We start from the raw sequence: 72,089 nt of genomic DNA, 5'->3' as shown, positions 1-72,089 counted from the left end.
TTATTGTCTCCTACGCCCCTGGCTCTGGTGGCTAAAACAGCTGTGTGCGACAGCTAGCTCCACTACTCCAGACATCCTCCTCTTGTAGACTTTTCACTTATGTATATTGTTCTCTTCATTGGACACAAATCAGACACATGGAAAACAGCTGGCTTCGTCTTCTATGTTTTGTTTTGGCCATGCTCAGAAATACAATTACTTATGAAACAAGGGCTTGCTGAAGACATGTTGGTTTTACACAAAACGAAATAAATACATACACGTGTAACAGAAACTGTCTAGGGAATTTTCGTGAACACCTTGAGGTGCATGGTTGATAATAGCAAGAAGTGCTGTTCTTTTGTGGTTGTTGAATCCCATGAGTGGGAGATAGCCTCATTGGAGCATGGGATGTGATGGCAGGCTGCCGTGCCCCTTAGCGTGCCCCGTTCCACAAATGAGGCCCTACCACAGACTCAACATGATGTCCAGCATAAGCCTCCCTCTCCTGCCGACTCCAAAAATATGTCACGGTGCCCAGAGCCCTCATTATATTTGCATATCCATTTTAATTGAATCTCTCCCAGTGCGACTTTTGGTCTAAACCTGCAGAATGTTGTATTTCTGCCTCTAGGGTTTCATTGATCTGCCTTTATCCTTCAGATGACTTGGACTTCAGAGCAGCACACAGTACTTCAGAAGAGGACCCGATTGTTACACACAGAACTCCTGATCTGTCCCCAGAAAAGCATTTTATTTGTATTTTTTTATTTTCATTTATTTAGCAAAATGAAGACTGTAAATGGTATCTGCTGCTTTACAAAAGAACCGTTACTACTGTACACAAGCAGTTTACAAAAGAGCAACAATTTACAGAGTAATATTAGTTTAAACAAATGAGCATCTACTTCCAGAGGTAGTCACGTTGCTTCAGACCTTGATGCAATACTTCTGAAGAGAGCTCAAAAATGTAAAAGAAGTACACCAGAAAGCTCCACATAACTGAAAACCTTACTCTAGAGGGGGCCCTCGGAGATTTTACCAAAAAAGTATCCATGCTAGTTTGACCAAAAGCACCGGATTTGCCCAGACATCTTGTTTTTTTAAAGACTGTCCCGGCGTCCCAACACTTTATTCTAAAACAATAAAGTCCCAGTTTTTAAGGGAGGGTCGGTTGAACCTGCACATTCATCACAGTGTTTTTGCAAGCCCACATTCTAACTTGCCCTCTCAGAGACTGGTGATAGAAGTTCACTGGTTTAACCTCTCCTACTGTGCTGCCTTGTCTAATTGAAGCAGCACAGCAGGATTTAATGAGGTGTGAATCAGGGCCACAGGTCAAGGCCCGGGACCACCAGCAGCTGAACCTTGGAGCTTTTCATAGACCGGGGAGGGAACGTAACAGTGTGTAAATATATACATATTACCTAGTGGCGGTCACTACTAGGTAGTTATAGTTAGGACCTAGGGCCCGATGTGTAATGCCTTTTTCTGCAAAATGGCCAGGTTCAATGTACAATCCCTATTTTGCAAGTTGATACGCAATTAATGACTCACAAAATAGGGATTGTGACCCTCAGTTGGGAAGGGGCATCCCTTCCTAATTCCGAGTCTCAGTGGTATGTATGATTGTTTTGTGACCGTGAATGTAGTTGCAAAGCAATCACAGTTAACACCAATTTCAAATTGGTGTTAACTCATTCGCAAACAGGAAAGGGGTCCCGAGGGGATCCCTTCCCCCTTGTCAATGCATGTGAAAATATTTTTTTACAGCAGGCAGTGGTACCACGAACCACTGCCTACTCTGACAAAATGAAAAGAAAACTTTTCATTTTTCTTTTTGAAATGCATACCGTTTTCTTTTAAGGAAAACAGGCTGCTTTGAAAAAAAAATACTGCTTTATTGAAAAACAGTCACAGACAGGGAGGTCTGCTGAGCCCAGCAGGCTACCATCCCTGTGAGAACGGCCATTCCCAAATGGGTCACATATTGCAACCTGCCTCATGAATAATAATGAGGCAGAGGCAGATCCCTCGCGACCCATTTGGGAATTGCAAACAGTGTGGTTCACACTGTTGTACATTTTGTTTTGCAACTCGCAATTTGTGATTCGCTAACAGATCTCAAACTGCGAGTCGCAAAACAAAAGGTTGTACATTGGACCCTTAGGCCCTCATTCTGACCCTGGCGGTTCTCTACCGCCAGGGCCAACGGGGGCGGGAGCACCGCCGACAGGCCGGCGGTGCTCCCTTGGTCATTCTGACCGCGGCGCTTTTCCACTGACCTTAGAATCCTCCAAGGCGGCGCAGCTCGCTGCGCCGCCGAGGGGATTCTGACCCCCCCTACCGCCATCCTGTTCATGGCGGGAAAGCCGCCATGAACAGGATGGCGGTAGGGGGGGTCGCGGGGCCCCTGGGGGCCCCTGCCGTGCCCATGCCAATGGCATGGGCACGGCAGGGGCCCCCGTAAGAGGGCCCCGCAAAGTATTTCAGTGTCTGCCTTGCAGACACTGAAATACGCGACGGGTGTCACTGCACCCGTCGCACCTTCCCACTCCGCCGGCTCGATTACGAGCCGGCATCCTCGTGGGAAGGGAGTTTTTCCCTGGGCTGGCGGGCGGTCTTTTGGAGACCGCCCGCCAGCCCAGGGAAAAACTCATAATACCCTCTGCGGTCTTCTGACCGCGGAGCGGTATAATGGAGGGCGGGATCCTGGCGGGCGGCCTCCGCCGCCCGTCAGGGTCATAATGAGGCCCTTAGTTTTTATTGAAAAAGCATTTTTGTTTTGCTGATAACTTTGGTGCCGTTTGATGAATCTTCACAAGATTTTCCAAAGATTCCGATGCTCACTTCAGTTGCTGTCTGTAAAGCTTTGGGGTAAACTACCAAGTGGGGACTGAGAAAAATGGAGGGTCCCAAAACCCTTTTCCCCATGCATTTGTCCATAGGGATTTTGAACATGACTACAGCCCGAACCACTGGACAGAATTTCACCAAATTTGGCAGAAAGCTAGCTTTTGGTCCAGAAAGAGCCCTTTTTGTTATTTGGTGTAAATCCATTCAGTAGTTTTTTTAAATATGAAAGAAAAAACAAATTTGTATATACAGGGACGTGAAGGCACCTCAAACCCTCCCGATCTCGTGCTGAGATCTGATTGGCTAGCAACACTTTAACAAGGAAGTGTTGGCAATCATTTTGGGACTCAGCTTAGGCTGGGTCCCCAAAAAAAGATAGAAAAAAAGAAAAGGGGCCACGACTGGGACATTGTGACCCTTTAGCTCGGGTGCTGCCATTCGAAAGAGAGTCCCCCCCTGAGCAAAAAAATATTTTAAAAAACAATTTCACTGAGAATTGCGGTGGAGCCGCGGAACCGGCCAAAAAAAAAAAAAAAAAAGTGCAGGTTCCCGAATTTGTTTTGTAACCATCCCCCTGGTGGGCCAGGTCTCGGGGGCATTGAAAAAGGAGGGGGGCACACAGGGTCCCCCTCCTAGGGCTTAGATTAACCCTGGGGACCACAACCTTTTAGGGCACAATGTTTATTTAAAATGGGGGAAGCCCAAATGGCCTCCCTCAAAGCCTTGGGGAGCCCCCCTGCTGCCCCGGAGACCGCTACCTCCCTGGGGCTGAAATAAAATAAGGAGAAGGTCCATTTTAATACCCCAAACCCCAGGGCCCACAACCTCCCCAGGGCTAAATCAATCATTGAAGAGGTGCTGCGCAGCCCCGCTTGTGGATTGAATAATTGATCTGGGGACCTCCACCCCTCAGGTCCAGCTCCTGCTATGTCCTGGGGTGCCCACAGCTGGGACATAGCTGTTTGCCCTGACTTGGCAGGAGTTTTGACGGCTATCACTAAGTCAGAGCAAACACTCCACTCCCAGCAAGCGAGAGTTATCAAACAGCTCTCGCTTGCTAGAAGTGGAGGTTTCCTCTGTTTCCCTGCCTACAGAGATGTGGGCAGGGAAACAGAGGAAACTATAGCTCTCACCAACAGGGAGCTGCATGTTTAGCATCTCCCTGTCTATAATAGCAGTGCTGGCTCCTGCAGGAGGAGGGATGACGGCTTGGATCGCGAGGTCCTTGAGGCTTTCCTGTGATCCCCAACTGTAGTGATTGGGCACCCTGGAAGGCACCCAGGTGACACAGCTGGGCCACGGTGAATGAGGTCCTGGGGCTGAAATTGACCAGGGGAGGGGGGCCGCACGACCTCCCCTCCCCCACCAAAAAACTACATGATGAGGCCGGGACCTAGGAAATGGGGTCCCCGGAACTGAAATTGGCCAGGGGTAGGGGGCTGTTCAGACACTCCCGCCCCCCTGAAAAAAAATATATACGGCCAGGCCCCGAGGGCTAAGGTCCTCTGAGCCTAAATCAGCCAGGGGAGGAGAGCTGCATGGCCCACCTCCCCCACAATGGATATTTACCAACAAGGTAGCATTTACTATCTAATCAGTAGAAAGTGCTCCTGTTGGATAAACATTTTGAGCAAAACTGTGGACCCTTGTTTGATAAATGAGCAGGTGAGGTTCCATTCTGGCCATGATGCTCATTTCAGAGAAATTAAACCTAAAGAGGAAGCACTTACAAATATAAACATAGCAGGTGCCCCAGTTGAAGCTCTACTTCTGGAAAGGACAAATGATCATAACCCCATGGCTTGGCGATGGAAAAGCAAGTATGCTTACTCAGTTATTCCATATTGAAAAACAATCTAAAATCCTTTGTGGAGGTAAATACATCTTTCATCTATTGGAGTGCAATCAGACACTCTCACACCCGCATAGACCCTCTCACGCCCAGTCTCACACCCAGGCAGATACTCCCACAGCTACTCACACAGCCAGAGAGACAGTCCCTTGTGGTCAACTCCTGCTATGCAAGGCTAAAGGCCATGTGCAGCATGGGGATCGAGTGGCTAGGGGGTTTGGCTGCAGGGACTGGCCACAGTCCAACCCCCACCTCGCACAGCCAAAGGCCCTGCACGGCAGTGTTTGGATTCACATACAGTAATGAAAAAACAATAGAAATTCACTAAAAAAACAAAGGTTACAGGAATGCTATAGTTAAAAATTAACATTTAAAAAAACCTTAGAAATTCACTGAAAAAACACAGCTATAGGGACGTTATAGTTAGGTTCTGAATTTACATGCACAAAACCATTGAAATTTAGCAGTTATAATTACCTGCGGCCAACCTCCACCATGCACGGCCAAAGGATGTGCGTGGCACGGGGTTGGGTGGTTATGGGGGGGTTGGCCGCAGGCCCCACCACCAGCCCACACTATGCATGGCCGAAGACCATTTGTGGCTGTGGTTGGATTAACAAATAGTAATTAAAATTACTTTACATTAAAAAAAACATTGAAATTTACTGAAAACAACCCAAAGTTTACACAGACTATAGAGTTAGGAAATAGAATTAAAAAACATAGAAATTCGCTTAAAAAATGAAAGGTTACAGAGACATTATAGTTAGACTCACATTTTAAATGTACAAAACCATAGAAACCATGGAAATTCACCTGTAATTGTAAGAGTTATTTCAAGTAACTATAACAACACTCATGACATCTTTTATACATTATCCTTCATAATATCACTGTAACATTTGCTTTAAAATTATTCATAAAAAAACTGTGCATGGCGGGGGCATGAGTTATGAGTTATAGTTACCTTAGGGCACAAGCTATAGTTAATTGAAATAACTCTAACTATAACAGATGAATTTCTATGGTTTTGTACAAGTAAATTCGGAACCTAACTAACGTACACACATATATACACATATACATATATAAACATATATGTATATATATATATATATATATATATATATACATATATGTGTGTGTGTATATATATATATATATATGTATATATATATATGTATATGTGTTTTACACAGTTGAAGTAGCTATAGTTGTAGTTACAGTTAGGGTGACCAGAGGTAGGGATTTTGCAGACCTGCTGCCCACGTTTCATTGTGGGAGTACTGAAGGTTTTGCTGTGCTTGGTCAAGTGAGTACAAAGAAAAAAGGGGGACCCAAACAGGCTTGAAATCCAATGCATTTTGCATAGACCTTTGTATTTTGCACAGCGCGGAAATTGCCAGTCAAATGTTGCTGATATTTGGCAGCATTGGATATTAGGGTGTGCAGATTGTTTTTCTGGGTACTGCAGTTAAGTAGAGTATTTCTTAAATTATAAAGTTTTTCACCTTAGTGATATATTGTAGCACAATACTACTAAAAGTATCAGGGAGCCCAAAAAATAAACTAGACTGCATATGTAAAGCTTCCTATTTACTACCTGAACAACTGAACAACTGAAAGACCCATTCAAAGTCACATGCTATTGGAAATCTATAAACAAACACATAACAAACAGAATACATCCTAATCCACATACATTTTCTTTGCATGCTCTCTGGCTCACAAAATCAGAATCACCCAACAAGCTAAACAAAAATCATCTTTCTGATACACCTGTGTGCAACAAAATGAAAAATTGCCCTAGCAGGGAGCCACACAAAGGCCCATATTTATACCTTTTTAGCGCTGCATTTGCGTCATTTCCTGACGCGAAAATGGCGCAAACTTGCAAAATACAATTGTATTTTGCAAATTTGCGCAGTTTTTGCGTCAAAAAGCGGTACAAATGCGGCGCTAAAAAAGTATAAATATGGGCCTAAGTACTTTTATGGAGGACATTATAATTGGCCACTAGGACAAATAATAATCTCAATGTATATAACAACAACAGTGATTGCTTTTCATTCACTTTGACCACCATATGTAGCACAATACTACTAAAAGTAGCAAAGAAGTCCAACGAATAAACTAGACTGCATATGTACAATTTCAGATTTACTACTTGATTAACTGAAAAACCTATTTATGGTCACAGGCTAATGAAAATCTATAAACAAATACATAACAAACAGAATACATCTTACCCTATGCCATGCACTCATCTGGTTCCAACCGTGGGGACGAAGCTTGACCTCCAATCTCAAGACAAGAAAAAGAAGCACCCACGTCACTACAGGAACTGCTCAACTGCCTTTTACATTGCCTAGAAGGTTGGGGCTCCCTGGACCTCGATATCTTCTACGCAGATGCAATACTTTGCATCCGACAAAAAACAATGTTATTACTATTCCCTACTTAAAACCTCAACAATTATTTATGCTTCAGATACACTTACATTTATCATCATGAATATTAAATGAAAGAGAGAACAGCAACCAATTTAAGAATAAATGAAGAACTTCCGGAATTCTGTAACACACGGGAAATAAGAGTCTGAACAAATATGACTATAGTCTCTCTGAACTATTTTCAAGGTGCAGATACAACCAGTCCAGAGCACGATGGCAAACTCCCAGTTCATATATGAAGAGTTCAGAGTGCTACAACAAGAGTTCAAAGTGCTGGACCTCAGGGGAGGGCTCAATACTCCAACAATGTTCAGACTTCAAACAGGGTCACGGCTCAGGAATAAAGTCTTGAAACATCACAAGTCTATGCTTTAGTGTGCACTAACCTGAGAGTTAAGTACTTAGCCTTAACAATACTGGAACTGGAATCCAAAACAACAGGAAACTGGCTGCAAGAACCTCAGCAGAAGCAGAGTCGTGATTCATGGAGAAAAACACTGTAAGCTTTGCAGATGCCAGAATCGCTGAGTCATCAGGAGGGATTGATAGACTACAGCACTGGACTGGGCAAATCAGGAAACAATTGCATTGAAGAGACTTGTGCTAGACTGGAACTCAGGAACGATACTGGTGCACATCAGGAACAGGTTAGAGGCCAAGCGCTGATGCAGATTCAAGGAGGATATTTATACGGGAAGCCAGGAGTGTTCTAGAAAGGCGCATGGCTCACAGTGAGGCGTGGAATATTCCAATGAACCAGAAGCGCGTGAAAATACATGTGTTGCATAACAGGGGACATGGGCCTACCCAGTAGCAGGTCCAAACAGTAGTTGACATGTGACCAATACAGCGAAATCCAAGTGCATGATGGTACATTCCAGTGGTCTTCAGAGAAAAAGTGATTATTCTAACTGGGCATGTGATATCTCCTAGTTCAAATTGGATGAAACTTGCATAGTAGCACAACAGGAGTGTCAAGGGTTCAGACTTCAGTGAAGGGGGAAACTATAGACAGAACACGGCCCTGAGAGGCGCCACTAGGGAAGCAACCATGACTGGGATTATTCAGGTTAGAAAGGCACCATCAAGAAACGGTGACATGGGCCTGATGTGTAAAAACCACTGTACATAGGGCACAAGATGGAGTCATAACATTCTACATACGTTTTCTTTGCATGCTCTCTGGCTTACAAAATAAAAATGTGCCTAGCAAGCCAAACAAAAACTGCCATACTTGTGTACTCCTGTGCAGCAAAATGGAAAAAATGACCTAGCAGTGAGCTACACAAACTACTATTTGGAAGACATGATAATTGGCCATTAGGAAAAAAATATCTTAATTTTTATAACAACAATGATTGGCCTTCATTTACTTTGGGCTTAATATGTAGCGCAATCGTACTAAAATAAACCACACAACATATGTAAGTTTCAGAATTACTACAAGAACAACTAAAAGACAGATTTATGGTCACAAGAATACGTAAAGCAATAAGCAAATACATAACAAATACAATAGATAAAAATAAAGTAATCACTTAAATCTGATTGTCACTCTGTAGTTATAGTTAGTATTCCCAAAGATAGGAATTCCTTGGATATTAGCTACCTAATAACTTTACACCTGTTTGATGAATCATCGCAAGCCTTTCCAAACCTATAGCAGTTTCTACATTTTGAGATAATGTACATTTTTGTAGTGAATCTTTAAAAGAAGTACAAAGATAAAAGGGGGTCCAAAAATGTATTTTTCCACCAATTTTTTCTTTCATAATCTATTGTATTTGACATAGAGCAATATCAACTGAATGGATTTACATTAAATAATGAAGAATAATACATTATGGTGCAGAGATGATACTTTTTGATTATTGCAGTCAAGTCTGGTAAGTATTTTTCAAGTTATGAGGTATTTAATCTTAGTAATATCTGTCACCGCAGTACTTTCAAGATATTTAAAAAAACTTTGTGAAACTACTGTGGTACATGGCCATAAACGTATTTAAAAATATGTACAAAATAAATACTTTTCCCTACCTATTATCACTTCAATGAAGTGGTAATGGGTAGGGACCTATTACTTACCTATATCTAAGACCCTGACACTGAACATAGCCAAAGTGCAGTAAAAACAATAGAGCTGACTTTTCATTCTCTGAAAACGGCCATCACCCAGTTATATACTGGCTTGTCATTACCATGTATCACAGTATACTGCAAAGTTATAACTAGGGATAGCTGCATTACTGGATTACGGTACACTTGTGTCACTCATGGTGTTGCATAGACAATGCAATACTTAATTCAGATTTACAAAAGAATGGAAGGCCACCATGCATGGCACTGTGTTGATTGGTAAACCTGGGGAATGTTAGGCAGCGCAATTTGCTGTTTTGACTTACTCTGTACACCATAATCTACATTGCTGCTAAATTTCACGTACATCTATATCTCATTACACTGTATCTACTCCACTATATGCTATTCCACTCTATGCCACTCTACTCTACACTATTACACTGTATGCAACACCACTGGACACCACTCCAGTCTACATCACTCTACTGTTCAGAACTCCACTGGACGCTACTCCACTATACACTATTCCACTCTACACCAGTCTATTGTATGCCACTCCACGCTACTTTATTACACTGTATGTCACTTCAGTCTACCACACTCCACTGTATGATATTTCACTATATGGGTTTCCAGTAATGTGAGTGGGTGTATGAGTGGTTTTTTGAGTATGTGACTGGGTGTGTGAGTGGCTGTATTAGTGTGTGAGCGGGTGTGTGAGTGGCTATGTGGTTCTTTGAGTGGGTGTTTGATTGTATGAAGTGTGAGAGTGTGTGTATGTGTACCAGTCTGAGTGGGTGTGTGAGTGGTTTTGTGAGTGTGGGTGGGTGGGTGTGTGAATGGCTGTATGGGTGTGTGAGTAGATGTGTGTGGCTGTGTGGGTCTGTGAGTGGGAGTGTTTTTGTGGGGGGTGAGTGGGTCCATGTTTTTTTAATTGGGGTCTGGATCCATGGATACCCCGAATTGGGATGGGCAACTTTTTTCTATAAACTGACCAGACGTGCAGTGGACAAAGACGTAAGTGACCAAAATTTGTTGCCTTACCTGTACCCTACAGGGGTTCATAACATACTTAGAGGAGAAATTATATCTACACTTTGGTCCCGAGGAAAGATCACTGGATCCTTTTTAGAACCAACAAGACGCAAAACATGTTGACCTATGAGTAGAGGGGTTAGGACAGTGCTCCTTTTTCTCCCCCTAATCACATTTGAGTTATCCTGTATTTCTTTCTCTCCTCACTATTATTATTGTTTGCACTCAGCTCCGGCTTCATTTGAATGAAAGATCTCCAGTTAAGAGCCCCTCTTCCACTGGAGGGGAGCCCGTCAGACATTGCAGTGACGGTCTGACAAGGAGCTTGCCCAATGATGATGCTTTACATCCGAACTGATGTATGAGGGCTTTCTATGCTCCTGATAGTAGGTCCCCCTGTGTCTTCTATGTAGGTTTGTCTCTATAGGAACAGTGTACTTCACGATTTATATAGGTTATGTTGGGGGACTGTACACTGGACCGATAACCTCCCAGTCCCTCCTCTTTTTGATTAGCACCACAGATCCGCAGATCCTTGAGCAACGCAAAAGAAAACAATTTGGGAAATTTTCGTAGACCACTCTATCAGTCCCATGGGGCCAGGGTACCTCTTCCCTGACCCCTTCTACGATGTTTAAGTTATAGTACCTCCCCCGGGACTGAGCCCTGATATACAAAATGGTAGCTGCAACGTTCCTTTCATGGTGCAGTCAGCCAAGCATGGCATTTCTGTTGGCACATGGATTGGTGGATCTGCCACGTTGGACCCTTGTCCCTAGATATACATAGATCTTTTTTCTATAATAACTCCAGAACTACTGAACAGATTTACACCAAGTTACAAAAAAACATAACTTTCTGCCAAATTTGGTGTAATTCCATCCCGCGGTTCAGGCTATAGTTGTCTCTAACATAACTGCATGGAAACTGCATGGGGAAACTGTGTTTTGGGACCCCCTTTTTTTATCAGCCCCCGTTTGACAAATCACCCTCAAAGTTTCCAGACAACAGCTGAAGTGAATGGCAAACTGGTTTTGAAAATGTTGTGAGATTCTTCAAATGGTCTCAAAGTTATTAGCTTAACAAAACACGCTTTTCCTATGGAAACTAGGTCCTAACTTTAACTACCTACTAGTGACTGCTAGTAGGTAATATATATGACCAAGTACCCCTGCTGTACTACAAAAGGATATTGGAAGTCACTAAGGGGTTCTGTGATCATATAGAAGAATGAGGCTGATGCCACTACCTTTATAAGGTCATGGAACTCCGAGTAACTAGAATCAATATGCATTTCTTGATTTAGTGCAAACTTCTTATTGGACCACAACATGGATCAAGCAATGGCAAACCGCCTAAACCACTTGGTTAAGAACTTTAAACCATGGGATTTTGTTTACAAGATGTCACATGGTTACTTTGTGGTTCATTTAGACTGACTATAACTAACTAAATAAATAGAATAAATAAATGAAGGGGGGCTGTATTTTCCCTATACTCGATCATATATGTCATTACAGTGGAGTTCGAAGCCTTCATGTTTGTATCAATGAGTATCGCTCCCTGTGAAAGGAATACCCCATATATTGCAATCCTTGAATCCATCTCTGAAAATAGCCTGGCCAAAGCAGATGACCGATAGGAGCAGTAAGGGATCAAAGGAATCGGTGCACCCAGGTATACAGGTGTATACATGAAAGAGGCACTGGTACTTAGCTTTCATTTACTGGTAACTAGATCAGCAGTTCACTCTACCCAGGGAGTACGCACCACTACTGTATGCTCACAAAGAAACACCACCTAACAGCCATAAGTCAACATTTTGAAGTGAGCATTTCTTATTAAGATCGCTAAGGACTGAATGGCAGACTTTATTATTCTATTAGTTCAATTTCCAATGTAAATCATCCATGATCAAGCATTTTGCTATATATGTTAAACCTCCGCAAATCCTTGCCTTGCATTCTGAAATATGCGGAGTAATTACATTCAAGGAACTCACTAACACATATGTCTTTTATTCACAGACAGGAATGTATGATAGTTAAAATTATGAACAACACAAAACGTCAGACGGTCCTACTACCTTATAGGATTTATAGGACTAAGATATGACCTCAAAAACAGATTTAAAGCTTACACGGTAAGGTATATGAATAATATAAAATCATCACCTTTGCCAATGGGATCCTATATAGTAAGTTGCATATTGTATTTTGTTAGAAGCCAGACGCCTAGTGGACTGGCGTGCCAAAATTTGACTAAAGTATTATATCTGGGCCCTTTGATTTAATGGTACTTCTACACAGAGTATTGGGTGACTGATATTATGAATCTGCAGTTAATGGAAGAGTGTGGTTATGAGATGTGGGATTCATTTTCGGTTCCTACTGGTAAAGCATGAAACAAGAACAGTGTGGGTAACCACCTCTCAGATAAGCAAAGTGTATTTCTCACATTCCTGAAGCTTTTGTGAAACACCAGACACCAGAGTATGCGAGGGTAGAGAAAGTGCCACCTGCAAAATATACTAGTGACCTTTCAGTAGTGGCCTTCCTAATAGTTCTTCCCTGACCATTCCCTTTAGAATAGATGAAGAACGTGGGGAGGTGGAGACAGCAGTTTCCTTAGTTAAGTGCAAAATGAACCGTTCCCTCAGGAACTCTTTTCTTTTAAAGAGGTGCTACTACAAAGGTGAACAACTGTGAAAGTGTGAGGACTTCACTCCTTATTGAGCTCTTGTTTTAGGCACAATCACTCCCTCGCTGCTGTGTGATCATCTGTTGAAGACAAAGAGTGTGGCTTCTACAGAAAGGATGGTTACATGATTTGAACAAACTGCCTTAAAGCATTTTAACAAGAAATCGAAGAAAAGTTGAAATCTCGACGTGTCGCAGGATTTCTCACTGAAGTGATACTTCACAGTGTCTGAGAAACTCTTGAGATCCGGGCTTATTTTTTCTTGGACTCTTTAACATAAACTTTAATAGCATCTTGCAATTAACCTTCATCATGGACACAATTTACCAATGTCGTTGATAGCAATATGCCACTGTGGAGTCTTGCTCGTCGACTACTCATTGGTACCCCTAAAAGGCATACTGCGTGCTAGGGCTTTTCTCGTTAGTGGTATGAGGAAATTCAACCACATTGCCCTGATATTGGAGGAACTTCACTGTTTCCTCTTCAAGCTCTCATCATGTTCAATAGAAGCTGCATTCAAGCTCGCATCATGTTCAATAGCAGCTGCATTACCTACAAGACCCTATGAAACAACTCCAGAGAAACCAGCGATCTGAGGCAGACAACTCAACACCAGTAGCCAATATATCACAGATGAGGATCTGCAAGAAATAAGACACCAGAAAGCAAGCCTTCTCAATCTATGCATCCAGGATCTGGGAAAACATTAGGCAATATCTGCGGACGGCCTGTGTGAAACAGGGGATGCTGGGCAAGGATGGTGCTGGGGGTTGGTGGGGCTGTGGCCTCTGACACAGTGAAATGGCTGCTCTCCCTGTAGTGCTGGTGGGGGCTGGTGAGGGCCAGAGTGTGCCTCTGCTCACAACGTCTGCACCTGTCCCAGCCACTCCATTTCTGCATGCGATCTGTACCCGAAAACTCCGGATCCATTTTACCCGACTCGAGGATCTGGAAAACTCGAAGATGCCTGAAGGGGCATCGCTCTCGGTGACACATCTTCGAGAGCTCGTACTGGGGGTATTAGAAGTAAGGCAAATTGTATATAGTATGTGCTCTTTAGATTCCAATTGAATGGCACCTAAAGTAATAACATACCTTGCAGCGCCTGAGTACGGTAGCTTCACAAGATAAATTGAGTAGGGATAGTTCCTGGGAGCTTGTAGGTAACACGAAATTTAAAGAACATTTATTATAATATGCTCTCTTTAGTACACTTAAGGGTGTTTGTGATCCGGTTTGTATTTGTAGCATTTGCATTTATACGTCGTGTAAATGCATATTTTTCGACACAATGCGCTAGCGGTTACCCATGGTTCTCTTGATGGAAGACACAATGCTCAACATGGACATGGGCCTACAAAGTGTACGCTCCACAGAGACAGAAACATTCCGACACTGTGGTTAGAAAGTGTTGCCTCATTTTAGACTGCATATCTTATTTGAGACATGTACGAGACGAAAACCCGTAGTGTTAGCTTCTGTCCTGCTACGTGTTGTCTTTGACAGAAATCTTTACGTGTTAAGACCCCCCTGCCCCTAAGCAGCTCTCCTCTATGAAGAACGCGTGTCTAGGTTCATATATGAGCCTCTCTCATAAACACCAGGCAGGAGCGAGCCAGGCATTAGCTCTGATCTTCTCTTTCCATCGCGACCTTCGAGAAGTGCGCCCCTCCCTCCCCCGGCGCCTCCAAATGTGCAGAAGTAATGGGACTTGTGAACAAGTGTCTCAGCCCAGATGGGCCACCAGCTGCTTCCCCGAAACCTCACGGGAGCAACCAATTAGGAATAGCACAAACACGGATTGAAGAACACCACCTGCGGCCTGCAGGTAATATTGATTTGCAAAGAATTCAAATGAAGGTGAAGCCGGTTCCAAACCATGCGTTGGAATGTGCTGGACTATTAGGGCCTGATTTATACTTTTTTAGCGCCGCATTTGCATAATTTTTTGACGCATAAACGGAGCAAACTTACAATATTCAATTACATTTTGTAAGTTTGCGCCGCTTGTGTGTCAAACAATGATGCAAATGCGGCGCAAAAAAAGTATAAATCAAGCCCTAAGGGCCATATTTATACTTTTACACGCAAAACTGCATTAGTGCAGTTTTACGTGCAAGAGTATAGCTCTGACTAGTGCCATTCCTGAATGCCGGCCGGGTGGCATATTTATGGAATGGTGCTAGCTGGCGCTAATGCCCTGTTAGCGTCCTTGTAAAGGATGCTAAACGGGTGGGAGAGGTGTAGGGGAAACCGGAGCTTGTGCACCGAATTATGGCGCTACACTGTTTAGAGGCAAACAAATGCCTCTAAGCAGTGTAACGCGATTTCCTGGTGCACAACCCCCATGGACATGGCTCCTGTCTTTGTAAAGAGAGGAGCCATGCCCACCACCCCAGTGGCCATACCCAGTGGACAGTGTCCCCTTGGCATGGCCACCGGGGCCACCACCATGCAGGGGGCCCCAAGTCAGGACCCCCAAGTGGGAAAAAATAAAATATATACTTACCAGGACTTACCTGGGATGGGTCCCCCATCCTGTGATGTCCCTCTGGTGTGGGTGGGGGTGTCCCTGGGGCCCACAGGTCCTCTAACGCCTACCCATACCCAGCTGTCAAATAATGGTGCTAAGCAATGTTAGCGCCATTATTTACGTTCCCCATCCCCCTGTGCTAGATTGCATGTGCTAGAGAGATCAGATGTTTTTATTGAGAGTTGATATATATTTCACCAAATTTCGGTTTACATGTTCCTTACACAAATGCAAAGGTTCGGTGCACCCCTAGAATCTTGACATTGATGATGAATGGTCCCATATCACGTGCACGACCTTCACCAAGTTCCCGCTTTTTAACCAACAGTACTTTGAATGCTGACTTTTTCAACCGAGTTACTCTAAAGGTAAAACTGGAGTACAAATCCTAGCATGCAAAGTTCTGTTTACTAAAAAGTCATTCCTGGCAACAATATCTCACATTTGGCAGATCACATTGACAACTATGCCTGGGTATTATGGCTTCAAGGTGGTTGAAAGAATACTGCACACACTGAGATATGGAATTCAAATCCCAGCGATAACTGTTCAGTCGTTCATCATTCTAAAGTCAATAATGGATTACTATTAAACTGGCATACATAACACCCTATATTCAGCAAAAAGCTACGGTCATAAGTGCAATTTAAAAGGTTACTATTCTTCTATTTCTTGGCTAATATGTTTGATGTGTTTTTTCCCAAACAGAAACAGCGCAAGGCATTTGCCATAATCAAGATACATCCAAATCTCTCAGTTTCTTCAGGAGGCAGAAATAAGTATAAACATTTCAGATATGCATATTGTGGACTTTGGTTCTGTAAAAAGACCAAAATCAAGCATCAACCCTAATGTGTTTCATACCTGATTACCACCGCTTTCTTGGTCCAGTGAGCAGCAGCTGGCACCAAGGGCAGCAGCTGAGGCCCCAACGCAAAGGAATTGTCCTAACATTATGAAAAATAATGATTCCTTTTACTGCAGGCAGTTGTTGCAAGGCAGGCAAGATGTAAGAATAAAAAGGACTTTGATAATAGACACGCGCAAGCAGTATCGGTAGCATCTAAGCACTCATGTTGGATTAGTATTATAAGCCCTAATGAGCAATAGTCAATGAAAAGGTAACAGAAGCAATGCAAAAAACATGAGACCAAAACAGTCATAAAAAGCAGACATTTACAGATAGCTGACTTGCTTCATAAATGGCAAATGCCGTGCATATAGATTTGTGCCCATACCTAGGCTGAAATCTCTGCCTCTATGGTATGCACCATTTATAGAGGAAGCCTCTGCCAAGTAGTAAGATGTACGGTTCTCCACCCTCTCACATAATGAGGTGGAGCCTGCTACAACAGAAATTACCAACATAAAGGTACGATTAGTAACTTTGTGGTCAGATTTCCACTATACACCTGTCAGGGGAGTTCTCCAACCCACTCGCTCTACTGTGGTAGGTGAGTCTGAATGAAAGGGAATAGGGAAGCAATAAACACATAATCAAGATCTCGGCACACCTGACACTCATTAACCTTGCAATCACATGAACACTCCCCATACCATAGTCTCTGTCCTGTTCTTCTGGAACTTCCCCAATAATGGGATGGCACATGATACCTACAGATTCCAAGAAGCAGCAATCCACACTCGAGAGACAGAATAACTTAACAAAGGAAGAGACAGGCATTGTACTTACCTTTGGAGTTGTTTATTAAGCGAAGTAGGTGGTGTGCTTTTATTTACCATTAGGCGAGTAGCGTAAATGGCCACATGCTGGGAAGGGAAATCTATGTGAATGTATTGGTGGTGGAGGCACGAACTCTGGGGTAACTCAAGAAGAAGTAGCAGGATGAGAAAACGTGGGTGAAGAAGAAATTCTTCATGATACAGGTGACAAATGATCTTCCTGGAGATGGACCTAGATCCCATCACCATCTCATCCCCCTTAAAGAGCATGTCCTCACTACTATGCACCATGATCTGCTTTATTGCCTGTCTGTCCAAGGGACCCCAGCGTAATGCCAGATGAGAACTTAACACCTCTCTCATGCACCTAGTTCTTTTATCACTGCTCATCTAGAAATAGAAACAAGCATTTGCCATGCTATAGGTCTCGCGTTTACTCGAGTTAAAGCTATTAGCGTTGTAAACCCCTAACCGGACTTTTCTTGCCACATAAACTGAAAAGTAAAACAGTTTTAAATAAGCGAGCCAACGGCCAGCATGAGCACAAAGCAAGCAAAAGAGCCTGGCCGCCGTGAAGAAAGATCAAGCACAACTAATGAAGTGGCCACAAACCTTTCATCAAGCCAGCACACAAAGTAAACAAAACACTTAACACGAGCAGAGGAAGCAGCTAATGTAAAAAAGCAGGAGGGAGGAGGAGGCAGCTACAGCCTGAGGAGAAGAAGTGGAGTTTTGCAGCTATTCAGAACAAGTCTTAAAGAAGATTGGTGGGGGCACGGCAAGCTTCCAAGTGCCTTTCTTTTCTGAACATGGTGCCCAAAGTAACTAAATCACAAACATGGCTCCCAAAGTAAAAAAAAAACAAAAAAACAGAAAGAGTGCAAGGGCGAGCTGGCCCTGGAAAAGCCCCCCTCTGCTGTTGGTTTTATGTTTACAGATGGAGCTGGTCAGGAGAAAGGACTGAACACACACCCACAGTGTAAGACGAAAAGGCAAATACTAAAAATAAAGTCCCAGACAGAAGAGATAAACAGGACAGCGTAATTAAACAGTAGTTGGTGCTGCTCCCAAAGTGAAAAAGGCAGGACAAAGAGGCAGAACTGACCACAAGCAAGGATTTTTGAAGGACACTGCAACCAACAAATTAAATAGCTTTGAACCACAGTATAAGTATACTTAAAAGTATACAACACGTCGAACACTTATGCTAGACCTAAAAAGGCACACTGGACCTGCATCATTTAAAATTACTCACATCAGTAACCCATGAAAATGTTGTGTTGCACATGTTTAACTCAACGTTATAGCCCTCGTTTTGAGATTGGTGGTAAATGTCGCCTACCGCCGCGGCGACGGCCGCCAAAAGACCGCCCCTGCGGCTAACATCTGTCCACCAAATTATGACCACAGCCAGATTTCCGCCACAAGAAGGGCGAAAATCAGGCTGTGGCCATACTGGCAGATGGTGTTATGGTGGCACTGCTACAACCAGCAGCCCCATGCCAGTAGCCGTATTATGTCAAATAATACGGCCTAGCGGTGTTCTGCTAGCGGGCGCTGCTGGTGGTAGTTGGGTTTCCGACAGGGGAGGGGATGGGCGGTGTTGTGTTTGTGTGTGGGGGTGTGTGCATGAATGTGTAAGTGTGTGTGTGAATGCGAATGTGTGTGTAGTGTTGTTTGCGTGTGTGTATTATGTGTGAGAATGCGTGTATGAATGGAAATGTGAATGCATGTCTATGTGTCAGTGTGAATGTGTGTACAGATATGTGCAAGAATAAATGGATGCATGCGTGAATGAATGTGAGTATACCTGTGTGAGAGAGTGTATGCGTGGTGCTTGTCTGCCAGTGTGCGTGAATGGGGGTGGGGGATCAGAAGGGGGGAGCGTGGATGGAGCGGGTGGGTGGGGGGCATCTGGGGAGTGTTTGGGGGGGTAGATGCCTACGAATCCTGAAAGTGACAAACAAACACCAAATTCAACACATTAACTGGCTCATGAAACGTCAATGCATTTCAACTTTATGGGGCACATTTAAGAGCCCCTAGCACTACCTTAGTGCTACCATAGCATGATTTTTGTGGCACTAAGGCAGCGTTAAAGTGGCATTTTCTCAGTGCCATATTTACAAAGTGGCGCAATGCATGCATTCTGCCACTTTGGAAAGCCTTGTGCCACATTATGCCTGCGCCAGGCATAATGTATGCAAGGGAGGCCGAAAAAAATGGCGTAAGGGAATCTAAAAGATTTCCTTGCGCCATTTCTTTCAGCACTTTTAACTCCTGCTCAGAGCAGCTGTTAAAATGGGGCATACCATTATCTATAAGGGGCCCCTATGTGCTCTGCAGGAGTAGCAGGAACATTTTGGCACGACTTCAGAGTACATCAATAGCGTCATAAAAAATGACACTATTGCCCCTACCCTGCATCATGGTGCACCATATTTGAAAATGGCGCCCACATGGTGGCTGTAGGGGGGCACTAAGGGGCGCAAGGAAAGTGGTGCTGCACTAGGTGCAGTGCCACTTTCCTTATATCTGCCCCTATGTGTACATTTGAATGGGTATCATTATGACATCTGCTGACCTGTCATAATGAGCCCCATAAAGTACCATAAAATGAAAAACATATATGGGAAATATAATTACAGGCTTGTTCTAAAGCGCAAAAATAAAAAAGAATGTAACCCGAGTCGATCACAGATTTATACGGTAGTGTCTAGTATCTCCTCCTTTGAATAAAAAAAAACCAGAATGAATGATTACAAGTATCCCCGGTGTGGAAAACGAGTTACATGAACATAACTATGTCCAATTAAGAAGAGTGATTTATTTTTACCAGTGAAAATAGATAGCACTGATTAAATAAACTCTGACTAAATGAAGCAGAAAAATGGCAATGCTTGAGCCATAAAGTAGAGAGATAGTACAGTACCACAGAAAGGGCACCAACTTCTCAAGTTCTATTTACCTAGTGAAGCCAGGTAAGTTAGGTGATGATGCCAATGCATTGAAATGCTGCTTAGTGCATTTGGCCTGATACAGAATGTGGGTTACTTGTCTAGTCCCTCGAACCTGGTGAAAGTCTGCGTCCTAAATCAAGCATTGTCAAAGGCAATAGGTCTCACCTTTGAGACTATTGCCTCTGGCATTGCCTTTTACTCCTACTGCACAGCACGGGCATTGTCGACTTTGGCAATGACTTGTAGCCATTCTGTATAGGAGCATGACTACAACTAATAATAAAAGCAAAATATGATGCATCCAGCGCTAATGCACTTTTATTATAAAATAGCGCATTAGCCCTGGCTGCATCATAGCATCTTTTAAAATTAGTTTTAGCCATAGTGCAAAGCATCCGTGCAGGTGTATTTCATGGCTACAAAGCATTGACAAAGCCAATAGCTCTCACACAAGACTTATGTGACACCCATTGCCATTGTTTTCATGGGGAGTGGCATTGTGTGGCATTGTATGTCATGGAGTGGGGTAGCACTATGAGGAGTGGAGGCGTGGAGTGACATTGTGTGGTATGTAGTGGAGTGGTACTCTAAGGAGTGGAGCAGTGTGGTGTGGAGTGGCATTGTGTGTCACTGAGAGGAGTACAGTGGCATTATGTGCAATGGAGTACAGTGGCAGCATGAGGTAGAGTTGCATTGTATGGTGAAGAGTGGTACAGAGTGGAGTGGAAATATGTTGTGTGGAATTATGTGGCATGGAATAGTGTGGTGTGGAATTCTGTGGCATGAGTAAAGGGGAACTATGTGGCATGGAGAGGAATTATGTAGAGTGGAGTGGAGTAGAAACACGCAGAGTGGAATTATGTTTTGTGGAGTGGAATTATGTGCTACAGAATTATGTGGCATGGAATGTAATTATTTGGCATGGAATTATGTGGAATGGAGTTGTTAAACAGTGTTGAATTGTGCAGCATAGAGCTGATTTATGAGTAATGGAATTGGATGGTGTGGAGTGCGATTGTGTGGCGTGGAATGCAATTGTATGGCAATAAGTGCAATTGTGCAGAGTTTAATTATGTGGTGTGGAGTGGAATTATGTGATGTGGAATTAGATGGCAGTGCATGGAATTATATGGTGTGGAGTGGGATTGCATGGTTTGGAGTGAAATTATGTGGTGTAGAGTAAAATTAGGTGGTGTGGCATGTGATTGTGTGGAATGGAGTGGAATTATGTCCATGAAGTGGAGTCATGTGGCATGTAGTGAAATTATGTGACATGGAGTGGAAAAATATGGGTGGAGTTATGTGGCGTGTTATTGTGATGTCTGGTGTGGAACTGTGTAGCAATGAGTGGAATTGTGAGACATGGAATTGTGTGAAAATGGGGGCAATTGTGTGGCATGCAGTGCAATTGCAGTGCAGTGCAAGCATGTTGTGGAATTAGGTGCCCTGACATGAAATGAGGATGTTGGGAGTGGAATTTTCTGTGTGGAGTTGAATTATGAGGCGTGGAGCTGAGTTATGTGATGTGGCAAGGAATTATGTAGTGTGGAATTATGTACCATGGAGAATAATTATGTGATGTGGAAATATTTATTGTCGAATTGTGTGGAGTGGCATGGAATTGTGTGGCATGGAATTTTATGGTGTAGGTTGGAATTGTGAGATTTAGAGTTGCGTGGATTGTGAGATGTGGAATCGCATGCTATGGAGCGGAAATGTGTGGCATGGAATGCAATTGCTTTCCATGGAGTGCAATTGTGTGACATAGGGTGCAATTGTGTGGAGTGGAATTATGTGGCATGGTGTGCGGTGGATTTATGTGACATGGTGTGGAATCATATGGTGTGGTGTGTAATTATGTGGAATGCATGGAGTGGAATTATATAGCAAGGAGTAGACTTGTGTAGCATAGAATTGCATGGCATGGAATTGTGTTCCCTTGAGTGGACTGAAATTATGTGGCATAGATTGTAGTGGAATTATGTGGAGTGGAATTATGTGGCAGGGAGTAGAGTGGAATTATATGTAAGGCTTCAGATTTTCCATTTTTACTGATTTTTACAGATAAATACAGGCAGAAAACAATGGGGCATATGTAACCCCTTCGCTGCCAGGCCTTTTCCCCCTCAGGTGCCGGGCCCTTTTTTGGCTATTTGGGGCAGCTTGCTCTTAGGCCCTCATAAGTTTTTGTCCACATAAGCTACCCACACCAAATTTGCGTCCTTTTTTTACAACATCCTAGGGATTCTAGAGATACTCAGAGTTCGGGGGTTCCCCTAGAGTAGATGGAAAAAAGGGCTGCAGAAGAAGGCTTGTGGTTTTTACTCAGAAAATGGCATCAACAAAGGGTTAGCAGAGCTCTAATCACCATCCTCTCAACTTTCAGGAATTTGCAGGCTTGAATCAGAAAACCAAATTTTTTAACACAATTTTGGCATTTACTGGGACATACCCCATTTTTACTATTTTTTGTGCTTCTTGCCTCCTTCCATTTAGTGACAGAAATGGGTGTGAAACCAATGCTGGATCCTGGACAGCTAAACATTTCTGAAAAGTAGACAAAATTCTGAATCCAGCATGGGGTCCTTTGTGTAGATCCTACAAGGTTTTCCTACAAACTATTATTCTCCACATTTTACAGTGTAACTTTTTCCATTGATGTCAGATTTTCAAAAGCAATGTACCACTACGTCTGCTGGACACTTCTGGTTGCAGGTATATATAGGGCTTGTAGGTTCATCAAGAAACCTAGGTACACAGAGTCAATAAAGAAGCTGCACCTTGCAATGGGTTTTCATTGTATACCGGGTGTACAGCAATTCATTTGGTGAAATATAAAGAGTGAAAAATGGGTATCAAGGAAACCTTTATATTTACAAAATGGGCACAAGATAAGGCATTAAGAAGCAGTGCTTATTTGCACATCTCTGCCCATACTAATGTATGAATTACAGGGCATTTCTCAAATAGACGTCTTTTTTACACACAATCTTACATTTGGAAGAAAAAAATGTAGAGAAAGACAAGGGCCAATAACACTTGTTCTACTATTCTGCATTTTCCCAAGTCTCTCGATAAAAATGGTAACTCACTTGTGTGGTTGGGCCTAATGCCCGCAACAGGAAACACAACATGGACACATCACATTTTTTACATTAAAATCTGACGTCTTTGTTTGGAAAGCTGTGGATTTTGGCCTCTAGTTCGCCCCGCACCTAGGGAAACCTACCAAACCTGTGCATTTCTAAGAAACTAGACGTGCAGGAGAATTGAGGATGGGGTGACTTGTTGGGCCCTCACCAGGTTCTGTTACCCAGAATCCTTTGTAAACCTCAAAATTTGTTTAAAAAAACACTTTTTTCTCACATTTCAGTGATAGAAAGTTCTGGAATCTGAGAGGAGCCACAAATTTCCTTCCACTGAGCGTTTCCCCAAGTCTCCTGATAAAAAGGATACTTCACTTATGGAGTAGGCCTTGCACATCACATTTTCCTAAAGAAAACAGAGCTGTTTTTCGCAAAGTGCCCAGCTGTGGATTTTGGCCTCTAGCTCAGCTGGCACCTAGGGAAACTTACCAAACCTGTGCATTTTTTAACACTAGACACCTAGGGGAATTCAAGATGGGGTGACTTGTGGGACTCTCTCCAGGTTCTGTTACCCAGAATCCTTTGCAAACCTCAATATTTGGCCCAAAAAAACACTTTTTCCACACATTTGAGTGACAGAAAGTTCTGGAATCTGAGAGGAGCCACAAATGTCCTTCCACCTAGCATTCTCCCAAGACTCCTGATAAAAATGGTACCTCACTTGTGTGGGTAGGCCGAGTGCCCGCGACAGGAAATGCCCCAAAACACAACATGGACACATCACATTTTCCCAGAAAAAAGACCTGTTTTTTGCAAAGTGGCCAGCTATGGATTTTGCCCTCTAGCTCAGCAGGCACCAAGGAAAACCTACCGAGCCTGTCCATTTTTTAAAACTAGACACCTAGGGACATCAAAGATGGGGGGACTCATGGCGCTCCCACCAGGTTCTGTTACCCAGAATCCTTTGCAAACCTCAAAATCTGGCAAAAAAAACTTTTTCCTCACATTTTGGTGATAGAAAGTTCTGGAATCTGAGAGGAGCCACAAATTTCTTTCACCCAGCATCCCCCCCATGTCTCCTGATAAAAATAGTACCTCACTTGTGTGGGTAGGCCTAGGGCCCACGAAAGGAAATGCCCCAAAACACTACATGGACACATCAAACGTATCAAATACAAAACTACCTGTTTTTGAGGGGGGCACTTGTGTTTTTGATACTGAACTCAGCAGCCATCTTGGGAAACCTACCAAACCCAAACATTTCTGAAAACTAGACACCAGCGGGAGTCCAGGGAGGTGTCACTTGCATGGATCCCCCAGTGTTTTCTTACCCAGAATCCTCAGCAAACCTCACATTTAGCTCAAAAATCTAAATGTTCCCACATTTCTATGTGGGATCACCACACCAGCACATATTTCCTACCACCCAACATTCCCCTCAAAATGATACCTCACTTGTGTAGGTGGGCCAAGTGCCTGTGACAGGGAAGAGCCAAAAACATGTTAAAATTGAGGGGGAACCAAAGCGAGTCCAAAAGGGCAGTTTTTTTAGGCTGACAAGTGGGGCAGAATTTTTATCGGTATAGATGTGACAATTCTGGGTGTTAGATATTTTGTGGATTCCTGCAGATTCCGGAAGGTTCCAGCATAAAACAGTAGGAAAAATGTGTGAATTCCAGCAAAGTTGGAGGATTGTAGGGCATTGTGGGTAAGAAAATGGTGCCGGTTGCATGTGAAGCACACAACCCTGGACTCACCCAGATGTTTAGTTTTCAGGAGGCAGCATGCCAAAGTAAAAAAAGTGCAACCCTCACCATTCCAAGTGGGACGAGTTTGAGAGTTAGACAAGCTCTCATTGCCGAAATGTAAAACCAAAACCCAAAATAATCAAATGTCCTCTTGCTTGCCGTGGGATAAGATGTTTTAGTGTGTGGGGGAGAGCTGAATGAATGTTATCCCCTTCAGCTAGGGTGGGGGCATAACCATGCCCATAATGGTTAGTAGCCACCACCCCACACTTTAAAAAAAAAAAATTCCCTGGCATCTACTAGGCTTTCTGCCCCCCCGTGGAGTGGATCAGGGGTAAGTGCCCCATCTGGCCATCAGTGGGCAGAACAACTTTGTCCCCGTTTATTTGGGTGGGGGTATGGCCATACCCCATCCTCTTTTTTTGAAAAAAATCTTCCCTGGTCTCTGGTGGTCTTTCTGCCCCCGTGGGCAGATGGACCTTACAAAAATAGGCCAATCTGCCCCCATTGGGGGCAGAAATGGCCAACAGTAATGTGCCCCCATGGGGAGCGACTGTTGCACAAGGGGCTGCCACACAAATAAAACACACACCAATCCTTTGTGCCCAAGTGGTTTCTGCCCCCTCTGGGGGAAGACTGGCCTAATAGAAATAGGCAGACCTGCCCCTAAGGGGTGCAGAAATGGCCTAAAATAAATTTGCCCCCCCAGGGGTGCGACCCTTGCTTAAGGGGTTGCTCCCCTTACGTGAAATTGTCATAAAACAATTAAAATCCCTGGTGTCTATTGGTTTCTGCCCCCCTCGGGGCTGATTGGCCTAATAAAAATAAGCCAATCTGCCCGGGGGGGGGGCAGGAATAGCCTAAAATAAAATTGCCCCCAGTGGAGCGATGCTTGCCTAAGGGGTCACTCCCTATCTGTAAAAAGAAAAAAAAAAAAATCCCTGGTACCTAGTGGTTTTTTGCCCCCTTTGGGGGCAGATTGGCCTAATTAAAATAGGCTGATCAGAAATTATCTAAATTAAACTTGTCCTCATGGGGGGGGCGACCCTTGCCTAAGGGTTCGCTCGCCTTGCCTGATATTGACCTAAAAAATAAAATCCCTGGTGTCTAGTGGTTTCTGCCCCCGGGGGCAGATTGGCCTGATAAAAAGAGACCGATCTTCCCCCGGGGGGAAGAAATGGCCTTAAACTAATTTTCCCATCTTGGGAGCGACCCCTGCCCAAGGGGTCGCTCCCCTCATGTCAATAACACAAAAAAAAACTTATTGGCAGATTGGCCTAATTAAAATAGGCCAATCTGCCCACGGGGGGTAGAAAAGGCCTCCTAAAATGCCCCCATTGAGATAGGGCATGCTCCCCTCATGCCAATTTCACCAAAATAACAAACTCCCTGGTGTTTAGTGGGCATTTCTGCTGCTGTCATCAAGTTTTCAGGACTAAAGAAATGACATAATTCTGGTAGTAATGCAGTATATGTTTATCAAAGAATAATACGGCCTGGAGCTCAGCTCAGTTCTGTAGATAATATACGTATGCATCCTCTAACAAGCACAGTTTCTTTTGATCTCACCCTTGGAATTCTATCTGTGTTTCCTCCCTACACTGCTCTCATAATGTGAAGTTTTACAGCCTGCCCTTCTCCCTCTACCAACCTTGACGCTCACAAGAATGCTGGGTCTTCCCTTCAGGTCTGCCACGATGTGCCCCTCCTCCTCATATCAAGAAGTGGCTCAGGGTCTTGTGTGTGCGGCCTTCTAAATTATCTGTGGTATGTGAGGACCAGCTGCAGCTGCTTTGCCCTGCACCTGGCCTGTTCCTTCGTTTTCCTTTCTACCCCTGTATTCCATCTTAACATGGTACCCTGGGTTACGCCTGCATTTGTCTCGCACTGTGTATGCTCCTGCACGTTTCCCTCTTAAGCCATGTGTTGACCAGATTGGGCCTTCTTTCTTTCTCCTGAAGCCTATTACATTCCCCCCTCTAGTTGAATGTTCAACTACTAACTTACTTTTCCTGCCCCGTGTACCTACCTCCGTGTATGCATTCTGCTTTTCCTTCCACACTATACTAACTTCCCTACTAATAAATATCCAACCTAACTTCTGACCGCTGGACTTACAACACCCTATAATAATCTGGACCAGACAATACATCAAAAGGATCACCACGAGGACTGGAAGAAGTCCTTTAAGCAATTCTGATAACAAGACGGCATCCACGAAAATAACCCTGGAAACAGGGGCATCCCCTTCTTCCACGATTCTCTTCTGCACATTATGCAGAGTCTGTCTGGCCTCTGTTATTGTTCCATTGTCTACATCATTAGCTGACACATATGTACAACAAGCGATACCGAACTTGGCACAAGCCCCTCCTTCCATAGCCGTCATCAAGTCTAACACATGCTTATTTTTGCATAAGCATTACTCGCACTGCTAGTAACTTTTCTTTAATTGTATTGAAACCATCTTCTGTAGCACTGATGGCTTTCGTCAGTTCCCATCATGTTATTTGCAACCATCGAGCTGTGGCTTTTGCTTGGATAAATGGGAGGATGCCTCTAAAAACCAAGTGGGTATTGTTGAACACTCGGTACTCCTGCGGAACTTCTGCCCAAGTTGCAGTGCCAAAATACTCGGCGGCTCTTCTCCTCCGATGATGATGTAACAAGGTCATTGGACAGCTTATGAGGTGGTCATGTAGCTTCAAAATGTCCACTCCTGGAATCACCAAGGAGGGGGTGTGCACAGTGACTAAAGAACAAAGACCTCTCCATCCTGCAGGAAATCACAGATATAGCCATTCTCCACACTGCCAATAGTAGTCCATCAGACTGGAGGTGCCCCATTGCATGTCAGCATTGTACCTTGTGGTGATGCAATTGATGTTCGTTCCTACCGAGACCATTCTGTTTCTGCTGAAACATAAGGAAAAGACAATGGGTGTTCGGCCCACTCGAAGAGTTGTTGGTGCTTCTACCCAGGTTAAACTCTGTATATTCTCATCCCATATAGCCTGACAGTTCTGTTGTGGGTTAGTGTTGTTTTACTCCCTCTCTATAAGGAGAGAGCTCTGCATGCAAATGTTGTGCCATAGTGCCATTGACCATGGACATATACTGAACCATTTACCTTGAGATATGGTCTTTCCTGACAATCATAGGTCCTAGGTGTGGCAGAATAATCTTTACATAAAAAGAGTAGCTTGTGATACCCCTTGGAATCCCTGCTCTAATATTCTAGCCTTCCATCTGTCCCCCTTTTACCTTAGAATCCCTGTCCCAGCCAGTGTCTCTAACTTTACTTCTATTTCTTAACAGTCACTCAAGACATCAGTTATGTCAGCCATCTCTTCCTCATACTGTGTGGTGTTTACTTATAATGTTCCCTGTGTACCTGTGGGGGTTCCATCCGTGCTCTCATTCTACACAGGAAAAGATGCAAAAGACACTGTAACATTAGGAGGTTCTTCTTTAGAGGAATGCAATCTATCTGAATCACTGGCATGTGGAATTAAGGAGCATACCAGCCAACACGATTTAGTACTCTGCATGCCTACTTCTGTCATATGCTGATATCACATATTATCTAATAAGCTAGCATGAATATTATGAGATACAGTCTTATACTCATATGCTTCTCTTTGCAAGCGCTCAATATTTGGACATGATACCATACATGAATGAGATACCATTGTAATATAGCTACAAATATGATAAAACATAAACAAGAAGACAAAACAGTAATCCATAAATGTCTGTTGGCAGAGCCAATAAGGTACTTCGCTTGCTCTTTAAAAGAAAATCTGGTTACTCGTCTTTCTATTTGTTCCCCTTTAATTGTTCCTGCAATGTTGGCAATGTTTGACACAGAGCACGGGCTAATCGAGTGTCCGATAGGTGTATCCACGGTTTCCTGCCCTCCACTTTCACTGCGGTGGGGGTGCTCTTGGTGACTAGATAAGGCCCCTCGAACTTGCTGTCCTTAAATTGTCTAACAAAATTGCGAACGTACACTTGCTGACCCACAGGAATTGGACTGCTCTGCTGGGCCGTGGTAGTGCACTTCTGCTGTTGTGCCACCTGTTTAGAAAATAACTTAGCAGACTTAAGCAACTGAGACAGATAACAGCTCATTTAATTCCCTAAAACCTTAACTGCTTTATGAACGTCTGTCTTTTGTCTTGCTAGAAAAAGGGTGTTAGCATAGGACGTCCTGTCACTATCTGGTGCGGGTCAAATGATGATCACTTCCTGGTTGATTTCTGAGAGCATACAGGGCTAACAGAAGGCAGTGGAGCCAGTTCTTATGCAATATAGCGCCCAGTTTGCTTATTTTGTTTTTCATCAGGCCCTTAAGGCGCTCTACTATACCATTACTTTGGGGGTGATAGAGAGATGACAACTTATGTTTGATCCCCAGGAAGGTGCAGATGTGTTGAAAAATGGTGTTTACAAAGTGTGTCCCATTATCTAAGTGGATCGCTTCTGCGATTCCCCACCTAGGCATTACTTCTCATATCAAAATGTTAGCTGCTGCCTTGGCATCATTATGTAGACAGTGTCCTGCCTCAATCCACCTTGAGAAAGAACAGACAACTGCAATTAAATACCTGTAGTTGTTACATCTATCAACCATGTCAACAATGTCTAAATGTAGATTTTTAAATGGACCCGTTGGGCGGGAAACTGTTGATGTAATAACTTTTAGTGTTGGTCTGGGGCTATATTGTTGGCATACTGCACATTCAGCAATATACATAGTAATCATTTCAGATATTTGTGGGATAAACTAATCTGGCTGTAATGTGGCAAGAAGATATTCTTTGGCCGTGTGTGCGGGGAGATGCAGTTGCTCTAGTGTAGTATACAACAGGGCTTGTGGCATTACAGGTTTCCCAGTACTTTCCTTCCTGTAAATGAAATCTGTTGGTGATTATATGCACCCTCTCTGTTCCCATAATTCCCTTTCATGTGGTTGTGCCTGCTCTTGCAATTCACGTAAATCTAATTGTGCTGCTTCTATGTACGGGGGTGGTAATTCTATATCACTTTTTTGCCTACTCATCATCATTTCTCATGTGTTCTCTTCTGACTCTGTGTAATTTGGAGATGTTTTGGCTGCCTTTTTGGCTGCCCAGTCTGCCAAAGCATTACCCCTGGAGAAAGGTCTTGCTTGTTTGTGTGTGCCGCACATTTTATCACTGCTACCTTGGATGGCAGAGTTAAAGCCTGTATCAATTTTGCCAGTAAGTCTCTGTGCATCACAGGGGACCCTTCAGATTTAAGAAACCCCCTCCTCTCCCACTTGTGTATGCTAGAATGTACAGTGGTTGTAATGTTTTATGAATCTGAATAGATGGTGACTTCTAACCCCTCAGCCTACTGCAGTGCTTCAACAATGGCCACTAGTTCTGCAGCTTATGCTGAAAAATGAGAGGGTAGTGGTATATGACTCACTATCTGTAAGGTATCAGATGATCCCTGCTGTTCAGCTCTTACATCTGCTGCTCCTGAATGTCTAATCCCTGTTTCTTGATCTTTGAAAGAGGATCAATCCACAAAGACCAGAATGCTCCCACGGATGGGGTCTTCTCCCACCTTGTTCTCTTCTACTGGCACATAATTGGCACATTTATGTACTTGTTCGTCGTCAGTAACTGGGTGTGCAATGAATGTTGCTGGATTAACTGTGTGACATTTGACCACTTGCAAGGATGGTAATGAAAGTATTACTTCGTACCCAGATACTCTCTGAGTTGTGAGAGTGCTCTTGCTTCTTTGCAAGATATCGAATACCGCATGCTCCACAGACAGTGCTAAAGGTGATCCCATCACTATAGTGGTGCTCTTCTGGACTGCAAATGCTGCTGTAGTCAGGGCTTGCTCACACGGGTAGTGACCTTTCATGACAGGATCTAGCAGCCCACAGTAGTAGGCAATTGGCTTATGTTCCATAGATGTCTTTTGAGTCAGTGCTGCAGTCATTGTCATTCCATAACAATGACAAAAGAGGTAGAATTGTTTTTTGTAGTCAGGTGTACCTAACACTGGAGCATTCGTGATCGCTTTCTTTAGCTCCAGGAAAGCTGTCTCCCCCTCATCTGTCCAATTTATTTTATTTGCTGTCACGTGAGACTCTTTTAATATGGCGAGGAGTGGTGCTGTCAGCGTGGCATAGTCAAACACCCACTGCCTCACATAGTTACAGAGTCTTAAAAATTGCTGCATTTGTTTGGTAGTAGTGGGCTTGGGCATGTTTCTAATGCTTTCTACTCTCAGCTGTCACTTTTCTCCCATCTTTAGATATTAGTTGTCCCAAATAATGGACCTCTGTCTGCACATATCGTAACTTATTTTTGCCAACTTTGTACCCTTTGTCTGCAAGTGTACAGAAGAAGCCAATGGTATCGTTTGTACATATGTCTTTAGTGGCGCTACAAACCAGGATGTCATCCACATATTGTAAAAGTGTTCTCTTGCATTGTATGTTCACGGTCCTATTAAAAATGCTCAGGGACTTGCAAAAACCTTGGGGGAGCCGTCTGTGGCAGAATTGCGCATTTTTAAATGTGAGTCGGGTCAAATATTGGCTGTCTGGGTGTAATGGAATGCTAAAAAACACATTTTTCAGATCAATTACAGGGAAGAAAGTGGCATCTTTGAGGACATTTGTCAGTATAACAGATGGATTGTTTACCACCAGAAATTCTGGAATGACTATGACATTCAAAAAGCGCAAATCTTGAATCATTCTCCAAGTTCCTCCGTTGGCCTTTTTTATCAGAAAAATCGGCATATTACATGGTGTTGGTCTCTCATATATTACTTCCTGCTCAAGTAACGCCTGAATTGTAGGTAAGATACCTTCCTCCACTTCTTTGGACAAGGGGTACTGACGTATACTGGGCAATATAGCTCCAGGTTTCAATGTAATCTTCACAGGCTCAGCTCTTTTAATCAGTCCCACATCATGTGGCCCCTTTCTTCGTAACACTTCCAGTACCTTTGCCAAATCGCTTTCTCTCATTGTAGTGTCTTGTGCATGGACCCATAGTTGTTACCTGTGGGCTTTGTCATTTGACATAGTTAGGTGTCAATGTCCCACTGAACACTTGGGGTGGTACGTGGAAGGGGTTATGTCCTTGCACCATCACTCTTCCTACCTGAACCTGTGCTGTCCCTCCCATGGGGTTGCTGCCCCCCTGTGGCCCATTTTGCAGTGGTGGCTCCTGTGGTGCCACCCACTGAGCTTGAGTGGTCTGGGGATACTCCTGTTTCCCATATTGTTGTGGTCCCCATTGCATCTGCAACAGTCTAGATGCCTGTCTTTGTGAAGTAGGCTACCCTTGCATATGTTCATCTGACCTCTTAGCCCTGCATTCTCATGCAAAATTACCCACCTTGCTACAATAATAACTGCTGTCCCAATCCGTATCCTACTTGCCTTCTCCCCTGCATTATTCCTGGCTCTCCTGATGGACCTCCTTGTCTCCTCCCCATATCACCTGCTATTTGCCCTCCTGATGTCTGCCCTTGCACTGGCGTTGCAATAGTTGCTGGTGGTGCTGTCACAAGTGCCCTTCCGTGCTCGGTTTCTTGAGTTTCTGTTGCACCTACTTAGAGGTGGCCCTCTCTGCCTGGTCTGTTCTTTCTTTATCTTTTTCTTGTTTCCATTCAAAATAATGTATTTGGGGGCCTGTATCTCTGGCCTTGGTCTAGCCTCAATTCCCACTACCCCATCTAAATCTGACTGTATTTCAGTGGGAAGACCTTTCTTCAACACGTTGTAGAATAAAAGTGCATTTCCTCGCGTATTTTCCCAATTACAACCGACCTCCTGTTCCCATCATTCTTTCATTCTCGTGATGACCTCTTCAATGTCCTCAGTTGGCTTAATACTTTCTTCTATAAGTGCTCTAATATCTGGTCTGTCTGGACATGTCTGCTGAAGCGCATTCCAAATGTGTTGGCGGACATTGTTGAAAGAGGACCTGTCATACTGTGTGTTTATCAATGTGACTTGAGGGAGTCCTGCTCTCGTAAATATGGTGGTTACCTCGTCTCGCACTAAAGAATTTAGCAAACTTTTAACATCGCCCAAGGAGAGGCGTGTGTTTTTCAAAACATTCTATCCATTTCCCTGCCCCTTCAGAAAGTGGGGCAGTGCTCTTTTTAAATTCCCTTTGTCCATTTGTGGCCAGGGTACATATGTCTGCACTTAACCTCCCTTAAAAATGAGGGGCAGCTGCTCGATGGGTGGGAGAACTGGCAGCCTCTGGCTTTACCTTGGATCTGGCCAGTTACTACATATCACTTCAGTTGGTTTGTCCTCAGCATACATCTCCCAGACTGCAAGGCATTCCTGCATGTATGGATAGTTCCAATCTGGAGCACCCCATCCCTGCTGTATATAGTCTTCTGCTGTGGCTAAGTCATAGGGTTGGAAAGACCCCTGTCAGGGCCACGATGTTCTCCTGTTTCTTTCAGTCCATGTTGCCAGTTCGTCAGAAAAGGGCTGACAATAATAACTACCCTCCTTCTGTTGTCTCTATAGGTATCAGCCCCACTCTGATTGTTTTTAAAATAGACCTTCTCTCTGTCTCTACTGGGTCTCTTGCTATCAATTATAGTCTTTGTATAGGGCGCGGTCGGAAATTATACAGGCCTCTGTCCCCTCTGAAGGTATATTCTTTTCACTCAAACCCTTCGTCCCATTCCTCATCTTCCACTTCTGCCCGCTCCCCTTTTCATCTCATCTCAACATTTGTCATACCGTGATCTCTCCATCTCTTTTTCCCACTCTCTTTCTTCCTGCTTCTACTCTCCTGCTGCCTCCCTCAGTGTGTCTGCCGATGTATCTCCCAATTTGAGAAAGATCTGCCCAGTTGTCCATTGCCCTTGAAGAGGGTCAAGGCTCCTGGATCTTCCTGCCTGTTCTCTAGTGTGCAAGACTTAGGTGTTGTCCTGTCACTTCTCTTCTGCTCATGATCCACCCAAGGAGCACTTAGGGCAGGACTGGGCACTCTCCCAGCCCCTTTCACATCTGTCCTATCTTCCTCTGGTTCAACCCATTCTCGATCCTGATACCCCACAGGTGGCAGAGTAGGATAGATACCATATAGTGAGGACTCCTCTGGAGCCTGCTCTGGGGGTTTCTCTTGCTCCTGCGTTAGTGCCTCTTTAGACTGTCACTTTCACACTTGTCTTCGTATCACAGAAAACCCGCCATAATGACAGAATAGCTTCCCTATTCTTTCTCTTCTTCTTCTGATACTTAAATCTAATATAAGTCAGTGTGTGTTCAACTATATCTTCATCAAATGTCCCTTTCTTTGGCCATGGCTGGGCATGGTCCTTAGCATCTCTATGACATTGCTTACAATATTTCTGTATTTTCTTTTTGTCTGATGAGATGGTTTTTATCATATGTTCCAGGGGGGCATCCATGGCTTTCCCCAGGACATGCACTTCCTGTATTATTATTCACTCTTTATGGCCCTTTTCTGCCCTTCGTCTCCATCACCGCTATGTATATGTCCTTATCAATGGTACTAACCTATAGTAGTGAGCTTGGTGGAGAAGTGTTCTCATGGAGTGTTGCCTGACTTGACATACATCACCGTAAGGCTGTACTGGTGAACATCAGCGTTATTGATTGCTAACCTGTGCAACACTTCTTCCATACTAATGTCGGGTGCGGGTGCATTTATGGGGGGTGAAGTGGATTGTTGCCTGATGCAATACGTGTTATAACATTATCATGAATTAAAAATATCAGTAGAGGTGTCTGGGGATGTGGCATCCCTTCCATCATTTAAAACATCAGAATCATACAAGTATGTGAAAAATGCATAAAGAAGTATTTCTAATATAAAAGGGTCTTGTGTTGTGATGCTAAACCGAGGGGTGTTACACGGGCATGGGGGTTGGTCGTGAGCCCATTTAAATGTTAAAACTAGATTGAGGGAATTGTTATCTTCATTCATAGGGTGCTTCTATTTATTTCTACTTGTTTTGATGTTTTCTGCTTTTAATATGTGTGTTTTCTCTGCAATAATATTTCCCCACTTCCCCGCCACTTTGAGTTCTTCTATTGGGATTTCAAAACTATGGCACAGATCTCGCACCCTCTCTTCCTCACTTATTTCAGATTGTACAACCACTGGTGAGAACTCTTGCCTTTTTTCTATAATTTGACTGACGTGGCTGTGGACTATTGTATTATTTTTATCCTCCCTATTACTCATTATTTTTGTTCATTGCTGTTGCGCTTTTTCAGGTTCACAACCAAGGGTCTGACCGTGCTCAGGGTAAAGTCAGTTGACGCCGACCATTTGGTCATCTTTTTACCTAAAAGTCAGTCTCCCCACTGATGCTTCGGTCTCGATTTTTGTCCCTCCAAAGCGCCTTCCCAATGTCTTAAATCGAGGATTTGTGAACCAGGCATCTGACCTTTTTAGAGTGAGGCCTGTGATGCCGGTAAAGTAACCATCTCCTGCAGCGCCAGACTTTGTGCACATTACCCAATTCACCTCACTTTCTCTATTCTAATCCTCCGGATCTCACTGGGATATCTGATGGACACGAACTGTCCCTTCCAGGAACTGCCTCCTGGCTAATGCACTAGTACCTAACTATTTCTTCCAGGAGCTGTCCACTTGGTAATACACAAGTACAATCTATTTCTTCCAGAATCTGCCCCCTGGGTAATGCACCATTATACGTTGTACTTCCTTTCTTTCAGAAAAGGGAATCCCTACCAGCTAGTCTTCTGGCCTGACCGGGAAATCACATCTCATTTCTGCATCACCCGTGCATTTAAAAAACCCACACAAATCCTGCATGCATTTATTCATTGTGGATGCTCTGGCACATTTCCCTTTAAGCCATGTGTTGACCAGAGTGGGCCTTCTTTCTTTCTCTTGAGGCCTATTACATGCCCGATTGCTTCACAATCGGGCAGCAGAAATGCTCAGAGAGACATCAAACATTGTGAGACATTTCCTTTGATGCCTCTCCCGCCCCCAGCATGTGATCGGAAATGCTTTTGCATTTCTCATGGGGGCGGCCTCTGATGAGTTCAGCATGCGATCGCGCTCTGATGTCACCACACTTCACTGGGGAGGGCGGAGGTTGAAGGGGAAGCAATTCCCTGTCCATCCCTGCCCTGGGGGTTGGGGCGAGGCTCATGGGGGGAGTGATAGCGCTCCCCCCATGAGCCAGGTCAAGGATGTAATGGTTACGTCCTTGGTCCCTCAGTGCCGCAGTCAAGGACATAACAGTTACGTCCTTGGCTGCCAATCGGTTAAGAGCCTCTAGCACCATTCTAACACCAGTGTTAGAAGGCCAGAAACGATGCGCCATATTTACAAACTAGAGCATTGCATGCATTGCGCCACTTTGTAACCCTATGCACTACATAATGCCTGCGCCAGGCATAATGAATGCTAAAGTGGTGTACCCCAATTAGAGGGGCTGTAAAAATGGCACAAGGAAATCTAACAGATTTCCATGCGTCATTTTTAGCGGCAGGCGTTAAAAGGGGCATTCCATTGAATACAATGGGCATACAATGGGCCCCTATGTACTCTGATGGAGTAGCGCCAAAATTCTGGCGCTACTCCTGCAAAGTACATCAATAGCGTAAAAAAAATTACACTATTGCCCCCTACCCTGTGCCATGGTGCACCATATTTTAAATATGGCGTACGCATGGTGGCGGTATGGGGCGCTAAAGAGTGCAAGAAATGTGGCACTGCACTGTGTGCAGCACAGCTTTTCTTAAATATGCCCCAATGTGTTTCCTGTCTGTGTTTATTTTTAAAAGAGGACAAATACTGACAATTGTGCTTTTTGTGAAAGACTCTCCATTCTGTCTTTCATGAATTCCACACAAAAGCTGAGAAGGTACACAGATAGGGAGTTACAAAACCGGATCAGATTTATTTAAGTACAGGTATATGTTAACATATATCTGTAGTATAAAGCTAATATGCAATTATGGGCATAGTGTTTTGCTATATGTGATTGCTTAAATTGCTAAAATGCGACAGGCTTTTACATATGAGTGCACGTCTGAGAGTTAAATAAATGTGGAAATAGACCATTTTACTACTGCATTTATTCTCAAACCACAAAATAAATATCTATAACTATCAGTAAAATGGCCAAAAAAAAATCTGGATAAATACAGCCAGAATTGTTAAAAACAATAAATACTATAGAACGGGAGCCCTAATAATAGGCCATGGAGTGAAATTGTGTGGTGTGTAGTGGACTTCTTTGGGTGGAATATTTGTGGCATGGAATTGTGTGGCATGTGGTGGAATTGTGTCATGTGCTGTAGAATTATGTGGAGTGAAATTGTGTGGAGTGGAATTGTGTGAAGGGGAATTGTGTGGCATGGAATGCCATGGAACGTATTGGTGTGTAGTGGGATTGTGTGCAGATCGATCAACAGAAAAACAAAGAACACCGGATGTGTTTGGAAAACACTGGGGAAGCGACATGAGGAAAGCGAGGATGAAGGCAATACATTTAAGTAGTTAAAATAAACAGCACATGGTGTTTGTTTTTAAAGAAAAGGTGTTTGTGGAAACGCATGCAGACTTTCATCATGGACAAAGGGCATTTGATGTTTGTGACAGTCACTGGAGGAATGATCTAAAATGAATGTGTCCGCCATGGAATGTGGCTTCGACACTACAAAATGAACACAGCAGAAGGAAGCAGAAAGGGTATAATCACATACCAGAGCCTACAGGTACCCCCGCACTACAGCCCCATGCATCGGCGGAGGCCATGCTCACCGACCCGCTATAAGTCTCACCTTTGCAAGTACAGTGCAGGACACCTCAGAAGGTGGCAGAGGGTAAGGCAAGTACGCAAGGGACTACGAAGACACACCACCGAAGACTTCCCTTTAAATGGAGTCCCCGCCAACCCAACCCACTACCAGCCGTGTCTCAGCACCGGAAGAACTGGGAGTCCCCTGCATCAGTGATTACAGGCATGACTACCCATGGTATTGGAGGCTTTTCTCGCCCAAGCCACTACTAATCCGTGCCTTGACGCACGCAACACCGGATGGGTGAGAGTGTGCCCAGCTGCTGCCCTGGAAAAGTGTTGCAATTCCTCAGGGCTGCGTTGAAATTAAGGGAGCGCTTGGAGTGACATTAGTGCAGTAGTTCAATAGTAGACCCCCCCCCAAAAAAAAATATTGTTACCTGTCTTAAACTATTGAATGTGTCGCCTCTTATTCTAATTATTAAAATGTTGATCATTTAGCGTTTTATATATTTATGAAGTGATATTTTGTAGATGTATTTTTATGATACTGGTTGATCGAAATAAACTTGTGTGTGAGTGATTGGAAGTTACTCAGTATCTGATGGTGCTGATGAATAAAATCAAACATGATTTTAATTGCACATTTTCTACCAAGAAGCTATTCCTTATTATACATATTTTGCATCCTTCTGAGCCAGGGAATGAGGCTGAATGCTTGCCGGCCATCCAATGGAACGGGAGTATTACCAGATCTCACAGGCTCATATCTGAACAGCTCGACCCTAATATAGCAACCAGTATATGTCAGAACCTGGGGAGGGTTTTAGGCCTGGGAAATGGGAGAACATTGTATTTTTTCAAAGAAGTAAGGGCCATATGTACGAACACTTTTTCCAATAGACAAATAATGGGTAAAAACCTTTGGTACATCTGGCCCTAAGTGACCAATAACGCAGTAAAGGACTGCTCACACTGGCTGAAGTGCGCACTAAACAGGAAGCTTATGCTTTAAGTGTACACAGTCCTACCTCTAAAATGATTCACGGCCCCGTGCTCTGCATAAGGGACTACATTATTGTACACACCCAAATAACTCATACAGCCTGTTCTTGTCTGTGTCAGTTACGGAACGGTAATTGTGCTGAATGGCCGCATTCTCAGTAATGATCCTTTACTGGAGAAGCTGTGACTACGGTGGAATAAGATTCTGTTACTATGGTCCTTGGTGTTGAGTCTTTCAGTTTCTTGTGCCCCTAAAAAGGCGACGATACCCTAAAAGAAAGATTCCAGGAAAATTGTGTCTTTTGCAATTTTGACTTTCAGCACTTTGTGCACAGTGAGCCTGCAGGTCTTTGTGTTACGTGACTTGTGAAATAAATTAATGCGTTTTAGGAGTCGTAATTTCGACAGGTGTAATTTCTCATTTTTAAAGCAAAATAAATGTAATAACACATCTAACCACTAATGTGTCTTTTTCATAGGTTTGCAATTTCTATTTAAAGGCCAAAGGTGAAATACTAGGTTAGCTTTGTTACTCATAAACCATATTCCTCCTTATTGGTAAAGGTGATGAGTGAGCTTATCAATGTCCAGCTTTAAATGTTTACTGAATATATTTTGTGTGACTTGCCTGTTCTGCATTAGAGTCTCAAGAAACCGGAAAAATGTACAACTGTCAAGTAGCAAAGTGAACATTATGAATATCAGGAATGTCTCCCTCCAAGGCAATGATCCTAGTGCATTCTTTGGCAAACTAAGTGAAACCTTCTATGGAAAAAGTACCAGCCTGTAAGAAATTGGGTTGTTGGTTGACTGATGTGTGAGACCTGGTCAAGTAGCAACCACAATCCTTGTCAGGTTAAGGCACAGGCAAAACTCAAATTTACCCATTTCTCAGCTCCCTAGTAGCTTGGCACAGAGCAGCCAGGCTTAACATAGAGGCAATGTACAAAATATTTGTACAACACTTCAAACAGTAACACAGTGAATACTCACCAGAAAGGAGACCACAACAAAGTTAGAAAATAGATCTTAATTTAATAGATAAAACAATACCAAAACAACAAAAATCCAACCAGTAGAACTGGAGATATCGATTTTTAATATTTTTGGCAAAAAAGCATAAAGCGACAACTGTGGGTATCTGGTTACGCCGGATTGGGACAAAGACACAAGTTCAGGCCGACTGCAATGGTGTTTGTTCCAAAAAGCTGTGTGGCAAGGCTTTTCGTGACTTGGCGTCGCTCTGCATCGGTCCCAGGGACCTGTGTGGTGAGGCTTTGTGGGGTTTGTTGTCGCTTTGTGTTTGTCCCAGGGAGCTGTGCGGCGAGGCTTTGCAGAGCTCAGCATCGCTATGTGTCAGTTCCAATTGGCTAGCAGCTTTGTGACAGCGCTTTGCAGGGTTTTGTGTCGCTCTGTGTTGGTTCCAATGGGGAACAATAGCTGGGCTTGGCAGAAACACCTTAAGGCCCACTTCCAAGGGTCTAGGACTGGAATGTAACTACTTGGGAGTGCAGGACACACAGATGGCAGTGTTCAAATGCTGGGTTCATGGTTGTTGGAAACCTGTTATGTCCCTGAGACTTCTGATCAGGAGCCAAGCCAATTAGCTCTTGGAATCATTCTGGGTTCTGGGATCAAGAGATGCAGGTCCAGTCCATCTCACACAGACAAGAGCGCAGCAGGCAGTATGTCAGCACAATAGAACAGCTGTCTTTCAGAGCAGCAGCCTTTCAGAGCAGCGGCCCAGCAGAGTGTCAGTTCTTATAGCAGCATTGCAGCCCATCTTCCTGGCAGAGCACCCACAGATCCAGAATTGTGCTGACGTGTACTGGACCTGGAAGGTAGGAGAAGCTTCTAGACAGTAGCTTTGAAGTGTAAGGAATTCCCTTGCTCTTCTGCCCTGGCTTCAAACTGGCTGCGGTAACAGTTAGGGTTGTTAGGCTATTTGAGTTTGGATGGGACACAGCCTATTCAGGTGTACTTGAGGCTGTGTTCAGCTCCTCCCTCCCATCCTGCCAGTGATGGCCCATTCAGTCACACCTAAGCTCCCATTGAATGTGGCTGTCTAGGAGGAGTATACAAAGCCCAACTGCCAACTACACCCAGCCATGTGAGCAGAGACAGGCTGCAGGCACCAAATGGCTAAGGCAATGAAATACCAACTTTCTAAAAGTAGCATTTTCAGAATAGTCTAATCTTACCTAAGATGGCGAGGGGGAGGGTCCAAACGTGTCCTTATCACAGAGCTGGGAAACCTGAGAAAGAAAACAAAACTCAGTTAGAAAAGCAACAGGCAGGAAATGAGATAAGCATGAGATGGATGGGAAAACAAGGCGAGAAGACAGACAATCAGGAAGAGAAATTGAGAAAGTAGATAAATTAGAAAGAAAAACTCTATTACCTACCCTATCAGGATCTAGAAGACTCTGAGTCAGGAGGAATTCTACCGTGTGGCATCAAGGACATTTGAGCAGATGCATGAGGAGGAAGTGGATCAGGGTAGACCTTATGGTTCACACTGAAGGAGGATGTGCTACCCCCGCTGAAACAGAAGTACACTGCAGTAGCTCAGCCAAGAGTGAGAAAACCTGGAGGGAACAACCCAGTATTTGACAGCATTGTACTTGGCCTAACCCAGGACTTTAAGTGGGCCGGGTTCCTATGGTTCTGATATCCAGTAGTTATTAAAAACAGAGATTGATGCTGGTCCCTATCAGGATCTTTGTTCATGTCCTTAACTCCAGTGGCAAAAACACTGATTGATATCTGAAAAATGAATATGAAAAATGTTAAAGTAGTCCATTTAAGAGATTTAGCTTTTGTTAATATTTCATTAGTTTAACTTAATCTTGCATTCTCTAAGAGTGTTAGCTACTTTCATTATGCAGTGTTTCAGTATGTTTTTTCATGCAGTATGCTACTCTCGGCAAGTGCATGCTTTGAATCAAACTGCCTTCATGTGTTTCTGAAGGGCCACGATTGAGAGATCTGGAGTTGAGGCTGAAGGAAGCACAAGGCTCTCACAGTGCCTGTCAGTGGGTCAAAACATTTTGGAATACATGGTCATTCATTCCACAGAACAATGGTCTTGTATGTCAGTTGCAATTGTGATTCTGTGCAAATGTGTGTCATGGAGGTACACAGTTGCCAAGCAGTGGCGTAACAAAACTGAACGTGGCCCCCCTGCAAAGAACATGGAACAGCACCCCCCCCTTCTGACTAACTACGGCCAGGTGCTGTGCTGAGGGGGGCTCCTGGAGCTCAGCCATAATGAAGTGAAGGAATGAGTGAAAAGAGGGTGGTGAAGAGGAAAGCGATGAAGTGTAAGATATGCAGTTAGACAAGATGTGGAGAGAAAAAAAGGCATATCTGTCTAACATAAGTGAACATAACAGAATGGTCGACACTTTGAAGACAACTACTCCTTCCAAGGGCCCTAGTAATGTTTAATTCACAGACTCACAATTTCAGAACTGAAACATTTTCAATATTGTTTACAACACAAAGTATTGTGATTGCTCACTTATCTTAAACAGCTAACACTCATTGACAAAGCCAATGAGCCTCACTTGTTTTATGTGTATGTCAGTTTTTGTGTTATATGTCTGGATGCCATAGCAAAGCTCAGAGGAACCAAAATGATGGTTGGCGCTGCACACTAAGGATATCATAGAAATTAAGTGTATGTTTAAGTTACACCCTTAATTACATAGCCACACCCTTTCTAGAACCCCCCCCACACTTTTTCACCCTACTTAAAGTCCTGCCTTTCCCTGCCCTGAGCCAGGAGGTACTTGACCTAGTCATGTGAGTGACTAGTGGTGGAAGGGGCGAGCTAAGGGTGATTGAGGGAGTTACTGGGGCCCTAATAGAAATGTATGGAAGAATAAAAAGTTGCAGTGGTGGTGACTGAAGGGTAGAGAATTAGAAGTGATAAGAGTGGTGTAAGTCAATCTCCTATGTTGTTTACCCAGAGTCAGCCTCCTATCTCATAGATGAGGAAAAGGACAAATAATCCAGAGGCATAGACTAAAACGAGATAAATTAACAGGGAATATCAGAGAGATTAAATTAGAGATCTTAAATCAAGCAAAGGAGGACAGTCTGAGATAACTTCATAATAACAAAACAGCAGGAAAGGAATAGGAAAGGACAAAGTGTGAGAATCGAAGAGGGAGAGGATAGAAAAAGGGGGAGGGAGGGAGATACACTTACCTGACTGGTGCTCTTTTCTTCCGAATGATGCTGCTCATGTTTGGGGGGCGGGGGAAGCACCAAGGCACCTAAGAGGAGAAGAAACATGGGGATAAGAAAGGACCACATCTCACAAAAGAACCCTGATGACCTGCACGTACTCACAGACTTTATTGTGGTTAAAAGATATATACCTGGAATGGCAGAGAATCAACTCCCTTGTGAAATAACCTCATATTTTGGTAGACGCTTTTTGTGCCCTGCCAAACTTGTGACAGATGCTTCAAAAGCTTGTACATTTGTATGATGTTTAGATTTAAAGCAGTCAAACAGAGTTGAAGGGTGAGAAACAGGCAAATTTAAATTATGACTTCGAGAGCAACATATTATTGCTTTGTGCCCTGGTGACTCTGATAATATGCCTGAGCAGCTTTTTACACTCAGGAGCTGTATGCAGACAGAGCTTAATGAAAAAGTAGAATCATTGCGCTTCAGATACTAAAGCTACAAAATAGTCTGTACATGAGGCATGTAATGGAACAACAACCGTGGACTCAGGGTAGGTTCACAGTATTCAAGGTGAAGACGGGGTCATTGTCCTGCCCGTCTCTGTGAGGGATCAGGTAGACCTGCCTGCTAGTAGCGTAATCAACCTGCACCCAGAGTGAAACCAGTGTGGCAAAAAGGCTCAAGGGAAACAGGGAAGGAATGGGATAAAAACTGAACTCTCCTCGAGTGGAATTCTGTGATTCAGAGATGTGTTATTAAACATTTGACAACACTGTGACTCAGACCAGCTAACTCACATGGTGCCACTGGGCGTCACCCGGTACCGGGTTTCTTGATAGGGTCACCCGGTAAAGAGCCAATACCACACAGAGGCAGGCAAGATGAGCTGGAAACCCCTGCACTCAGTGAGGTTCCAGCTCGCATTTGGAGTATGTAAGCAGCCAATGTCCGATATGATGTGTGAAAACCCCCCAGGACATTGGCAGCAGCCTCAGCAACCTTTTGTTTCTAAGGGTCGAGTGGGTAAGTGCTCTGGCCTGTTGTAATCTTTCTGTGGGCTTTTAACCACGCCCACTCTTGCTATTCATTCTTTGTTGTACTCGTCTTAAATGGTTCATTTTTATTAGTGCATTTTGTGAAATGTCCCTCCTTTATGTGCTGAGTTTCCTACCCAGGCAATTTAACTATAATGAACATCTTTGTTGGCCACCACACCAAGTCACGCTTCCTCCTGTTACAGCGTGTAATGCCCCCTCCTCCGGTTTCTGTTTGCCTTTAATCCCAGCTGCAATCCTTTATAGACATTCATGCAGGGAGCCAATAACTCTCATGCTCATGGCGGCGATGTCGCTTTGAATCGGCTTGCTTCTTTCAACTGTTTTACTTTTCATTTTCAATTTATGTGGCAAGAAAAGTCCAGTTAGGAATTTATAACACTAATAGCTCTAACTCGAGCAAACGTGAGACCCATTGCATTGCAAATGCTTGTTTTTATTTCTTTCTTATTTGTTTTAGGGGGAAGGTGGTACATCAGGTCTGGAGATGGTCTAGAAGTGCCTCTTCAGGCAGTTCACAACATCAAGCCCTACATCCTTCAAGGCTGTGTCCCCTTCTCACAAACACATTCTATTTTGTAGCTATGCAGTGTGATAATAGAGTCTTCCAGTCTTATATATTTGCACTTCCAGTGACTGTCCTGGAGGCGAGGGAGAGCGGTGCCCCTGAAGGTGCAAATGCAGAGGACAAACTTCAGGAAATGACATGGTAGGCACTGCAAATGAAGTAGAATGACTCATCAGGGATAATCTGCAACAGAGGGGATTATCGAAAGGAAAGGGAACACGAGGGAATGGCAAAAAAGAGCTATTAAAAGAAATGCTGGGTGTGAATTAAGAGTGATTGCAAAAAAACAAAACAAACATCAACAGGCTCTGTTGCCGGTAAGGAAGTGAAGCCCTGGGTACATTTTAAGCTGCAGTGCCACTTAACTTGGAATGGAATGTAAACCAAAGGAGCACCATCTTGGAATGACTTTTCAGTCCCATAGACTAGCTGGGAAGGCCATTTTGTTTTGCCTTTTTACCTATTGTGCTGTTCTTAGCCATACCACTGAATGCTTACCCCTCCAGCCCACATCCTCATCTGCATTCGCCTAGTTGCTTACCTTGTATTTTGGATATGGGATATGTGTAAGATTTCAAGTGAATCCAGACAGTTATAAATGCAAACCTAATATGAATGAAGAGGATTTATTACACAGCAATGAACAGTTAGGCCCTGTGCAAGGAAATAAATCTGTTTACCTTTAAACTAGCTTTCAACAGTCTACGATAAATGATATAGCCAAATGTATCTTACTCAAGAGGTAACTTCAAAGAAGCTCATCTATGTTTGCAACACCCATCGATAATGCATCAGGTGATGATATATTCTGGGCAGATATTTACTGTAACATGTATAATCTGATGTTTTGTGGTGTGATTCTAACTTGAGTTGAACATTCATTTTTTGAGATTCTATGAGATCTTGAGTAGTGAGTTCAACTGATTTGGCCTTGAAAAGAGGTTTTCAGGGGAGAACAGAACCCAATAAGATGCTTTCTTATGAATGGTTTATCTGCGATGTCTAAGCCTTGCACTATTTACTATTAGCCTGTGTAGCAAGGTGGCAGTATTATGTGGTATGACTGGGGAGTCTTATCATGTAATACTAGCACGTTACCCAGAAGGGGACCTTGGGTTCACACTAGTAAACCTTAGGTCAGTCCTGGAAGTGTGGCAAAGAGAAGTCAGGCTACTTAGAGGAACGTGTGTAAAGCATTTCACAACAACAACATGGACGATAAGTAAATGACATGACTCGAAAGAAATGAAATACAAATTTAGAAACAGAAAGCAGATTTTTATCTTAATTTAGACACCAAAACACATTTTATATCTTACACACAACCGGAGTTATTCATTTTTAAAGGATTGAAAAATAGAGTACGTTTAATGGTCAAACAACTCCTGTTAAAGTCAATGGGGAAAACCTTAGTGTGCAACCGGTCACTTGTAGGGCATGCTCCGGGGAACCCACTTGGTGTTAAAATCTTGCAGGTCTCTAGACCAAGAGTCAACAGTCCTAGTTCCTAGTTACACACTCTCACCTGCAAGCACGCACACAAAATACATTTGAAAGCATTTTTACTTACCTCACCTGCCATGGAATAGCATATTCCGGCTAATTGTAAATCATTTTTATTACACTAATAGTGAATAATATGTTATTCACTATTAGCGTAATAAATTGACAGAAAACAAAGAGAGAGAAGCCCCAACTGATGTCCATAAGGATGAGCTGCCACTGTGTTCCTGGCACTAAATTTGCCACCTCTGAGGCCAGGGGTCGCAAAGGCAGTGCAGAGGTAGCAAAGGGCAAGCCAGGGGCTGACGTCCGTGGCTACTCGTGTGTGAGAGACATCAATAGAGTGTTTTTTTTGCCTTTCCCCTGCATGCCCTTCCTTGCGCTGACTGGTGGATAGGCACTTGGGTCAGTACATCTGATTGACAGTGTCTCTTCATGAGGTGACCTATGACCACGGCTCGCTGCTGCACCTTTTGTATAAACAGAGTGAGATTCCACTTGGCTTCTTCCTTTCAATACTCCAATGTTAACTTCTGTGCTATTCGTGCCTTTCAAAGAGTGTCCAAGGTGTATAACATCTGGCATACCAACAGTCCACAGTCACTTAGAGCTAGCTGTATGAAGCATTTTTGCAGCCGCAAATGGCCCAATTTGCAGAATCAGGCAGTTTGTGCCCACCAGAATGCATTTTAGTATCTATTAATCCCAAACTGACATTCAGTAACATATTACCAAATCACAACTTCAAATAGCGAATACATACCTCCACTGGCCCTTCCACCAAGGGGGGGGGGGCACAATAATGCCTGTTTTAACCTAACAGCAGAAAAGGAGCGTCCTGCTCCTAATGCAGAGGCCAGGGGCCACTCCCCACTCCTTCCCCTGGTCCTGCCGTGAAGCCACAAGAAGATCGGACACCTCCTGGGGCCCGAGCAGACACTCGACTGCACCCGATGCAGTGCGCGAGTGTTCTTCCAGCTTCCCGGGCCGCTGCAGTGATCTTATTTAAAGGGGCACAATGCAGAAAGGAGCCTACGAGCTCCCAAGGCTCCATAAGCACGCTGCATTCAGCGCTATGGCATCCGCAACCACGGAGAAGCACCCCTCGTGAAGAAATGGATGCAGAGGTCAGGGGCCACAGCACCCTGCCCCTGGGGAGCAGAATCTTAAGACAAAGTCCTCAGGTGGAGGGCCTAGCTACAGGCCAGCACAAGGGAAAGGCAGCAAGTGGCAAGTCCTTCACAGTGACCAGGCAGGTCACAGGTCAGCACAGCAGCAGCAGTCCATGAGGGTTCCTGGTGAGTCCTTTCAGCCTTTGGTATCCAGTTCCAAGATGAGTCCAAGAGTCTCCAAATTTTGGGGAAAATTCCCCTGTACTTATAGTCAGTTCTTACAGTGTTTTACAATGGTAGGGAGAGGAGGTTCCAGCCAGTTACAACTGGTTCTGGGAGTGCCCCCTCTCTCCTTTCAGCACAGGCTCCAAACATCAGTGGGGGGTTAACAACCCTATTGTGTGAGGCCAGGGCACAGTCTTGACAAATGCAGGTGTGCCCCTTCTCTCCCTTCTCTCAGCCCAGGAAGACTATTCAGTATGCAGATGCACCTCTGTGACACCTCCACCCTCCCTGTGTACAGGCTATCTGAAAAGTACGCATAAAGCCCCAACTGTCACTCTGCCCAGACGTGGATTGGAGTCAAGCTGCAAAACACCAGAGTCATAAGCACAGATAAATGTGCACTTTCTAGAAGTGGTATTTCTGTGATAGTAATAAAAAATACACCCACACCAGTAAGCAGCATTTATTATCACCATCACAACCATACCAAACACGCCTACGCTACCCCTCATAAATCAGACAATACCCCTTACACATAAGGCAGGGCATTTCTAATGCAATCCTATGAGAAGGCAGCACTCACAGCAGTGAGACACCAAGTTAGGCTGTTTGTCACTATTAGGACAGGCCATGCAATATGGCACATGTCCTGCCTTTCTACATACATGGCACCCTGCCCATAGGGCTAGCTACGACATACCTTAGGGGTGACTTACATGTAGTAAAAGGGGAGTTCTGGGCCTGGCAAGTAAATTTAGATGCCAGGTCCCTGTGGCAGAAAACTGCGCACACAGGCCCTGCGCTAGCAGGCCTGAGACAGGTTTGAAAGTCTACTTCAGTAGGTGGCACAAGCAGCACTGCAGGCCCACTAGTAGTATTTAATTTACAGGCCCTGGGTATGTAGATACCACTGTACAAGGGACTTATAGGTAAATTAAATATGCCAATTAGGTATAAGCCAATCATACCAACTTTAGATGGGAGATCACCTGCACTTTAGCACTGGTCAGCAGTGATAAAGTGCTCAGAGTCCTAGAGCCAACAGCGAGAGGTCAGAAAAACCAGGAGGAAGGAGGCAAAAAGACTGGGGATGACCCTGCGTAAGGCAAAAAGTCCAACACTAACCTTTGTACATCCGGACCGTACTGTCTCTGGGACATGACACTGGTCTCTTTGAACCCTGACAAGCTTTTGTAACTTGCCCATTGCTTCACCTTATGTACGTATACCTGAGCAGTTTAGCCTCTTAGCAACTTAATTTTCCAATACCTATATGCTCTTGGCCAACTCTAGATTGACTGTGGCATGTTTTCATATGAATCCAGAGCGGGGGAGGGCCTGGTGGAAGGATAGTGTGAGGATTTAAATGCTTCATACATCTGTGTCTTCTCTATCACCCTGCTGTAACATTGGACACACTGGGGCTTCATCCTTGCAACCCTTTTGGCTCATTTGTATGCTAGGAATATTCCTTGATGATCTCCTTTTCTGGGTCAGACTTAGAATGGCCCATCAAGGTTTTAACAAAATTAGGTCTCAGAAACAGTGTTATCTGAAGGAGCAGCATGGACCATTGGATGCAAACACTATTGGCTATACTTCCATTTGCCTTCAATTGGCAGATGAACCAGTATCTAATCACGACCAGATGAGCAGAGATGTTCATGTGGAGTCAAGGCAAGGTTCTGACAGCATTAAAAATGAGGTTTACTATTGCAGCCTAGCAGCTAAAAACCAAAATGCTGGACTGTCACATTATAGAACAAGCATTGGCAATGCCAGTAATTTTCTAAGACATGCACACAGAGGTACTCAAAAGGCTGCATTTAGGCTACCTGCATTTCACATGCCAGGATAATCATTTCAGTCACATCACTTACCTTGCACTCATAGAAATCACCCGGCTCACCCTTTACTCACACAAGCACAGCACTCAGCCTACACTCAGATTCCACTCAGAATACACTCACACAGGTGCACCTCTCATCCTTCTCTCACACAAAGCAGACAAAGCACTCTCCCTATGCCCTAAACAAAATAAACTAAGCACTTCCTACACCCACTCACCCTACACTAATACAGTGATCACCATACCCTCACAAAAGTGATCATAAGATTGGGTGATAGCTGCATTGTCATGCCGGACCTAAAACACAGTGTAATATAGCACAATACCCATTTTCCTAATTACTAATAAATCTAACAGCCAGACAAACTAGAATGCAAGTAGAAGAGTATTAGACTTTGCATCATTCCATGGTGTCCCCTAACATTTTGCCTCTACTTCCCAGGTTTTTTCTGTGCCCTGGACTCTGTTTTTTGGTGTTTTGTTTGCTCTGGACACATTACGCCTGCTGACCAGTGCTAAGGTGTAAGTGTTCCCTGGATACATTATGGGCCAGATGTATGAAAAAGTTTTGCACTCGCAAACAGTGCGAATCTGTAAATTCGGCCATTTGAGAGTGCAAAACAGTGGTCTGCGATGCACGAAATGCATTCGCAGACCACAAATAAGAAATCGCTAAAATTGCAATTTCTTGCGTTGCGACCTGGAAATTGCGAGTCGCAATTTGCGATTCGCAAATTCCAGGTCGCAAGGCTATGCTGGAAAAAATCGCAAATTGCAATTTTTCCAAAAATGACATTTTGCACTTGTAAAATAACATGATATGCAACCAGGTGGTAACCTGGTGCAAAATTTAAAAATGCAGTTAAACTGCATTTTTAAATTAAACATGTAAAGCACACATGCCCTTTTGGCATGTGTGTACCTTATATGTTTAAAAAAATGAGTTTGGGGTGCAGGAGAGGGGGCCTTAGGCCCCCAGGACCCTGGCCTTTTGCCTTTCCAAAATTGCGATTTCTGGTTCAGAAATCGCAATTTTGGAAATGCAAAAAAATCGCAGCTATGGGCCAATAGGCCCTTAGCTGTAAATGGGGCCGTTATCGCAATTTGCAATTAGGTAATAGCATTTGTGATTTTTAAGAAATCGCTATTACCGATTCGCAAATGTGATACATGGCCCTTTGCGAGTCAGTAATAGCAATTTCTTAAAAATCGCTATTACCGAATCGCAATGGGCCGTGATGATACATCTGGCCCCTAATGTGTAATATTAGCTTATCCATGATTGCCATATTTGCTTTACCAGTAAGTCCCTAGTAAAGTACACTAGAGGTGCCCAGGGCCTGTAAATCAAAAGCTACTAGTGGGATTGCAACACTGGTTGTGCCACCCACAATAGTAACTGTCAACATGGTTTAAAACTGCCACTGCAGTGTCTGTGAGTGTGGTTTTAACTGCCAATTCGACTTGGAAACTGTACCCACTTGCCAGGCCTAAACCTTCCCTTTTCTTACATGTAAGACACCTCTAAGGTAGGCCCTGGGTAGCCCCATGGGCAGGGTGCAGTGTACATTTAAGGTAGGACATATACTAATGTGTTTTATATGTCCTGATAGTGAAATACTGCCAAATTCGGTTTTCACTGTTGCATGGCCTATCCCTCTCACAGGTTAACATGGGGACTGCCTTTAAATATGATTAAGGTGTAGATTCCCTTTGGGAGCAGATGGGCACATGGAGTTTGGGGTCTCTGAGCTCACAATTCTAAAATACGTCTTTTAGTAAATTTGTTTTTGAGATTGTGGGTTTGAAAGTGCCACTTTTAGAAAGTAAGCATTTTCTTGCTTAAATCATTCTTTGACTCTGCCTGTTTGTGGATTCCCTGTCTGGGTTAGTTTGACAGTTGGGCTGTTTGCACTGCTCTCTGGATAGTGACACAAGGTGAGCTGGTGTGTAGCCTGCATATCCTGATGAGCCATCTGTGCTAGGATGGAGGAGAGGAGTGGTCACCCACACCTGAAAGGGCTGTTCCTGCCCTCACACAATGCAATCTCCAACCCCCTGGTGTGTGTCTGGGGCTTGGCCTGGGCAAGGCAGGATCTCACAAACAAGAGAGACTTTCCTTTGAACTAGGCCTACTTCAAAGGCAGAAATGGGTATAAGAATAGCACCCAAACCCCTGAAAAATAGATTACTTCTGAAACCAAGAGGAACCTCTGCCAAGGAGAAGAGCTGGAGAAGCTGGAGGAGGAGTACTGCCCCTTTGCCTGTGACTGTGCTTTGCTGGGTTGGCCTGCAGTAGCTGCTTCTACCTGAGAGAGAACAAAGACTGACTTTTGTGTGACTTCCCACTGGTGAAGAATCTCAAAGGGCTTGAAACTGAGCTTGCCTCCTGTTTGTTGAAGTCTCAGGGACAGCGAAGACTTCTCTCTGCCTGCACTTGGGGCTTTCTGCTGGGAGTCCTGCATGCCAAGTGGTGACGTAACCTGTCTCCGGGCCCTTGAAAGGTGCAGCTGGTGGAAAAGGACAGAAATCCACCCAAAGACCGCCGCACGGGGTAAACGTTCGATGCACCACCCACTTTGTGGCTGAAAAACGACACGCCGCTGGCCTCGCAGCTAAAATCAACGCTCCACCTGCATCATGGCTGGGAGATCGATGCAACATGGCTGGGGAAATGACGTCCAACACCCGCAGTGGCTGCTGTTAACGACGCAAGCCCACGCAGCGTGGTTTCTTAACACTGTGCGACCAGATTTCGACACAACATCGTTGGCACGCAAAGTCAACGCAGACCCTGCCCGGACCCGAGGTGCCTGTCCAGATTGATGCATCACTCTCCTGCAGAGAGGAAAAACTACGCCCACTGCCCCGACCGGAGGAGGAATGACGCATGGTCTCTCATATGAGGGAGAAATCGACGCCTCACTGGCCTTTTCCGACGCACACTCACCCGTGCGGTGTTATTTTGATGCAACCCAGGAACTTTTATACGCTAACAGTGTTCTCACTGTTTTCTAAAGGATTTAAGACTCTCATTCTTTGAAAATTCATAACGTGACTTGTGTATGTTGGATTTTTGTCGTTTTGGTCTTGTTTTGTTTAGATACATATTACCTATTGTTTTAAACCTGTGTTGTGTAATTTTTTGTTTTTACTGAGTTACTGTGTGTGTTGGGTACAAATACTTTACACATTGCTTCTGAAGTTAAGCCTGCCTGCTCATGCCAAGCTACCAAGGGGGTGAGCGGAAGTTAACTTAGGGTGATTCTCCTTACCCTTACTAGAGTGAGGGTCCTTGCTTGGACAGGGGGTAACCTGACTGCCAACCAAAGACCATTTCTAACTAAGAGTGTACAGAGACACTGTCCTCCTAGCCTGTTCTATGGGAACCTCTCAATGGAGAAAAACTCCTTCCCTAATTACAGTCCTAGCCCTGAAAGAAATTTGCTTCCTCCCCGGGTGTCTTCCTTGGTATGCTTGTGCTTCAACAGGAAAGAATTTGTACAAAAACCGAAAAAAACAAGATCAATGCACACAGGATGGTTAGTGTCCCTCACTGCCCCTGCTGTTGTGTCCAATCATGCATTACATTATTTTACAAACATTTTGCACATTTTGCAAAGTAATGCAAACTGATGCATTTTTTTAATTTACTTTCTAGTGCAAAACTTGCTTAGCAGGGGAAGGTTTCCTCAAAGTAAAGCAAAGCAGCACAAAGCACTGCTTGGTGTTACTCTGTCTCAAGAGAACATCTGTGCTTAAGTGTTCTATGTCCTGGTTGTGAAAAACTCTTAAAGATGTTTTTTCACTACTGTTAATGTGTATCCCTCCCATTGACTAATATAGGGTTACCTTATTACATTTATGTTAGACTTGGCATCCTTGGGGTGGTCTCCCCAAACGTTTTGCCTCTGCTCCCCAGGTTGTTGATATGTGCTGGACTCTGTTTTTGATACTCAGGGCACTTTACTACTGCTAAAGTGCAAGTGCCCCTATGTAAAATGTATATGTAGTTGGCTTATCCATAATTGGCATATTTGATTTCCTGGTAAGTACCTAGTAAAGTGCACTAGAGGTGCCCAGGGCCTGTAAATCAAATGCTACTAGTGGGCCTGCAGCACTGGTTGTGCCACCCACATTAGTAGCCCTGTCAACATGGCTCAGACCTGCCACTACAGTGTCTGTGTATGCAGTTTTAAACTGCCGATTCGACTTGGCAAGTATACCGACTTGCCAGGCCTAAACCTTCCCTTTTCACACATTTAGGGCACCACTAAGGTAGACCCTAGGTAACCCCATGGTAAGGATGCAGTGTATGGTAAATGTGGGACATGTACTGATGTGTGTTACATGTTCTAACAGTTATATACTGCTAAATTCAGTCTTCACTTTTGCAAGGCCCATCTCTCTCATGGGTTAACATGGGTGCTGCCTCTAAATATTATTAAAATGCAGATTCCATTTGAGAGCAGATAGAAATTTTGAGTTTGGGGTCTCTGAACTCACAATTTGAAAATACATCTGTTAGTGAAGTTGGTTTTGAGATCGTCAGTTTGAAAATGCCACTTTTAGAAAGTAGGCATTTTCTTACTTAAATCATTCTGTGACTCTGCCTGTTTGTGGATTCCTTGTCTGGGTCAGTTTGACAGTTGGGCTGTTTGTGTATCCCCTCTAGACAGTGAGACAAAGGGAGCTGGGGTGTAGCCTGCATATCCTGATGAGCCATCTGTGCTAGAGTGACGGAAGGAGTTGTCACTTACACCTGAATGGGCTGTGCCTGCCCTCTCACAATGCAGTCTCCAACCTGCTGGTATGTGTCGGGGCCTGGCCTGGGCGAAGCAGGATCTTCTGAATAACAGAGACATTCCTTTGAAGTAGGCCCACTTCAAAGGCAGAAAGGGGTATAAGTATTGGACACAAGCCCCCTGAAAATCAGGTCACTTCTGGAACCAAGAGGAACCTCTGATAAGGAGAAGAGTTGAACAGCTGAGGAGGAGTGCTGCCCCCTACCTGCACTTTGTGGGGCTATCCTGAAGTTGCTGCTTCTGCCTGCAAAAGGGAACAAAGACTGGACTTTGTGGTATATTCCTTCTTGTGAAGAATCTCCAAGGGCTTGAACTGAGCTTGCCAATTGTTTTGAAGTCTCAGGGCCATCAAAGACTTCCTCTGCTAACACCTGGACTCCCTGCCAAGTGGTGTTCTATCCAGTCCCTGGCCCCTTGAAAGGTGAAGTTGGCAGACAAGAGCTGAAAATCCACCCACAGAACGCCGTGCAATGCAGCTGATAAATGGTGCACCGCCAGCTTCGCAGCTAAAATCAACACTCCTTCTGCATCATGACTGGGAGATCGATGCATCGTGGATGGAGAAACGATGCACAACACCTGCTTGCGGCTGCTGATAACGACAGAAACACCATTCAGCACGGTTTTCTAACACCGTGCAAAAGGATTTTCCATGCATCGTCCCTGGGCGTCAAAGTCAACAGGATTCTGCACGGATCTGAGGTCCCCATCAAGAAATCAACGCATCGCTTTCTTGCGAGGGAGAAAAACAACGCATCGTCGAGCAGACTGGAGAAGAAACTACGCCGGCCCCCATTGTGAGGAAGTCATCAATGCAACGCTGACTTTTCCGATGCACACTCGCCATGCCACTTTATTTTTGCCACTATCCAGGTACTTTGTACAAAATCATAGTTTGGAAAAACTCACTACGGGTACCTAGAAGTGGGAAGAGAAAACTGTGGTCAGACATGCAGACCAAAATATGCACAGTGGGTGTTGCAAAGTGTTCCGTCGAGGAGATGCACAAGCGCTGGTACGACTTGCATTCACGTGCCAAAGAGAGGGTAGCCAGCAGGCTAAATGAGGCAAGGAGCACCGAAGGAAGACCACCCACCCAGACACTGTTCACACCAATGGAAGATATGGTGGAGTTGATGCTGGTTCCTGAAGCTGTCAGTGGTGTCACTGACATTGACACCTCAGGAACACCCAGCACCAGCAAAGGTAAGGGCAGTAATGATGTGTTTCCACATATGAGCATGTACAAATGCCCCTTGGAAAATAGCTAGTGGCACTATGCAGTGTGATAAGTAGTCCATGCCACATCTTACATACAACACAACAATGCCTTATGGGAGTGGTAGTCCACACCCCTAAAGTGCAAACACCACATAAATAGCAATATAGTGTTAACCAAATAGAGAAACAACACAAAAGACTCTCAGTGATACTATGCCAGTGTACATTTAATACTATTACTCAGCTATTTGAGTGCTATTAAAAAATGACATGCTGCACGTTGTTGTTGCAGATGTTCCAGGCCCTGAAGCAGCAGAAGGTGGAAATGTGGGAGATAGCGAAACTCAGCCACAGTCCGACTCAAACACCAGTGAGTCCTTCATACATGCACCAACTAGATGCAGGGCAAGAGTGCTACCTCTCCCTGAGTATAACCTGGACTCTGATGAAATACCGGATGAAGAACCCACACTACTCCCAGAGGCTAGAAGCACAGACAGAAGTCCCTGCCCCAGCGTCAGTCCACTCCCCTCAGGAGGCATTGCGAAGCAGGCAGACAGTACAGAGGAAGGTGAGGGCCCATCACTCTTTGGCAGCCTTGAAGCTTCCATGCTGAAAGTGCAGCACCTGCAATGTAAACACATGAGGTCAATGCACAGGCAGTTAGTGTCAATCGATCAAAACATGGGCATAATGCACAGGCAGTTTGAGTCTCACAATGACAACATGGGATCAATGCACAAGCAGGTGGATGCACTCAATGAAAACATGGGAGCAGTGCACAAGCAGTTCAAGTCTCTCAATGAAAACATGGGAGTACTGCACAAGCAGTTTGAGTCCCTTAATGAAAACATGTGCAATCTGCATGAGGGACAGCAAACAGCAGAAGAAAATGCAAAGGAGATAACAAACACCATTAGGGAACTCTGCACTGTGATGCAGCAGGAGCATGTCAGCCACCGTAGGTGCCATCACCAATTGATGGGCAGGTTGGATGGGTTCTGCAGATCTGTCAATCGGCTCACTACCACAGCTGCCTTGGTATCACGACATACTGTGGGCATACAAGTGGAGATGGCACATTGCAGTCGGGACATTGCACAAGGATTGGTGCAAATAACCAATGTTTTAAAGACAATGCAGACAGCACGGATTGCTACAAACAGCGAACTTGGTGGTGGGGATAGTGAGGAGCTCTCTAGCCTCAGCAGTCTCACAGCCCCTGTGATGGATCCTAGGCGTCGCAGTACCAGACACAGTACAGTAATTGGAACTGCTACAAGAGGTGCCAACAAGGCCACTGAGCACTCAAGTGAAGTGTGTGGATGTAGGAAGTAATGTTGAGGGGTGCAGGGAACTTGTATATCATGCAGCAAAGCAGTTATACTATGATGCTAATAGTGTGACACTGTTACTCACACCTGTTTGTGTATGGTGCATAGCTATGTCTTAATCACATATATATTACCTGAATCAAGGCAATTAAGATGCTACCTACAGCAATACATAATATAAATGTGGTATTTTCATTACTTACATCAGAAATAGTTGCGCGTGATGTCAGCACGTCTTTGTCTGCCCTCTGCTGCACTGCTTCTGTCTGCTGGGTGAAGGGGTGGCAAGGGATCATCATCCTCATCTGAGTCCAGCTCAGTGGGTTCCACAGGTATCCCCTGGTTGTTGCAATGTTGTGCAACATGGCACAAGTAGCCACAATTTTGCATGTTGATTTAGGGCTGTATTGTAGTGCCCCACCACTCTTGTGTAGGCATCTAAAGCGGCTCTTCAGCAGGCCAAAGGTCCTATCTACACCACTGTGGGTTGTCCTGTGAGCAGCATTATATCTCCTTTCGGCTGGCGTTGCAGGATGCAGATAGGGCGTCAGTATGAATGACTGCATGGCATAGGCACTGTCTCCTAGGAGAGTAAAATGAGAAATTGTTATTCATGACATCACATATACATCAAGGCGACATTGTCTACTATAACATTACCAAGTAGGTATCCTTCTCCAAACTCCATAGCAAGTTGTCTTGTGGATATTCCACTGTGCCGAAAGATGAAGGAGTCATGTGTGCTACGTGGGTATCTGGCCACGAGATCCCTTGTAATGTTGGAGGCATTGCTAATTACTTGTATGTTCATGGAATGTGTACTTTTACGGTTCTGATAAACATACTCTGTGGCCGATGGTGAACAGATAGCTACATGTGTCCCAACAATGGGGCATATTACATGTGAGAATTGGGCAATCTGGTAGAAGTCAAATTTTGTCTGTAGTAATTCCTGTGGGGTGTTGGGAAATCTTATGTGATGTTGATTTTTGTTCAGCATGGCATTGAGAAATGCATTGAAAAATCGTTAGTGAGCACTCTGTGAGACCCCTCCAGCTGCTGCTATGACCCCTTGATAGCTCTCTGAGGCTAATGGGTGCAGGGAGCATAATACCTGCACATGGGTGGGTATGCTATTGGTCCTGTGTGTCTTTTCCTGCAGTAAGGGTTATAGATCAGCTATCAGGTCAAGTATCATGGCTTATCATATATCTCCTCCTCTTTCTGGTCAAAAAGGTTAATGCACATTCTAAAAATGCGCTCCTGTCTCCTCCTCCCTCTCCTCAAACCTGCCAGGATCCTCATCCTCCTCGCCATCACATAGAGTGCAGCCATTGTGGAAAAGAGGCTGAGTCATTCTGGGCCTCTTTATATAGGTTGCACCTGTTTACCACCTGATTTCACTTCGTGGTAAATTGCACGTGCAAAAGACCATTCTGCGAATATTTGCGATTTGTTGATGCATTGCATTTCGAGACGGAATTCAGAACACATGTCGCGAATCGCAGAATGCGAATCCAAAATCATGTCGCTATTTGCGATACGCAGAATGCCACCCGCAAATTCATGTCGCAGTTGCAAGGAATCACTATTTTAGCAATTCCTTATATTTGCACTGCGAATGCCTTTCATACATCGCGAAAGGTGATTTTGCATTCTCAAACGGTGAAATTTACCGATTCGTACCGTTTGCGAATGCAAAATCCTTTGATACATCTGGCCCCAAGACTCTTAGGGCCAGATGTATCAAGCTCCGAGTTTGCATTTCTTAAATAGCGAATTTTAAGAAATCACTATTTAAGAAATGCAAAATGGGATGTATGAAAATTGCGAGTCAGTAATAGCTATTTCTTAAAATTCGCAATCACTATAACTGAATCGCAATTAGGGAATGGGACTCCATTCATCCCTATGGGCCTTTAGGCCCATAGGTGTGAATGGTTTTGCATTACCTAATTTGTGAATTCCAGTTAGGAATTCGCAAATTAGGTAATGCAAACCCCAGGGTGCTGGGGGCCTAAGCCCACCTCTGATGCGCCCCCCAAAAATATTTACGGACATGTGAAGCGCACACATGCCCTATGGGTATGTGTGCGCTACATGTCATTTTTAAAAATGCATTTATAATGCGTTCTTAAAAATTGAACATGCTTACCACCAACTTGGATTTGGTGGTAATTCCAGTTCCTAAATGCCAAATTCGCATTTAGAAAATGCTTGATACATGTGCTTTGGAAATTGCAAATAGGAATTCCCTATTTGTGATTTCCTATTTAGAGAATCGGAATTTGCGATTCTCTAAATGGAGTCGCAATTTCAGGGAATCGCTATTTTAGCGATTCCTTGAAATTGCATTGCGAATGCCTTTTATACATCTTGAAAGTTTTGCATTCGCAAACAGACGAATTTTGCAATTCACACCGTTTGCGAATTCAAAAATGTTTGATACATCTGGCCCTTATCCTTTTGAAAATTCAGATTTTAACTTGTTTATGTTAGATTTTTGTCGTTTTGGTCTTGTTTTATTTAGATAAGTATTACCTATTTTTCTAAACTGGTGTCCATTTTGTAGTGTGCCAAGCTACCAAGGGGGTGGCAGTGGTTATCTAAGTGTGTTTCTCCATTTCCCTAACTAGAGTGAGGGTACTTTCTTGGACAGATGGTAACCCGACTCCCAAACAAATACCCCATTTCTAACAATTTAATACACAATAACTTTTGACCAGGAGCGGATACAGATATGGTTTTGACACTCAAATGAATTGTAATTAAAAATCCTCATTAATGGAAAGTCTGATTTTTAATCAAAATTTTGAAAATGCCACCTAAAAAAGTTGGGATCTTCCTCTCCTAACCATTTGTGCCTTCTGCTAGTATCCTGGGTAACATGACAGTGAATGGCTCTGCTATTGGGATGTGTGTATCCCTGCTAGACAATGAGACAATGGGGTCTGGGTGTAGGCGGGGGACTCCTGCCTGGATGTTTTGGGGCAAAGCCATTCCCTTTCCCACTTACATTTCAAAGAGATTGCCTCCAGCACACACAAAGGAACCTGACACTAGTCATTGTCACCCCAGACTCCTGGGAGCCGTGACAGGGAGACGGAATAACTTTCCAGAATGTGTGGGGGTAGTATAGCGAATCCCACCACTACAAAGGTTTGCACCAGGTATAAATATTGGACCCTCAGAATACCACTTTAGTTTACTTCTGAACCTGTGGACATTACAAGAGGAAAGGGACTGCCTCACTGCTTGAAGCCTGCCTGGTTCTCCAGAGGACTGCCCTGATGCTTTAGGCCTGCCTTGTTCCCCAGAGGTCTCTCCTCCTGCTGGAGGCCTGCCCTAATCTCAGAGAAGGAAGATTGGACCTTCTCCTTTCATCCCAGGCTACCTAAGTGACTCCTAGGCTCAGTTGGCTCAACTCCTGTCTGAGCTACAAGGACACAACAAGCTGTAGTGGGCTCCTTGCAACTGCCCACCTGACCTGCTGCAACTGGACCTGCCTGGACCTGCAATTGGACCTGACTAAGGCCTACTGACCTGTGCTAGAGTGTGTCCCTGATCCCCAAGAGGTGCCTCATTAGGTCCTGGATTCATGGCTGGCCTCAGAATGCACACCACTTCAAGAAAAGGAGAAATCCCGAAGTTTGTTGCTCTTTGTGACTGCGAACAGACCAGTTTGTGCTAAGACTCTTCCACCCATGATGACTGCTATTGCCAAGCTCCAATGAACCCGACTCTTTGCACTACAACGACCACCAGTGACGACTGGCATCATGTGATGTGCCCTTCGCTACAGCAATGACAACCCTCAATGACTGCCAACGTGAAGCTCCAGCAACAACCGTCTTTGACACCTGATGGATCTTCACTCTACAGTGACGACCATCCATGTTGCCAGGGCTGCTCATCATTCTACAGAGATGACCATCCCCAAAGTTCTCCCTCCTCCTCACGGCCTCCTCCACCAAGAAAGGAACTCTTCATGCCAGACTTTGAGAAAGTAACTTTTTCAGTTGGGTTAACCTCGTTCCTGTATCCAGGCCCATGCTTCATCGAGTTTGACATGAACTTGTGACTCTCCCCCACCTATCATACCAGATGACTTCAAGTGCCACTTGGCTGCTTTTATGCGCTATACTACCTTTATCTGTGAAACTAAATATCTCTGGTTCTACTGATTGGATTCTTGTTGTTCTAGTATCAGGTTACTCATTAAAAATGCATTCTAAATTTGTTTATGGTTTTTCGTGTGCTGTGTTTTTACATTATTTCTGCTTGTGTGCTACATAGATACTTTACACATTTCACCCAAGTTAAACCTGGCCACTTTGTGCCAAGCTACCAGAGGGTTAAGCACATGTTAATTGAGTTACTTTTGTGGTTCACCCTGACAAGGACTGTGTTTTTTTTTGGAGTGAAGCTTCCACCAGTCTCAACCAATAACCCAATTGATTACAATGATGACCTTGTAAATATGACTCAGTGACAGAAGGCATATATGGTGCTGTGAAATTATTATCTCTTGGTTGATCAGCAATAGAGGAACATAAGTGTATGTTAATGCCCCCTATAAAGAGACAATCCTCTATTAGAGAACCAATGGTATAATTAAGAGTGTTGGCAGTTGCCAGACAATTAGACCGATTAAAAACAGAGATTGTATATTGCTCACAAACTATTTGCAAACTATCTCTGATATGGCAAGGTGACTCATGTAGTAATAGGTTATGTTGCAAGATCACCAGTTGTAGGGAGTCCGATGACCACCTGCCTAATGATTCTTAGGATACCAGGGTTTGTGACCACAAAATCTTTTTGCACATCTGGCCCTTTCTTTCTAATTTGTCGTTTATAGGAGGATAATGCATCGTAACTCTTATTGAACCGTGTGAAAATGGTACAGCAGACTCTTTCAGGTGAATGCACATTTGAAAATGTAATATTAAAGAATTGTTAGCCATATTGCTTCCTCAGAAGTTCATTATAAGTTTCAGCAACACAGCTTTGAAATCTTTGAAAAATACCACTTGCACCTGAACCTTCCAAGTACTTGGAGATTTAATTTCATTATGTTAATCCTGTTTTCCATGTGTAAGAGACCTCAAATCAATTTAACTTCATTCAGATGCTCACCTGGGATAAGGAAATACAAATTGAGTCTACGAGTCTGAGTGTTTGTTTTAATTCGAGCCATAAACGTTTTAATGATTATCATTAATGAAAGTGGGGAGGGAGACTTTAAAAGTATTTTGTTCTGATTAAATAGCTCATGGAGATGCGATGCAGTGTGCCATAAAGACTGCCCTTATTTACTTTTAATGTTTTCTACTGGGCTGCTGGAATATATGTATTTCAATCTGCACAAGAGGATTTGTCTATGCTAATATGCATTCAGTGGCTTTCTTCCCTTTCAAAGGGTTCTATATTATGGCCCTGATTATGAGTATAGGTGCTATTTATTACATCTGATAAATAACAATACCACTGGTTATGTATCAGGTGTGACAAATAGCACTATTATGGGTTTCTGGAGAATAACATACCGATTTGTAGCGTTTAAAGAACCAAAATGCCCATGACACAGTAAATACTGTATGCTTTTGCACTTTTAAATGTTGGCAGATTTAACCTGCTGAAATGTAACGAAGGTTGAGGTACTTAATGCATCCAAAATCTATTGCAGATGTTAAATGACACTCAACTTGTAATTCCGACCCCTGGGCAAACAGTGGCTTACAGCAGAGGTTGGAAATTAACAACCCACTCGTGATCAGGTCCTATGTAATATACCTACGTTTGGGTTTGCAAGAATATAAGTGTTATGCCCACTATAGACTTTCTCTGGAGGTGATAAACTGGATTCTAATGCAGCCCTTACCATTATAGGCAAGTCACCCTGGGTCCAATTGACAGACCTACTTTTGCAGAACATAGGTAGTGATACAATAGGACTGCCCCACTAGTAACAAGGCCATAATCACAATATAAGGCCCAGTCAAGGTCTCAGTAAATTAATCCTTTGCTCAGGTAGCTGGCAGCTGGCAACGAGCATGCAGGCTTAAGGTAGGAGGCAGGTGTGTAAAGCATTTAAAACACCAGTACGTTAAATAAGTAAGACACCGCACACAATAAAAACCCAACAGCAATTAATTAAAAAAGAAAATATTATTATTATTAAAATGACACACCATTACACAAATCCAATGTATGGAACCAGAGATATGAATAGTTAAAGATTAAAAGTAAAACTAGCAATTAGAAGCAAATAGCACTCAAACGGTTAAACAAAGTTGTGCTAGACCAGCACAAATCAAGAGTTTCAGCCACCCATGATGTAACACTTTTACACTTACTTCCAGAAGTGTTTCTGGATGTAGGAAAGTGGTCCAAAACACCAGCCAATGGTTCAAAAGCTCTGGTTTGCCTCCGGGGGTCTGGGAGTACAATTCCCACAATGCACCTAGCCAAAAATCCAGTTGAGCTCTTCTGGTAGGAGTTGATGAGGAGACTCTTGGTAGCTCATTTATACCTGTCGCTTACAGGGAGTCCACTCCTAAATCCTTTAGAAGCCAGGCAAAGTCCTCTAGCATGAAGTCCAGAGTGTGAAGCAGGTGCGGTCCTTGTGAGTGCAGTCCTTTGTGGTGCAAACCAGGGGTTCAGCAGGGCAGTGCTTCCTCGTCTTGTTTCCAGGCAGGGATCTTTTCGGGTCCACAACACCAATTCAAGGGTCAAGAAGCTCTGAGATGGTCCTTGGGATATTGGGACTACGTTTCCCAGAGTGCACCTGGCCAATTACTTCAAAGGTCACTGGAGGCTGTCCACATGGGGTCTTCTTGATGGAGATGTGCAGGTGAAGCTCTTTTAACCTCTTGCTGTCAGGGAGTCCACTCCTTCAGTTCTTGAAGCCAGGCAAAGTCCTTGGAGCTGTACTTTCTCAGCATGCAGGACGTGCAGCCATACAGAGTACAGTCGTTTGGGGTGCAGACCAGGGTTCAAGCAAGACAGTGCTTCTTCTTGTAGTTTCAGGCAGTGATTTGAGTTGCTAGGCAACTCTCCCATATTTATTCAGTGTTCCTGGCTGGCAAGCAGGGGGGCAACCCAGACCAATAAGGTGCAGGGTACCACTCTCTGGTAACAGCTTCCTATGAAATGTGGCAAAAATCAGTCCCAGGAATCAAAATTCTTCTTTAAAATTTAAGATGAGGTTAATCTCTCCTTGGGGGTTAAGATCTGGCTAACACATCCTGCTGGTGTGGCTTGCTTCTCTGAACACAGCCCCTCAAGTCCCTCTGCTAATTTAATTCCTGGATCTCTCATCTGGCTGGGTTGGCAGAAAGTGGGGGTGAGCCTGTTTCCTTTTCTAAATGTCATACCCCTTTTGAAGACCAGTTTGGCTGACAAGCCCACTTCTTGCTTTTTGCTCTGCAGCTTGCAGATCCCCCCTCACCGGATGTCCCATTATGTAAATGCAGGCCACTTCACGTCTCATTAAGACAACTTGGCTCAGCCAGGCAGAGGATGGCCAATCAGAGAAGAGCAGGTGGAGAGCTGGGTTTTGGCTCATCAGAAAAACAAGTTGTATAACTGATTTTCTGTGATGGGTATATTAAATATAACCGTGGCAAGCAGTGGGATTTAATCTTGCTATCATTTTAAGTCCAAGAATGACAATTGTAGCTCTTTCCTAGTGATCGTTATATTTCATACATTTTTTATAATGTCCCTGCTTATAGTTACAAGGCACTCCACCCCAGTGGCACATAGGGGAGACCTTAGGTGTGACTTATATGTAAAATAGGGTAGTTCTACACTTTAAAAGTACCCTTAATTCCAAAGTTGAATTTGCATTTAATTTACTTTTGAAAGCAGCCTGCAAAGCTGGGCTGCCTTTCAAATGACAGCGGGCACTAACTTAGTGCACATTAAAAAGCATTAAATCTGCTAGGCCTCTAAACCTACATGCCCTACCACGTACTAGGGACTTAATGGTAGGTTGTCATGCTAATTCTAATTATGCCTAATTTGCATATACCTTTTAATCAGAGGCGTTAGCAGAGCCCAGGGCACCCTCAGAGTCAGAAAACCAGCATATAATGGTCACAAATGTGGGCAAAAAGTAGAGGGACGCTGCAAAAAATCCTGGTTTCTCACATGTTCATGTACTAAAATTTGTCATTCACTAACCTATGACAGATTCCTCCACCTCTCCTATCTTTTCTGAGTCTAAATCTTTGCCATGTTGGCAGAGATCTCTACACACGTAAGCATATATTTTAGTAGTAAATGTAAAAGGGACAAGGGAGAGTGGCTAGATAATGGGGAATTCTTAGTGGAAAATGGAAAGAATTTAGCGAAAAATAAGGACGGGTATCCGAAGGGTGAGGATCCTACAAATATCAATCCACAAAAGAGTATACCTATTGTTATTCACAAACTATACTTATAAAGCAGCCCTAAAGGGGGCAAAACAGTAGTAAATGTAGTAAATGTGGTAAATGTATTCCAGCCCTGCCATGGATTAAGGTCTCTCATGGGTGCTGCACTCGAAATAGTGGTTAATGCTTGATTTAATCTGAATAGTAGCAGTTACATAGAATTTTGGCCAAGGGCCTTATTCATGTGCATGCCTCTTGGTTTCATAATAGCAGTCTTTCTCTTTCGAACATCACATCAGCAAACTGTCACAAACAGGAAACTTTCATCTGCATCAACTAAAAGGAATTAAGGGCCAGATGTAGCAAAAATCCAATTTGCGAGTTGCAAATTGCGAGTCCTTCCGACTCGCAATTTGCAACTCGCAAATTGGTATGCAGAGCGGTGTCTCAGACACCGTCTGCGAGTCGGTATGGGGTCGCAAAGACCCACCTCATTAATATTAACAAGGTGGGTCGCAAATTGCGGCCCCATAGCGACTATGGGCACTCGCAAACATGGAGGCCTGCTGTAGTCAGCAGACCTCCATGTTCGTGACTGCTTTTAAATAAAGCAGTTTTTTTTTTTTTTTGTGTAGCCCGTTTTCCTTAAAGGAAAACGAGCTGCACTTAAAAAAAAATCCGAAACCTTTAGTTTCGGTATTTTTTCAGGGCAGGTAGTGGTCCCTTGGACCACTACCTGCCCTGAAAAAATAATTTGTGGTCCATTCACAAAGGGGAAGGGGTCCCATTGGGACCCCTTCCAATTTGCGAGTGGGTTATCATCCACTTCAAGTGGATGGTAACTGCGACACCATTTGCGACCGCATATGCGGTCGCAAATGGTATTGCATACCACTGCGAATCGCAAATAGGAAGGGAACACCCCTTCCTATTTGCGATTCGGAAATGCATTTTGCGAGTCGGTCCCGACTCGCAAAATGCATTTCTGCATAGGAAACACGCATTGCGAGTCGCAAACGGCAAATTTTGCCGTTTGCGAGTCGCAATGTGTTTCCTACATCTGGCCCCATATACTTGCCCTTCATTTTCAACCAAAGAATGCTGTTCTTCCAAACAATGCATGTGTACCCATTAAAACAGTCATGCATTTCAGAGGAAGATTTATCACTCACAAAAGAAAATATGGGCATATTTCACAAATTTTGAAGGACCTTTACTGGCTTTACCTTAGAAATTCAAACTTGGATATTTGACGTAGAAAACACTGCAGCTTGACAGATGCTGTTGCTTTTCAGATCTCCAGTTTGTAAGATTTGTCAGTTACGCGACCTGGAATTCCAGCACTTACTAAGAATCAGGCTTATCATGGCCTTTCTCTCCTGTGTCACCATATGAAGGACAACTGGGACTACTTCTCCTCTACTTAATTGGTATTCATATGCTACCAGCCTTCAATACAACCTCATGACGGAGTCACCCGACTTTATACCCTTTTGGAAACCTTTCGGAAATCTTACTAGTCATATCACTGACTTTTAAGATCTTGAAAAAGTCCTAGTGATGAACTACTTGTCGGCTGCTCTGAGATGTATCACTGTCCAGACAGACACCAGAGACACTTGCTACGACCAAGACCACCGCCAGGAAATGAGACCTTCCTGAATGTCCCCCTTGTGTTACACTCTGCCACCTTGTCCACTTTGAACTGCCATTGCTCCCCTTCCTATGGACCCTTGGACACTGGAACAGTGCTACAAACAAATTTGAGCAATATCCTGGACTTTCCTCTACCATCACTCCATTCCATTGCACTATTCCTTAATAATTCTCACTTCAATAAACACTCTTGAACACAACTTGAGTGATAGTGGTTTATCTGACAAAAATGTGCAATGTGTTGAACTGTTTCATCTTGTGTAATTGTCCTGAACTTTGTGATTCCATCCAAAAGATGGCCTGTAGCAGTTTGTAGTCATCACACCAGTACACAGTTGTAACCATACCAACATCTGCAAAATGGGACGGCATAGGTGACAGTCAGTTGGGATGCTAAGGAAGTGACTTCCATCATGCTACAGCCACACAGAAAAATAATTAATCAGAGGAATGGTCAGTTATACTGTCTTACGTGTGTGTCATTGGAAGTACTGCTGTATAACTGATGTCTTGTCCACATCCTCATCCTCTGCCTCCTCATCCTCACTGTCTTCAGGGTCCACTGCTGCCACAGGAGCATTTTCACCCTCCTCCTCCTGCAGATAGGGCACATGTCGTCTGATTGCCAGGTTGTGCAACATGCAGCATACAGCAACTATCTGGCAGACCTTCCCACGAGAATAGCAGAGGGACCCACCTGTCAGATGGAGGCATCTGAACCTGGCCTTCAGGAGACCAAAGGTCCCCTCAATTATTCTCCTGGTTCTCCCATGAGCATCATTATACCTATTTTCAGCCCCTGTCCTCGGAGTCCTTACAAGGGTCAAGAGCCAGGACAGGTTTGGGTAGCCAGAGTCACCTGCAAGAAGTAAGGGACAAATATTAACCTTGCACAATGGCATAGGGGATGACTCCTGAAGGCATCGGGTGGGGACTCAGATGCACCTATAAGATACAGCCTGTGCCTCTGTAGTTGTGCCATCACATGTGGAATGCTGCTATTCCTCAAGACAAAGGCGTCATGCACTGCCCCAGGATACTTGGCAGTGACGTGGGAGATGTACTCGTCAGCCAGGCACACCATTTGCACATTGAGTGATTGGTAACTCTTCCGATTCCTGAACACCTGTTCATTGGCTTGGGGGTAGGGGGTGCATCTGCTATATCTGTTCCATCAATGGTCCCAAAAACATTTGGAATATGTCCCATTGCATAGAAACCAGCCATCACATTGGCCAAATCATCCACTTGGGTGAAAGCGATGTAGCTGCACATGTGTTTGAGCAAGGCAGAGAAAACCCTTGCCAGCACTATTGAGAACGTTGGCTGTGACATTTCTGCAGCCAAGCCCACTGCCACTTGGAAAGAGCCAGTTGCCAGGAAATGGAGCGATGATAGGACCTGCACAAGAGGGGGAATACCAGTGGGTTGACGGATAGCAGATATCAGATCAGGCTCCAATTGTGCACACACCTCTATGATTGTGTCTGTTAGACCTGACAGCCTTAGGTAGTCATCCCCAACTTTTTGCCTGCCTCCCTCCACTTTTTGGATACTGTTTTTGCTGGTTTTAGGACTCTGCACACTTTACCACTGCTAACCAGTGCTAAAGTGCATATGCTCTCTCCCTTAAAACATGGTGACATTGGTTCATACCCAAATGGCTTATTTAATCTACTTGTAAGTCCCCAGTAAAGTGCACTACATGTGCCCAGGGCCTGTAGATTAAATGCTACTAGTGGGCCTGCAGCACTGATTGTGCCACCCACATAAGTAGCCCCTTAACCATGCCTGAGGCCTGCCATTGCAAGCCCTGTGTGTTCAGTTTCACTGCCACTTCAACTTGGCATTTAAGAGTACTTGCCAAACCTTAAACTCCCCCTTTTTCCACATATGTCACCCCTAAGGTAGGCCCTAGGTAACCCATAGGGCAGGGTGCCATGTAGGTAAAAGGCAGGATATACACCTGTGTAGTTTATTTGTCCTGGTAGTGTAGAACTCCTAAATTCGTTTTACACTGCTGTGAGGCCTGCTGCTTTCATAGGCTAACCTTAGGGCTACCCTCATATACTGTTTGAGTTGTAGATTCTGATCTGAAATGAGTAACAAGGTCATATTTAGTATGGCCAGAATGGTAATACAAAATCCTGCTTTCTGGTGAAGTTGGATTTAATGGTACTATTTTAGAAATGCCACTTTTAGAAAGTGAGAATTTCTCTGCACATAAATCCTTCTGTGCCTTACAATCCACATCTGGCTGGGTTACTTGACAGCTCCCTTGTGCATTTCACTCAGACTACCCCAAACACAGGATGCTCAGTCATACCTGCACACATCTGCATACTGAATGGGTCTTCCTGGTCTGGGAGGGTGGAGGGCCTGACACTTACATGTCAAAGGACAGTGGCCTGCCCTCAAACAATGGACTGCCAAACCCCCGACTGTGACCCTGGCAGACAGGATGGAACTGAAAGGGGACCTTGTGCACTTCTAAGCCACTCTCTCAAGTCTCCTCCACTTCAAAGGCACATTTGGGTATTCAAACAGGGCCTCTGACCCTACCAACTCAGACACTTCTGGACAAGATACCACTGGTGAAGAAACTCTGAACCAGACCCTGCAAACTGCCTAGAGGAACTGCCTGGCTGCCCAAATGACTCACCTGACTGCTTTTCTGCAAAGGACTGCTGCCCTGCTGTTGCCCTTCTGCCTTGCAGCCCTCTGGCTCTGCTGAGAGGTGTACTCCAAGGGCTTGGATAGAGCTTGCCTCCTGTTCCTTGAAGTCTCAGGACCAAAAAGACTTCCTCCTGCAAAGAACTCCTTGTGCTGCGAAAATTCAACGCACAGCCTGCCAGAAATGACACACAGCCTGCATTGCGATGAGAAAATCACTTCATTCCGAAGCAGAATGATGCAGCCTGGCTCCCCGAGAGGAGATCGACCAGAACTTCAATGCACGGCCCACTGGATCAACGCATAGCCGAGCCAGAACAACGCAGCCCAACTTCTTGTGAGAAGAATCAACCCAGCGCCTGCAGTGCAACAGAAATTTCCCAGCATTGCCCACCGGATCGATGCAGTTCCTGTGACTCCGTCCTGCACACCCAGGATTTCTCTGCGTTGTCCCTGGAGCATCTAAAAACCCTGAAACCCGAAAAAGGATCCTAGTCAGTGCTCCGGAAATCTACGAGAAACCTTCCCCGTGTGGAAATCTATCAACACATCGTCTGTGTGCGCCTGAGAAACCGACGCACACATCCCCGTTTTCCACTCATCTCCTCCTCTGCGGTCCCTTGCAGAGAATTTGAACGCAAACCAGGTACTTTGTGCTTGCAGGAGAGACTTTTTGCTTTTTAAAAACTAAGGACTCCTTTTATCATTCTCTAAAGTGATATTTTAATGTGTACTTATCTATTCTTGATCGTTTTGACCTGTATTTAACCAGATAAATATATATTTTTCTAAACACTGTGTGGTGTATTTGTGTGGTGTTATACTGTGTTATTGCATGATTTATTGCACAAATCCTTTACACATTGCCTTCTAAATTAAGCCTGACTGCTCAGTGCCAATCTACCAGAGAGTGGGAAAAGGATAATTTGGATTGTGTGTGGCTTACCCTGACTTGAGTGAGGGTCCTTGCTAGGACAGGGGGTAACCTGACTGCCAACCTAAGACCCCACTTCTAACAGTGGCCCTACCCAGTCTATATGTCAGTGTTATGTGCCTGTCCTCCAGTGTAGCCATGTCCACAAGGGGTCTGTACAGGGGGGCTTGCCCCTCCTCTTCTTATTCCTCCACAGTGGTAGTTACCTAAGGGACACAAGAGTGAGAAGGGAGTGACAAACTGAACAATGGAACCACCACTTCAGTGTACACTGACAAGGTATGTTACTGGACTATGTAAATGGTAATGTATGTTCAATTGACAGTAATTACATAGTTTTAAATTTAATAATGTGTACCTGCACCATAAAATGACGACCGTCTGTCCTGTATGTAGGGACAGGTGGAAGTGATGTAACTCCGCCGGGGTTGGGCGTTATGCCGGAAGGCAGTCTTGCACCGCCGTGCTATTCATCATTGGCTAAAATGGGGCTCTATGGAGTACAGTGTACAATGAGGATCACTGACGGCGGTGACGGTGTACACTGTAGCTGACGTGACCGCCATTTTCATACTATAACCTCACTTGATTCCTGAGTTTCCTCAGGACAACACCTCCACTGCGTGTGCTGATGTGACCTGTGTCTGGAACCTGCCATGGCCCGTGTCACAGGGGAAAGGGCCCCTGCCTTCTCTTTGGAGGAGTAGGAGCACCTGGTGGATGGGGTCCTACCCCTGTACGGGCAGTTGTATGGGCCTCCAGACCGACAGGTGAGTACACCATGGGGATGATGCATGCAACAAGGTTGCATGGAGATGTGTGTGTGTGCTGGCAGTGTGTTATTTGGGTGGGGGATATGGCTGCTGGTAGTGTACATGCAGGGCTCCGGGTGATGTGTGTGCCTGAGGAGGGGAAATGCATTTTGTGGGCCATATGTGTGATAGGCTGGATTGTATGGTTAATGGTGTCCTCCTGTTTGTGTTTCCTCTGCAGGTCAGCACCCATCAGAAGAAGGGATTGTAGCATGCCATCGCCAAGGACGTGCAGACTCTGGGGGTCTATAGTAGGCAGAGCAACCACAGCAGGGAACGATGGGAGGACCCGAGATGCTGGGCCCAGAAGGCGGCAGAGGCCCAGCTGGGGATGGCCTCCCAACAAGTGAGAGGTGTCTTTGACCCCCCCGATTGGCCTTATACTGGCGGTGGCCTACCCAGAGCTAAATGGATGCTTGAGGGCAGCACAGCAGCCACAAGGGGTTAAGTACAGTGTGTGTAACACCCATCTTTGTTGCCTGGCATGGGATCCCGGTGTTGGGTTTCAGTCAGTGGGTAGCCCTTAATGCTAGCTCATATATGCTTGGTCCAGCTCAGGGTAAACGGGTGAATAGCAAAATCATGTTAGCTAGCTAGGTGGCATTCCATATCAGACAGGGCTTAGTAGGTCTCAGGAAGGGTGCAGATGGCAGTGGTCGCTCTCATCCTGCTGTGGTACCTAGCCAATGGAATGCCAGTGCGGTGCATACTGCTCAATCCTGGCCCCTGTGTGTGATGTTGATGTGTATGCTGTTAGAAATTGTGTCTTTGGTTTTCAGTCAGGTTACCCTCTGTCCAAGCAAGGACCCTCACTCTAGTCAGGGTAAGTCACACACAATCCAAATTATCCTGTGCCCACCCTCTGGTAGCTTGGCACTGAGCAGTCAGCCTTAACTTAGAAGGCAATGTGTAAAGTATTTGTGCAATAAATCATACAATAACACAATATAGCACCACAAAAATACACCACACAGTGTTTATAAAAATATAAAATCTTTAT

The sequence above is a fragment of the Pleurodeles waltl genome, chromosome 2_2, assembly GCF_031143425.1.
Source record: "Pleurodeles waltl isolate 20211129_DDA chromosome 2_2, aPleWal1.hap1.20221129, whole genome shotgun sequence".
NCBI classification, from domain to species: domain Eukaryota; kingdom Metazoa; phylum Chordata; class Amphibia; order Caudata; family Salamandridae; genus Pleurodeles; species Pleurodeles waltl.
Note: the sequence above shows the minus strand (reverse complement) of the source record.